Source organism: Rhinopithecus bieti, unplaced genomic scaffold, assembly GCF_001698545.2.
Source record: "Rhinopithecus bieti isolate Rb0 unplaced genomic scaffold, ASM169854v2 scaffold_50877, whole genome shotgun sequence".
NCBI classification, from domain to species: Eukaryota; Metazoa; Chordata; class Mammalia; order Primates; family Cercopithecidae; genus Rhinopithecus; species Rhinopithecus bieti.
Window position 1 is genome coordinate 2,725,881 of NW_016821745.1, and position 69,785 is coordinate 2,795,665.

The following is a 69,785-nucleotide window of genomic DNA, read 5'->3' on the forward strand; positions in this document are numbered from 1 at the left end:
ATTCCTTACAAGGAACTCACGCCCTCCTCTTTGTTCCATCAGACCCCATCCATTCAGTAGGAAGAAACTCCTTAGGATTATATGATACCCACATTTCTTTCTCCCAAAGGAAGGAAATATATTTGAAATTAGATTATAAAACTCAACTACGAGACACAACAGATATTTTAATAAATTTTTCAAAATCTAATCCAATTGCAATCCATATTGCCATGAAAGACAATGAATTATTGCTTAAAGAAGAATTATAAAATGTACTAAAGACAGTACCTGATCCATTTGGTCAAGGTCCTCCCTTGATATAGAAACTATCATCTCAGCTACTCCAATAAATATTCAAATATACCCATGGAAACATCTTCAAAATATAAGACAATACCCCTTGAGAACTAAAGCTCTAGGAGGGATAAAGCTCATAATGTCAGATTATATAGAAAGATGACTAATCATTCCTTGTACAAGCCATTGTAATAGCCCAATCCTCCTGGTAAGAAAACCAAGTGGTAGAGAATGGAGGTTTGTATAAGACTTGAGCGCAATAAACAACATGGCAATCCCATGGCACCCTGTACTGCACAAGCCCATGTTACTCACAGCCATTCCATCTAATGTGGAATTCCTTATAGCCATAGACTTATGTATTGCATTCTTTAGCATTCTTGTAGACAAAAATAGCCAATTTCTCTTTGCTTTCACTTGGGAAGACAGACAATACACTGGGTCACACATGCCCCCAAGGATATATTGAAAGCCTGACTTACTTTTCAAAAATAGTAAAAATAGGCCTCTCGAATGTTAATTTCCTGGAAATGCATGCATTAACCAGTAAATAGATGACTTCCGTCTTGGAGAGCAAACAGGCTTCTGTGAATGATGGGCTACCTTTATTACAAAAGGCAGCCCCAAGAAAACAATGTCTCTAAAGAGAAACTTCAATTTTGTCAAAAACAAGTGAAATACTTAGGCCACCTAATATCCAAGGAAGGATGTTTCATTAATTCAGACAGACTAGAAAGGATCTCAGCTTTTTACAATCAATAACAAAGAGACGGTTGAGTGGGTTTTTAGGACTGGCAGGATATTGTGGAAATTGGATTCCAAATTTTATTTAAAAGCCCAATCCTTATATGCCCTCTTTTTTGTTTGTTTGTTTGTTTTGAGACAGAGTCTCAGTCGGCTAATTTTGTATTTTACTTGAGACGGGGTTTCACCATGTTGGCCAGGCTGGTCTTAAACTCCTGACCTTCAGTGATCCACCCATCTCGGCCTCCCAACGTGCTGGGATTACAGGCATGAGCCACTGCGCCTGGCGTCTTTATACGCCCTCTTAATAGAGACCTTTTAACCCTCTAGGCTGGATAAAAGAAAATCAACTAACATTAGAAATGATTAAGAATGACCTTGCCAATGGCTCTTCTTTGGGGCATGTAAAATATAACCTCACATTTTCATTGTTTGTACATGAAAATGATGGAAATGCTTTAGATGATCTGACTCAGAAACATGAAGGCCAAAATAGACCTGTAGGGCATTACAGCCAACAACTAGGCCCAGTAGCAAGAGGATTGCCTCTTTGCATGGGATATATAACAGCAACCACTTCGTTCATTAAGGCAACCCAAGGAACTGTGTTGGGAACTCCCCTTACTATTTTTTTGAGATGGAGTCTCGGTCTGTCACCCAGGCTGGAGTACAGTGGAGCTATCGTGGCTCACGGCAACCTCCACCTCCCAGGTTCATGCCATTCTCCTGCCTTAGCCTCCCGAGTAGCTGGGACTACAGGCACCCGCCACCATGCCCGGCTAATTTTTTTGTACTTTTAGTAGAGACAGGGTTTCACCATGTTCGCCGGGATGGTCTCGATCTCCTGATCTTGTGATCCGCCCGCCTTGGCCTCCCAAAGTGCTGGGACTAGAGGCATGAGCGACTGCACCTGGCCTCCCCTTACTATTTTTATCCTTCATTCTGTGGAAGCATCACTAAACTCGCACCACACTGAACATTATTCAGCTAGTAGATGAGCTTCACATGAGTTTTACTTCTTTCAGCTTCTCCTATCACCATCTCTAGGTGTAACCTAAATCCTGACCCTCTTCCGCCTTCATTTTCAGATGAAACACCGCATGACCACATAGCCCCATGACTGGCTTCCCTCTCCTCGGCCTGACTTGCAGGAGACTCCACTGATTAATGCTGATGTTGTTTGAATTACAGGCAGCCCTTATTTAAAGGATGGATGGGGGACGTACCAAGCAGGTTACGCAACAGTGTCTTCAACTGAAGAAATAGGAAGGCTTACCTTCCAGAAGCCGCCTCACGTCAACAAGCAGAATCGCATTGATCGGCGTTTGTCAAGCGGCAAAAGGAATAAGTGGTGATAATATTCATTCCTAATGTTCAGTAGACAGGCTTTCAAAATAGCTCATGATTTTGAAATGCTATGGAAACAGAGAGGATTTTTCACCTCTTCTGGTCAATCCATAAAAAATGGACACCTCATTTCACAACTGTTGAAAGCCATATTATTACCAAAGTCGCTGGCCATAATTAAAATTCTAGGCCATTCCAAATCAAACACTCCAGAAAGCAAAGGAAATCAGCTAGCTTATAAGGTCATAAAAAGAGTTACTTTAAATGTATCTAAACAGGAAAAATAGTCTTTAGTAATTTTAAAAGAAACACCTGCTTTTGTATAAAATTAGCTCAATCTGGGCTCCAAAACCGGAACATAAAAGTTGGAAAGCAAAGAGGGGAACATACTCCCCCAAAGATGAGATGAGATATGATATGGACCAAACAACATGCCTCTACTCCCTGCTGACGGAATCTCGCTCTATCGCCCAGGCTGGAGTGCAGTGGCGCAATCTCGGCTCACTGCAAACTCAGCCTCCCGGGTTCAGACCATTCTCCCGTCTCAGCCTCCTGAGTAGCTGGGACTACAGGCGCCCGCCACTACACCCAGCTAATTTTTTGTATTTTTAGTAGAGACAGGGTTTCACTGTGTTAGCCAGATGGTCTCGATTTCCTGGCCTCGTGATCCGCCTGCCTCGGCCTCCCAAAGTGCTGGGATTACAGGCGTGAGCCACCTTGCCCAGCCTGTTATCATTTTTAACCTATGCACATGACATAACTCCCCAGAGCCTGGCAGAGTGATTGCTTGAGGGAAACACTATTTTGGAAACCTTCTCTGACTGTAGTGCACAGGATGTACAGTTGTTACATTTGCCCCCAGAATAATCCAGGGAGGCCCCTGTCAAAGTATGGCAATTTCATTCCATCCAGTTGCCACCCTCACAAATGTACAAATATGTTTTGGTAATGATTTGCATGTTTTCTCTTTGGGTGCAGGTGTTTCTGTGTAGAAGAGCAATGGCCTTAGGGTGAGTACAATTCTCTTAGAAAACATTGTTGCAGCCTAGGGAGTTCCTCGGCAGCTTTGTAATGACAGAGGCACTGGGCTCACTGGAAAATCATCCAACTAGTAGGTTAAATTTGGCCCATTCTGCAGCATTGTCATTGTGTTGACCACCCCCAGTCATCTGGATTAGTGGACCACACCAACAGAATAATCAAAGCTCCACTGGCAAAAATTAACAGAGGTCTTTCAGATTCCTTGGCTATAAGCTCTTCCACTGTTTCTGCTGAATCTGAGGTCGATCCCTTTTGGTAAACACCAGTTATCTCCAAAATTACAACAGGCAGATCTACAGCCTTTAATAGTAAAGGAGACATATTTAGCTATTGCAATGGCTTCATGAAGCAATTAAGTAAAAATTATGAATTGGTAGAAGAATCTTTTCACAGTGAGCTCCTGGGAGAAGAAAATTTCAAGGACCATGGGCTTGACCCATGAGATTTCATCTACTGGAAACAATATTTCTTAAATAACTCTCTTCAGCCAAAATTGTATAGACCTTATTGAGTACTGCTTGCTAAACTTTGCGCTGCTAAAGTAGAAGGCAGAGACTCATGGACTCCCGCTTCTCAGCTAAAGAAGACTATTAGTTCGTTCTTACATTGCTGTGAAGAACAACTTGAGACTGGGTAATTTATAAGGAAAAGAGGTTTAATTGGCTCTTGGTTCTGCAGGCTGTACAGGAAGTATGGCTAGGGAGGCCTCAGGAAACTTTCAACCACAGTGGAAGGCAAAGGGGAAGGAGGCATGTCTTACATGGCCAGCAGGAGGAAGAGAACACAGAGGAGGTGCTACACACTTTTTTTTTTTTTTGAGATGGAGTCTTGCTCTGTTGCCCAGGCTGGAGTGCAGTGGCGTGATCTCAGCTCACTACAGCCTCCCCCTCCCGGGTTCAAGTGATTCTCCTGCCTCAGCTTCCCAAGTTGCTGGGATTACAGGTGTGTGCCACCATGCCCAGCTAATTTTTGCATTTTTAGTAGGGACAGGGTTTCACCATGTTGGTCAGGCTGGTCTTGAACTTCTTACCTCAGGTGATCCACCCACCTTGGCCTCCAAAAGTGTGGGATTATAGGTGTGAGCCACCCTGCATGTCAGTGCCACACACTTTTAAACAACCGGATCTTATGAGAACTCACTCACTATCACAGAACAGCAGGGACGAACTCTGCCCCGTGATCCAGTCACCTCCCACCAAGTCCCTCCTCCAACATTGGGGATTATACTTGGACATGAGATTTAGGTGGGGACACAAATCCAAACCATATCAAATGCTGAGGCTCTAGGTTGGACTGTTTCCCTAGAAGGTGACATCTGGCTCAAAATAATTGACGCCAGGCAGAGAAAAAGATGGCATTTGACATAGACAGCTGAAACCCAAAATGCTAGACAAACATTTAATACTAAGTTGTTAATCTATAGAGAAGATTTGCTTTTCTTTTTTTTTCTTTTTTTTTTTTTGAGACAGAGTCTGGCTTTGTTGCCCACGCTGGAGTGCAGTGGCGCAATCTTGGCTCACTGCAACCTCCGCCTCCCGGGTTCACACCATTCTCCTGCCTCAGCCTCCCGAGTAGCTGGGACAACCGGTACCCACCACCACGCCCAGATAATTTTTTGTATTTTTAGTAGAGACAGGGTTCTACCGTGTTAGCCAGGTTGGTCTTGATGTCCTGACCTCGTGATCCACCCACCTCAGCCTCCCAAAGTGCTGGGGTTCAGGTGTGAGCTACTGCGCCCAGCCAAAGATTTTCTTTTATAAACTTCCACTGAACTTCCTTCTAGTATCCTTAGTCCTTATGTGATGGCATGACTGTCAATCTCTTTTTGCAGTGGGTCCCAGACTATGCTGGTAGATTACAAAACGATGCTTGCTGGGTATGTGGTCCCTTTCCAGTGGGTCTGGCCTACCATGGTGGGCTTTTCTCTTCCAAAAGCAAGACTGGACAGAATGTCAAAAATTTATCAAAACTATCAGACGGGACATAAAATCAGCCTGGTGTCCTTCACACTAGTCTGACTAAGGATAAGGTCCACCATCGACCTGTTGATGATGCTTTACAGAATGAGGAACATGAGTAAAGCTTCTTGGTAGAAGAAACCAGTTTATTGGCTTTTACTCAGGCCCCACCCCAAAAGAAAGGGAAAACAATGATACCTACTTGACAGCAGGATTTCAGGATGGTATAATACAAGTTCAGGGTGGGTTTACTTAGCTCACCTCCTTTGTTTTTTTTCAGATGGAGCCTTGCTCTGTCATCCAGGTGGTTGTGCAGTGGTGCGATCTCGGCTCACTGCAACCTCCACCTCCCAGGTTCCAGAGATTCTCTTGCCTCAGCCTCCTGAGTAGGTGGGACTACAGGTGCGTGCCACCATGCCTAGCTAATGTTTTGTATTTTTTTAGTAGAGACGGGGATTCACCATGTTGGCCTCAAACCATGGTGGTCTCAAACTCCTGACCTCAGATGATCCACCCGCCTTGGCTTCCCAAAGTACTGGGGTTAGAGGCGTGAGCCACCGCACCTGGGCTCATCTCCTCTTATGGCCAGCTGAGGCAGCATCCCCTTTTGTGTTGGGAACAACAACAAAAAAAATCACACCAAAGATAATGGTCCAACTGTGCTAGAAATATGGGGAAGATACCAAAAATGCAATATGCCTGCACCCTTGTCTTATGAAGGACTGATGAGTCTGCCACCGATTAGACACAAGGACTGGTATTTATTGGTTATAGCCCCAGATGGAACATCTTGGCTGTGTGGCACTAACATATGACCATTGTTGCCCCCAGGACGGTAAGGATGATGTTGCCTGGGTTATGCTTGAGCACAAGGCTATGTAGTTCATACCCTGTCAAAACCAGGAAATTTTCCTCATTTACAATCTTGTTGGGTGTGTTCTGTGTTCCACTGGTGTGGTCATTTGGCTTCTGTCGTCCTACTACAGCTGGGTATTGAAGTTGTCCTTTGGCACATAGAGGCCCTAACCAGTTGTGCACAAAAGACCCTAAGTGACAGCTGCATGGGTATTTTGTTATTAAATCATGAAGTGGCTGTCATGAGAGAGGCTGTATTACGGAGCCGTGTGGCCTGAGACACACTCAGCGTGGCCCGAGGAGAAGCATGTGCCATCATAAAACCTGAATGTTGTGCCTGTCCTCAGATGAATCATATAACCTCACAAATGCATGACTCACATAAACCAAATAATCAGACTTTCAGATCGAAGACCCTCCCTCTGGGACTGACTGAGGAGTTGTTTTGGCTCTTGGAGAACTTGCTGGCAAAAGCAGCTGCTCGTCCTACGCATCAGCATCATGGTGGGTTTCATCCTGTCCTCGTCCATAGCACCGCTACGGTGTTTGTCTGCAACTGAGTCAACGTGCAGCTGACAGAACTAGAACCATGATTGTTCAGAGACTTGCTATGATTGAAGAGGCAGCTGCGCAGCCTGACTCAGGCTCCACGACTGCTCTCCCTTTGTTCCTCTGAAATTTCACCTTGGTCCCTTCTAGTCCCCCTTCCTGGGGAAGTGACTTCCGAGGAGCGAGCCCTCCTAGCAATGTGGGATTTGATAAAATACAGGGCCTGAGCATGATTTCTCTGCAACACCAATACGGTTTGGACATTTGTCCCTTGCAAATCTCAAGTCGAGATTTGATCCCCAATGTTGGAGGTGGGGCCTACTGGAAGGTGCTTGAGTCATGGGGATGGATTCGTCAGGAAGGGTTTGGTGTCCTCTAGGGAATGAGTGAGTTCTTGCTCTACTGGTTCCCACAAGAGTTCCCCAGAGAGCTGGTTTTTCAAAAGAGCCTGGCACCTCCTCCTCCCTCTCTTGCCTCCTCTCTTGCCACATGATGTGCCAGCTCCCCTTCCCTGTCTGCCACGAGGAGAAATTTCCTGAGGCCCTCAGGAAGCAGACACTGGCACCACGCTTACTGTACAGCCTGCAGAACCGTGAGCCAAATGAACCTCTTCTCTTTATTAATTACCCAGCCTCCGGTATTCCTTTATAGTAATACAAATGGACTAAGACAAATGCTTTCTCTGAACAATTTTCAGGGAAAGGGAGAAATGTGAAAATAAAATAAGTTTCAGGAGCTTCTAAATGTATTTTGCCAAGGGGTGAAGTTAAGGTCCTGGAAACCAAGTCATGTAACAACTGTGTTTCTTCTCTGGGGCACGGCTGTAGCTGTCTGACCTTGGCGTGTTGACATGTGACACATTAGCCAGGCTCCTGTTCTTTGCCAGGCAGAATGCCTGGCATTGGGAAGTGGTCGACTCATAGGTTGGTAAGAATTTACCAACAACTGTATAGGTTTGAAAAAGGAAATTTTTTTTTTTCTTTTTGAGACGGAGTCTTGCTCTGTTACCCAGACTGGAGTGCAGTGGCATGATCTCTGCTCACTGCAACCTCCGCCTCCCAGGTGTAAGTGATTCTTCTGCCTCAGCCTGAGTAGCTGGGATTACAGGCATGTGCCACCACGCCCAGCTAATTTTTGTACTTTGAGTAGAGACGGGGTTTCACCATGTTGGCCAGGCTGGTCTTGATCTCCTGACCTCGTGATCCACCCGCCTCGGCCTCCCGAAATGGGATTATAGGTGTGAGCCACTGCACCTGGCCAAAGGAAAGTTTTGTTAGAAAGAAAGAACGCTGCTGGAGAGTGCAGTGGGTGCCTCAGCTAGAGAGGACTGAGCACGCTGCGGTGGATTTTTCCTTAGGGTTATTTATGGACCTTAAAGCAGGAGCTGAAGGATGATTTGCATGATAAATTATTACATTTGTAGACATTTTGGTGACTCAGTGTCAGTAAGGGTTGCACAATACGTTTTGGCATGCATGCATGCATTCCAGAGATGTATAGAAATTCCAGTTACTCGCACGTTTTAAGTTGAGAAAAGGCCTGGAACCAGGTGCCTTTAGATAATAGGGAGGAAGTCTAATAACTTCTAAATTCCTCAGAGAAGGAATTTTTGTCCCTGGGGCCTGCATGATGCTCAGCAGGTGATGTTAGCCCTCCTCACTCTTCATTCACACCTAGACTAAATGATGTTGGAGCCAGAGACCCTTGTGATTGTGACCTCTTTACAATGGAATGTTAAGCAATCCGGGAGAGTGTAAGCAATAGTAGCCAACTAAATCTTAGATCTGTGTGTCAGCCTTTCCATGGAAAATGGAATTCCCCTGCGTTTTCCCTCTGTACACGATCCTTCCCTTTCTTGACTCCAGGAGCACTGGTGACCCATTCTTCCGTGTCTGGATGCCCCGGACAGCTGCCCTCATGCTTTACACCTGAGTAAACTCTTCTAACTGGATCCCAAGCCTTTTGATTATTTTAGCTTGACCATTAACAGCCTCAGTTAGAGTCCTCGAGGGTGTCAACTGAGAAAAGTGACGAGACAAGTCTCAATCATTTTAGGAGGTTTATTTGCCAAAGTTAAGGATGTGTGCATGGGAGACAGGTCTATGCCTTTCTCCAAAGATGATTCTGAGGGTTCCAAATTTAAAGGGGGAAGAGCAGGACATTGGGAAGCACACAATTCTCATGTAAGAGGAGGAGAAAATAGTCATTCACGCCATTGTCTGGCTCAGGGAACCAGCATTTTTAAAGAACATAACACGGACGGATCAAGCAGGAAATCTGCACTTTTACATGAGATAACACAGGCAAATGGGGCAGGGGAACAGTCAGCTATACTTTCATGCCAGGTGGGCAGAGGGGTGACGGCATCTGCGAAGATAAGCTATCCATTTACATTGCCACGGTGAATTTTCACAGATGTGCTTTAGCGCAAATGTCTTGGAGCTCGCTAGGAATTTCCTTGTTGGCAAAATGTGAGAAAGGTGTGTAGCTTTTCATCTTGTAGCCGTCTTATTTAGGAACCAAAAAGGGGAGGCAGGCTTGCGTGACCCGGTTCCCAGATGACTTTTCCCTTTGGCTTAATGAGTTTGGGATCCCAAGATTTCTACCCAAGGCTGGTTTACAAATTACAGCAAATTAATGAGGTACTGTCCATTTTCTTTTCTGTGTGGCTTGTTTTCTTTTCCTTATAGCTGGTTTTCATTTCCTTTCCAATTTAAGAGCGTACTTAGCATTCCATCTTAAGGCACGTGATAGGCATGAAGTCTGTGTGAGAAAGGGAAGAGGGAGGTTCATCTATGATAAAAGTCAACAGTGGAGAGGAAAGAGGTCTTACCTGGTGCCCTTAGCCCAGTAGTCCCGTCTTTTTGGCAGCAGTGATAGGTTTTGTGGAAAACAATTTTTGCAAGGATGGGGTGGGGGATGGTTTCGGGATGACCAGTGTGGGTCTGTGGCCAGGGGTTGGGGACCCCTGCCTCAGGCCACTGACAACATTTTAGAAAACAATGCAGGTGAAGGAAAAAGGCTTCTCTGTCATCAGAGAAGCAAAAGCTTATAGCTTTCTGACCAGGTGCGGTGGTTCACGCCTGTAATCCCAGCACTTTGGGAGGCTGAGGCGGGCAGATCACGAGGTCAGGAGATTGAGACCATCTTGGCTAATGCGGTGAAACCCCGTCTCTACTAAAATACGAAAATTAGCTGGGCGTGGTGGCGGGCACCTGTAGTCCCAGCTACTTGGGAGGCTGAGGCAGGAGAATGGCGGGAACCCGGGAGGCGGAGCTGGCAGTGAGCCGAGATCGCGTCACTGCACTCCAGACTGGGTGACAGAGCCAGACTCCGTCTCAAAAAGAAAAAAAAAGCGTACAGCTTTCTAGGTTATAGCTGCCTGTCACAGAGACTTAGGCCCTATAATTTACATTCTTTAAGGTACAAAAATAACTTCCAGCTCCAACAACTTCTATTTTGAATGACCTATTTTCACAAGACACACGGTGATTGTTCTCAGGATTGGACGTTCCAGGTGTGAATTCTGATGGCCACTTCCTGTCTGTGGCCTTGGATGACATGACTAATTTCTTGGTGACTCGGTTTCCTCCTCTTGGTGGAGATAATGATAGTAGAATGATCCCTATACTCTAGACTGTAACAGGTGCTCCACAAATGTCAGCTATTGCTACAGTTATTCTCAGCAGAAGCCCCTGTCGGGGATTTCTGAGGCTCTTGGCTCCTTCAGCAAACGCCAGCAACGTACCCAGAAGCTGGCAGTGGCTGTCAAGGTGCAAAGGTTCCAGAACACACTCTGAGCTGCAATGAGTTTCTGGGAGTTTCTAGAGCCATGAAGCTCAAACTTGAATGTGTGTCTGTCCCCTGGGGGGTGTCCTAAAGTGGACCCTGTTGGTCCGGGGTGGGGCCCCAGCAATCTCCACTCTTCAGTGCTGCCACTGCTCCCTGCACAGCACTGTGGAAAGGAACCAGAGGGTCCCGGGCCCACAGCCATGGCGAGGCATGATTGCAGGGACCAAGGTGGGGAAAGAGGGCATTTGGGGGAGGAGCCTCAGTCCAGCGTGAGGAAGTAGAGAGTTGTGCCTCGGGCTGGGCACTGTCCCCGGAGCCCAGGCCCAGTGAGGACAAGCTTGTGGGGAAGAGGCTCAAGAACAACAGCTCTCACTTCTTCCCACCTGTGGGGCCTGCAGAGGGCTGGGGCAGAAATCGATGAGATTCCTCTTCTAGCCATACACATATGAAGGGCTTGACCTCTTCCATGGGCACGGTGGTCTGAACACCAGAATATTTTTGGTATATATATTGCTAAATAGGGAACACATACTTCAAAATTCAATTCCCTAAAACAAGAACTATTTCACTGTGTTCAGGATCCTGTGCGCGGGGCACAGCAGGGCTGCCCGAGCCTGTTCCAAAACTCTCTGGCCCCAGCGAGCATGGCTTCCCTGACTGGAGGTGACTGAGATGACCCCACGGGGTCCCAGGACCTCTCCAGGCCATTCCTGTCTCCTGTGCTGGAAGATGTGAGCTAGCCCTTCCCCGTGTCGGCTGCACTGTGCTGAAGGGAAGGGCTGGGAGTTGATCAGCATTGCTCTGCCCACTTCTCTCTTCAGCGTGGGCTGGACTGTGCGTTCCCAGACATCCAGGTGGCTGCTTCAAGGCTTCTGATCACTGAGTCTCTGAAGTGACATGGGTCACCACCGTGGTGCCATTGGTGACACAGGGACAGGCAGCTCAGTGTTGGGGGAGCTTCCCAGGCATGACACTGAAGGTGTGATCTCTTGGGGAGCCATCTGGAGACCAGTTACTAGTTATCTGAAGACTAGTTACTAGTCATCTGGAGATTGGTTACTAGTCATCAGGAAACTGGTTATTAGCCATCTGGAGACTGGTTATTAGTCATCTGGAGACTGGTTACTAGTCATCTGGAAATTGGTTACTAGCCATCTGGAGACCGGGATACTAGTCATTTGGAGACTGGTTACTCATCATCTGGCAATGGGTTACTCGTCATGTGGCAGTGGGTTACTAGTTATTTGGAGACTGGTTAATTACTAGTCATCTGAAGACTAGTTACACCTCCGTCTCTGCGCGCTCGGCTACTAGCCATCTGGAGACTGGTTACTAGTCATAAACCTGGAGACTGAGAAGAGAAGAGAGAATATACAGTCTTACATAAAAAAACATCTAGAGACTGGTTAGTAGTCGTCTGGAAGATTGGCTACTGGTCATCATGTGGTTACTGATCATCTGAAGACTGGTTATTAGCCATCTGACAATTGGTTACAATCAGTTACTAGCCATCTGCAGACTGATTACTAGTCATCTGAAGATTGGTTACCAGGCTTGTGGAGACAGTTTAGTGCACAGAAGCACTATCCAGAGGCTGAATCTCAGAAACACCAATTCACGATCAGACACAGAGGCCAGAGCAAGTGTGCTTCTCTTCCAATGCCTGCACTTTGTCCCTGTTCCAGCCATCACAGCCCATTAGCCAAGGACAGGAATGAGAATAATAATAATAAATAGTAATGATGGGAAACAGTGCAGAGTTAGGACAGGTGCTTGCACTGTGCTTGCCAGATCCTGAGCTAAGTCCTGTGCATATACACACCCACTTTATCCTCAGAATGCTGACAGGAGACAGGTGCTGTCACCTCCTCCCTTCCACAGCAGAGGAAGGCAGAGCACAGTGGTTTCAGTAGTGTGATCACGGTCTGCCCCAGGCACAGGCTCCAACGTCGTGCCCTTAGCCACTGTGAGTTACAGCAGGTAGTGCTGGGTGTCCTTTTACTTGGGCCTGTGGACAGAGCAAGGGGCTCAGGTGACACTTCCCACCCACCAGCCATCTCTCTCTGCTGGCGACATGCAGGGCCCTGAGCCAGGACCCTCCTGGGGCGCCCAGGACAGCTTTCCTCTTACGTAAGTGTCCCCTGCTCTTGCTGGGCATACCCCGCCTGCCCCCGCCTGCCCCCCACTCGGCCCATCTGTTCCCAGGCCCTGATCCCAGCCTCCAAGCCTGTCTTGCCGGCACACACGGAGAGGAAATGACGGCACCTTTAAAGATGCAATGCTTTTGTTATGGAGTCACCTATTGAGCCAAGACATGGGGACCTGAGCAACACGTAGTTTCGTGGATTGGTGTTAGGAAGGGATGGCCTGGGAAGGCTAAGGATGGAGGCGAGGAAAAGAGAAGCTGCAGGCTGCTGTGAGGGGCCCCCCGGTCAAATGGCACTTTGGGGATGAGGAGACTTGGGATCCACTTATAACGCCAGCCGTACCCTGTGGGGGATCTCAGGGGACACTTCTGTCACTTGTGTTTTATTATACTAAGAGCCTAGAAGTTTGATCTAAGAATGGCTGGGAGTCAGCAGCCGGCGCTGTGGAGCCCTGATTTGTGGTAACAATATTGAAATATGGAAATCCTCCCACACCAGTTTGTAGTAGTGCTGCATGAGCCCCTCTCTTGGGCATCCGCACCCACCAATATCACCTCATAATCTGGCATAATCCGGCACCAGGGGAGCCAAAGACCTGGCATGGGGGAGCTTGGAGGGGGCTGTTCCAGCCCAACGTGGGCAGCCCCGGCGGGTGACTTGTATCCCGAAGCTGTTAGTGCTCTGAGCATCACCTCTGCTCTGCGGTGGGGCACTGTTGGGTGTCCTGGGCTGCAGGTGTCCTGGGCTGAGGTCATGTGGTGTCAGGTGTGCTAGGCTGAGGTTGTGTGGGTGTCAGGTGTCCTGGGCTGCAGGTGTCCTGGGCTGAGATTATAGGGGTGTCAGGTGTGCTGGGCTAGGTTGTGGACATCGATGTCCTGGGCTAGGTCATGTGGATGTCAGGTGTGCTGAGCTGCAGGTGTCCTGGGCTGAGGTGGACATCAGGTGTCCTGGGCTAGGTCATGTGGATGTCAGGTGTGCTGCAGGTGTCCTGGGCTGAGGTTGTGCAGTGTCAGTCATCCTGGCACTGCCTCTCCACCCTGGCCTGGGCCTGTTTCTGGAACCCCCACGGGTTCTCTGGGGCTTGGGTGCTCACCATCCTGGTCTGGAAATGGAATGCTGGCACAGGTTTCAGAGCAACGGCTCTGAAGCCACATGGCCCTGGGTTTGAATGGTAAATGTACTTTTAAAGTGATCTTGAGAACTTTTCTTCAATCTCTGTAGCTCTGTTTTCTTACCTCTAATAGGCCTATGGCAAGGATTAGATGAAATTAGCACAAAGTGGGATCTTCCAAATCCTCCTCCTGGTCTTAAGGTACCTGGGGGCAAGCTAAAAGTAGGTTCTCCGACACCCCTAAGACCTGCTAAGTCAGGCCCCCGGGGGTGGGGGGCAGTGCAGCCAGCCAGGCCTGGGAAGCCCGGGCCGCGTGTCTCCCCAGCGTTCTCCACCTCTCAGCAGCACCCGCACTGCAGCTGGGCTCCCTGGCCTGGAGCCCGGGGTGTTACCCTCGACCACCAAGGTGTGGTGCTGGTGCTGGGCGACTCACACTCTGCTAGCTGTGCCCTGAGCAAAGCCTCCGTGATGGTTGTGGGCTGAATGAATTGTGTCCTCCAGATTCATCAGTTGCAGGCTGAACTCCCAGGACGTCAGAATGTGGCTTTATGCGGAGCTGGGGGCTCTACGGCGGCCATTAAGGTATAGTGAGGTCCTGTGGGTGGGCCCTGATCCAGCAGGACTGGTGTCCTTACAAGAAGAGGAGGACACAGCCGTGCACGCAGGGACAGTCAGGTGAGGGCACGGGGAGAAGACGGCAGCTAAGCTGAGGAGAGAGGCCCCAGGCAGAAGCAGCCCTGCCCACACCTAGATCTCGGGCTGCGGCCGCCAGGACTGGGAAACTCAGACGCCCGCTGCTGGGCCCCCTGGCCCGCGGAGCTGTGTTGTGGCTGCGGAGCTGACAAGGATACGGATCCTCCCTGGCTTTGCCTGAGGTCGCCCGTGAAGTCCATTTACCCGCCCCGTCTTGCCGGTCCCCAGGCCCCCGGGGACGGGTTCCCCTTTGGCTTCTTGCAGTAGCTGCAGCCCTGGAAGCTGCTGGGAGGAGGCGGCTGGGGCTGGGCAGGGCTCGGAGCTGACTTCCTGTCACCTGCGCGAGCTGCACAAAAGTCCCAAAGGCCACCCTTTCTACGCGTGCTGATGGTCACTCCGCAATTCCTAGGCACTGATTTTGTGTCTGGGAAGATCACCGTGGCCCCCACGAACAAAAGCTGCTGCTCTCCTGGGGCCCCCTGGAACCAAAGGCCCCAGAGAACCTGTGGGGCTTCCAGAGGCAGGCCCGGCGCTGGGTGGAGAGGCGACGAGCAGGGCACCCGACCCCTGCGCCGCGGTGGGAATGCGGGGAGCACGGCCCCCCGGGGGCCCCCGTCCCTCGCGGCGCACCCGAGCCTGACCCCGGAGCTCCCTGCACCGCCAGCCTGCACGCGACTCTCTCCGAGCTGATTTCTGCGGCTCCCGCTGCCCTTGGCTGGCTCACTGGTTCTTTCGAAGCCTGTCCGAGTGTCCCCCAGCCCCCCGGACCCCGCTCCATCTCTCCTCGAAAGAGGAAGCCAAGAGTTGGTTCGCAGCCCCTCTCGGCGCCACGCTAGCCCGGGAAGTGTTTTCACCTCCCCGGGCTCCTCAGGCTGCCTTTGCAACTCACAGCCCCAGAGCGTGCGATCTTCCTCCAGGCACCAGGGCCCAGCCCAGCCGGGAGGCCGCGGAGACCGCGCCAGAGCTGGGCCTTTGCTGCCATCTGCTGGCGGCTCTCGGATGACACGTTGAAGGCCCGAGGAGTGGCCTCCCCGGGCCGGTCCAGTTCAAGCTCAGCAGGGGACAAGGCCTGAACTCTGCATTCCTGAGCAGCTCCGGGGGAAGCCCAGGTGCTGGCCACGTGACAGTTCCGCTGCGCTCAGATCTCGGACTGCGGAGGCCGACCTAGGAGTTTCCGCTGCTTGGAAACCTGTGGCCGCATGGCCTGGTCTGGGTTTCACAGGTTTGGCCTCTTGGGGACCCTCTGGCCGACCATCTCATTTCCCTTTGGCTGAAGCCCAAGAGGTTCCTGCGACCTGTTCAGGGTCACAGCGCTGGTTCCTGAATGATTGGGAAGAGATGCACCCCTTCCACTGCCCAGAAATGTTTTCCAAAGACTGTTCGAGAAAGGTAAGTTGGCGGACAGAGAGCAATGCCGGGTGGGGAGAGGCCACTGCAGGGTGAGAGGAGAGGCCACATGAGCCGGGAGGAGATTCTCAGGGGTGAACAGGGCTCAGAACCCACCCAAGGACGCCAGCCACCTTCTGTCTCCGTCCTGCTGCATAGAGGTCGTTTTTGCAGCTGTAGAAATTTGTCACATTTCTGTGTGTGTCAAAAACCAATTTGTACCAGTCGACAAATTCAAAAGCAGGTGCTTTCAATTGTCCTTGGCACTTGAAAAAACTAACTTTCCTGTGATTCAGACCCACTTGTGTCCCTGCTAATTTTATATTTCCGATGTCGAGTTCACTTCAGCTGTTCCTGAGATCGCTGTGTGTCTAAATAGGAGGGAAGCTGTACACAAATGTCTCTGCTGTCAAAGACAACAGGGTCGTGTTGGAGACACAATTTTGGAAGGAGTTTTCTTGGCAAACCCATTTTCCTCCAGCTTGGGGGTTTAACATTTTTTTTCTTCTACCATCTGCTCCCTTGAGGCTTGGAAAGGCCTGAGCTCAAAAGCTCAGACCCGAGGGTGCTGATGAGCCGCACCTGGTCCCTGGAGGGCTGCCAGCACTCCTCAGTGTCAGCTTCACTCTTTATGGTCATTGCTCCACATTCTTTTTTCTTTTTTTTTCTTTTTTTTGAGATAGAGTTTCACTCTGTTGCCCAGGCTAGAGTGCAATGGCATTATCTCGGCTCACTGCAACCTCCACCTCCCAGGTTCAAGCAATTCTCCCACCTCAGCCTCCTGAGTAGCTGAGATTACAGGCACCTGCCACCACACCCAGCTAAGTTTTTGTATTTTTAGTAGAAACGGGGTTTCGCCATGTTGGCCAGCCTGGTCTCAAACTCTTGACCTCAGTTGATCCACCTGCCTCAGCCTCCCAACGTGCTAGGATTACAGGTGTGAGCCATTGTGCCCAGCCTGCTCCACATTCTTGTAGTGTGCAAGGTGGTGTCGTTAGCCAGAGATCTATAATCAGGAAACGGGCGAGTGACTGGTTGGTGCTGAATCTAGCAACTTGATGTCACATGGCAGGTTATTTATCTGTGGTCATCGTGCTCGGGTGGACAGCTGGTTAGGCACAAGACAGGGTAGTACAGTGAGGCAGCCCACCGTACACTCCTTTCTGTGTGAGACTCACAGAAAGACACTGTTTCTGGGGCCACAAGATTTCAGTCTAGCTGGGGAAATGGAAACCACTCCAAGAGCAATTAGCAAGAAAAACGAACGTCATTATGTGCTGACCATGGAGTGCTGAGCTGATGACACTGGAAGACATGGCCCAATGACAAGAACAAAACCTGACCCCGTGTTGCAGATAAAAGGTACAGGGACCTGCAGCCTGTTTCTCTGGCCCTGCCCAGGCTGTCAGGAACAATCAGATTAACATCAGCTGCTGCTCAGATTCCATTATCTGATATCAAGCCGCTGTGCTGCTGGTCATTGAGCTGCAGTTTGCAATTTTCTAAAATTAAAAATAAAGGCCTTTGGTTTTGTATGTGATCCCTGGGCTGGGGTTTGAGGGAGAACTGGAGCCTCAGGATGTGCTCAGGCCCACAGGGATCTGCAGAAGTGTCTCAGTTCTCCAGCCCCTGAGGGCAGCTTTGTGGGCCAGGCCAAGGGAATTCATGGGGCCAATGAGGCTGTCCAGACAGATGGTCTCCTGTGTGTTAGGGGAGGCAGGTGACTAGCATTTGGGATTGTATTAGTTACCTATTGCTGTGTAACATACAACCCCAATACTTAGAAGCTTAACACCACAAACACTTATTATCTCCCAGTGTCTGAGGGCCAGGAATCTGGCTGAGGCTTGATTGGGTGGCTCTGGCCCAGGCTGTCTTGGGAGTTTGCAGTCAGGCTCTCAGCAGGGGCTGCAGTTATCTCAGGGCTCTGCAAGACATGCTGCTCAGGGCCCTCTGCTTAAGTGGCAGCTGGGTTTCCCCAGAGTTAGTGATGAGAGAGAGACATTCAGGCAGACAGAGACATATACACACACACACAGGAGAGACAGAGACTGGGGAGAAAGAAAAGGAAAGGAGAGATGGAGAGAAAGAGAGGAGAGCGGGGAAAGACCAAGCACCAGCCTTAGAAGCCACAGGCTCTTATTACCTCCTCTCAGTTCAGCACTGACATGTGGTCACTGCTGGTCACTCCAACCAGCCCTTGTGCATTGTGGAAGGGGCCTCCACAAGGGTGAGCACCAGGAGGGGGATCTCAGGGGACCAGCTTGGAGGCTGGACACCACAGGGATCTTGGGCCAAACTACAGGATAGGGCTGAAGTTCAGGACTGACTGTTACAAGGCCACCAGGTCATAGCCCCTCTGTGCAGTCACAAGCCAGTGCACCAAGACAGCAGGGTTTGCAGCAGAGAAAGAGTTTCGTGGCGGCAGGACTCCAAGTGAGGAGACGGGAGGATACCCTCAAATCCATCTCCCTTGGGAGTTCTGGGCTGGGGTTGTTGAGGAGGGTGAGGGACTGGGAAACTGGGGTGCTTGATTGTTTGAGGTGAGGAGGATGAAGTCATCAGGAGGTGGAAACTGCATTCTCTGCTGGGGGCTTAGCTTCCCATAGAGTCCTTCAGACCAGCTGGCGTCAGTAGTTGCAGTGGTACACAGGAACTGAAAGGAGATCTCGGAGAAATGTTAACAAAACTTAACATTTCATAATTTCAACTTGTTGTCTATAGAGCAGTTCAAGGCATCTGTAATCTATGCCAGGCTTTATGTGATTCTGGGGTGAGAGGCAGCAAATGGTGATGAGGAAAGGACTGCAGAGCAGGCTGACCCAGTGATTCATGCTGAGTGTGTTGCAGCTTGGTCTATTTTCCTTTTTCCTCCTCCCCTCAGCCCTGATGAACTTTATAAAGTTCACAGGGACAGTTTCTGACTGGGTGGCTAATCCAGGGTCCAGCAGTCCAAGCTCTGCAGTGGGGCCTGGGCCAAGAGGAATGTGGGTGTGGGGATGCTGGTGCCAGCATGGGCTCCTCCTGGGCTGCAGGGATGGTGCATAGGTTGGAGACGGAGCCTGTGTTGAGAAGGGGCAGAGATGTTCTCTGACCACACTACTAGACCCGCGTCCTGCTATCTGCCTGTTGTGGGTGCCAAGCACTCGTCCATCTGGGCAAGTCCACAGGGACAGGGATGGTTCTGTGATGGCCCCTTGAGACAACAGGAAACTGTGGTGGGTGTGCACAGAGCCAGGAGACGGTGTGGCCCTGTGGCCTCCAAGGGGCTCCCACCCAGCAGGAGGGATGGACAGGTAGAGCCTCTCCCTCTGCCCCCGCCCCACTCTGGCCACACAGGGCTCCCTGGCATTCTGGGGTTGTGCTGGGGAGGCACTCCCTTTGGGCCATGAACTTGGGGTTCCTCTGCCTGGAGCCCCCTTCCCAGGCATCTGTACCACACAGTCCCTCCCCTCAGGGCTTTGTGTAGCCTCCAGTTTCTCAGCAGGGTTCCCCTGACTCCTCTATGAGAATGATGCCTCCACCTCAGCCCAGCCCCTCCACATGCTCTGCTCTCCCTCTGTGTGAGTCACCCTTTCAGGCAATAGATTTCTCATATGTGTTGTCGATCTGTCCCCACTGGAATCCATCTGTGCAGGGCCCCGGCTTCTCTGTGCCGAGCGCTGCCACACTGTGCTCAGTGCCCAGGGCTGCGCCGGGCACAGATGCTGGGGCGTGAACTGGTAGTGGCAGGTGGGGAGTCAGAGGGGCCCATCTGGCTCTCATGCCACCCGGGTCTTGGCCTTCCACGGTGCCTCAGGGACCCCATTTTTAGCATCAGAGCTGGGAATGACCGTCCCTCTCAGGAAGGCAGGGCTGGCCTCCCAGCTCCAAACCACCTGACAAGTGGCTACAGGTGACATTCAGTTTAGTCAGGATTGAATGAACTCTCACAGCAGGAACCCTGTGCGTCAGGGGATGTAATTCCCACTTTCCGAATGAGGAGACTCAGGCACAAAGTCACTAAGTAGTTTCTCCAGACCCCATTATACAGGAGGAGTGAGTCAGGATTCGTGCGGAGGTCTGACTTCCAAAGCCAGGATCCGGTTTGAAAAGCGGTTCTCTTCCTGCTGAATCCTAGTGTGGTGACCATACACGGAGCTGTGGGAGTTTCCTCACCTGCTTCCCCTCTCCCCAACACGCTCCAGACCTTGGAGGCCCCAACACCCATTGAGAAATGCCTGGGCTTTTTGCTCCTGGAAGTGCGGTGCCTCCCTGGTGCCACCTCCTGTGGTCGTCCCGCTGAGATGTGGGAGCACGTGACACAAACCCTTCCCGTGACTGTCCCTCTCCAGTCCCTGCAGTGCCAGGGAGCAGCATCACCAGGGCTGAGGCTGTGCGTTCTGTGATGTCTTCTGGCCCTACCCCTGTGGCAGGAGCAGGGCTGACTCATGGAGGAACCTGTCCATTGGTCTTATGTGGGTACCTGCAGTTTCCATGAAAATGGACAGCATCTCTTGGTGCATCTGTGCCCAGCATCTGAGAACTGATGGGGAGAGATGGGCATGGGCACATGGACGGGTTCCAGGGCCTCCTGAGCTAGCATTCTGGCTCCAGACCCAACTTTGTTCTGAGGACTGGGTCAGATAATTACATGAGTGGAGACAGTGGCTCACTGAGCTCCTGTGTGAAGCTGTGGGGCCCCAGGAGCACCACAGGCCAGGGGCCTTGTGCTCATGTTTAAATCCTTTGCCACGTAATCGCAGGTGGATTGGTGAGTCGTTAAGGCCAGCGTAGTGAGAAAGGACCTCTCCAAAGAGCGTCATGAAGACTCCACATCCAGGTGTCTCTGGAGGAAAGATGCTTACACGGGGCCACCGTCCCTCTGCAGAGCCCAAGCCCTATACACCCTGCTGACCCCAGGCACGGCCTGAGCGAGGTCCCTGGATGCCTTCCAATCCCAGAGGAAAAGGGGCGGGAGAGGCATCGCTTGACTCTTTCTTCAATTTACACAAAGCAGGAAAGATATTTAGCAAACCAGGCATCACATTCTGAACATGTTCGACAGAGAGACAGGCCCAAATACGCTCTGCTAATGTTATGACTCTTGATTAACCCAGTTTATCAGTGTCTGATTCAGAGCAGCCCCAGAGAGAACTCTTTCTGCAAAGAAGAGAGGCTTCCGCAGAGCATGTCTTCCTGGAGGACCCTCTAGGCCAGCAGCCCCCACAGCCTCCGCGCAGCACCGCAGCCCTCCCATTTACACGTCAGTCCTCCGGGAGCACGGGTCAGCGAGAGACGGGGTCCTTTCCACAGTGATGGCAAATTCCTGCTCTGGAGGAAAAAAGCAGCTTTTTCTCCAACAGAAGTGAACCCAGGCTGTCCCACGGTGGCGGGTTGTGGGATTCTGGGTGCCCCCAGCCCCTCCGGCTCACTGCCCCGCTGGGCCCTTGCATGGCTGGGGCGAGCCAGCTCTCTGCCTGTGTCGCTGTCCCTGCCCGTACGGATCATTCCTGCCCGTAAATCCACGGTGACTCCATTGGTGTGATTTTTCTCCAGGGGCCTCTGAGCTCCTTGTGGAAAAGGACGGTGTCTTCTTTGCCTGTTTGTTTCTAGTTTGGGTTGCAGTGCTGTGCTCCAGGCAGATGCTCAATGCATATTTGCTGAATAAACGAGTGAATGAACAGTAAGGGGAACTCTGAATTGTACCCTCAGCTCCTTCCCACAGCAGAACGAGGAGGTTGGACTGCACACGGCGAGGATGCCACGTGGCCCAGAATTCCAGGAGGGAGGTCTCCGGCTGTCGTTTACACCGGCGACAAGTGTTCCCAGGTACACAGAGCTGCGGAGTAACTGTGAGATTCCGGGCCTCTCTTTCCTTCTGACTCTGGTTAAATGCCTCAGTGACCTGAGAGTTGCTGGCTGTCTCCAGCTTCCCAGGTCATGCCTACACTCGCTGTGTCAGTCAGGACAACCTAGCAAACGCTGCAGTGACAAGGGACCTGCAGGGCTTAGAGCCTTAATGAGGGTTTCCTTCCCACCTGTGGTCCCTGCTCCCCAGTGCCGGCTGGGGGCTCTGCTCCGCCTTCTCTGGGAAGGACTGACCGAGTCACCATCGGGATGGCTGACAGTTTTGTGGCTGAGAGAAAGAGACACTGGAGGCTGTGGAACAACCACTGAGATGTTCCAGCTCAGGGTCTGTCCCACGACTCCCATCACAAGGCAGTGTCTGGAAATGGTTCTTCAACCACAGTGGCCAGGGAGTGCCACCCTCCCACAGGGCCTGGAAGGATCAGGCCAAGCAGCCCCACTCACCGTCACTCTTGCCCCGCCCCGTCTCCTAGCACCCAGCTGGGATGGCCGTCGAGCAGTGCCCTTGGACTCTGCTCTGGATAATGACCTTCTCACTATGGCGACTTAAGCCAGCCCCTGTCCCTACACACTTCGGCGCACTCCCACCTCCGCCCTGGGCCAGGTCCCCATCCACTCTCCTCTTCACCTGTGTGGACCCATCCTGGCCTCACCGCTGCTGGGGTAGGGGCTTGTCTTCACACCCTCTCCAGGTGGCTTGGCTGTCTGTTTCCCTGTTTTCTTTCTTTGTTTCTTTCTTTCTTTTTTTTTTTTTTTTTGAGGAGTCTCACCCTGTTGCCCAGGCTGGAGTGCAGTGGTGTGATCTTGGCTCACTGCAATCTCCATCTCCTGGGTTCAAACGATTCTCTTGCCTCAGCCTCCTGAGTAGCTGGGATTACAGGCATGCACCACCACACCCAGATAATTTTTGTATTTTTAATAGAGATGGGGTTTCACCATGTTGGCCAGGCTGGTCTCAAACTGCTGACCTCAGGTGATCCACCTGCCTCGGCCTCCCAGACTGCTGGGATTAGAGGCGTGAGCTACTGTGTCCAGCCCTCTCTTTCTCTATTCTAAGGTGAGATTGGTCCTGAGGGCAGCCCTGTGCTGGGTCTGGGATGGGATTTTGCCTGCTTTACAGACCTGCTACTGCCGCATGGATGCTGGCAGAAGACATGAGATCCCTGGTCAGAGACTGGGCACCTTGTTACTCCCCACACAGCAGGCAGCATGACCATTGCATATTTGTGTCACTTTCCCCGGCCCCCAGGTGCCCGGGGTGGTGCAAGCTGCCCGGGTGGATGCTGCTCATTTGGTAGGTCGCATCACAGGACGGGGATAGCTGAGGGTAAGTCATGTTCTAGCAAGCAGAATCGGGTGGCTTTTTGGCCCAAAGAAAGGCATGATCCCATTTCTCAAGGTGACTCGCCGCAAGCCGAATCGTGAGAAGTGGCCAGAGCGAGGAGTGGCCAGGGCCCCGAATTTGTGGCTCGCCCAGCCAGCTGCGTAGGCGTGTGCAGACCCATGTTGGAGGCAGTCTTCCTACACATCCCGGACCATGATTACTTCCGGTCTTCCTGCAACTTCCCTTAAATCTCTTGAGCCTGTCTGTTTTATTACTCCAATTTTCCTTTTAGCCTTTAGGTCACAAAGTTCATAGTTGGACAAAATCATATTTATTACAGAATCTGATACTGATGATGTGATACATCATCACCAGATGATGGTTTCAGCCTGATTCTTGTAGCAAAACGGACTCTTAGGTTCCTCACATGCTGGCAAGGGGACAGGACACTTGGAAGAGCCTGGTATTGGGGTGCAGCTGGACCTCACAGGACCTGGAATGGAATTCGAGACCTGCTCTGCCACCTGCTGTGTGCTGGGTGGGACCCTCCCATGCACCCCACCGCACCCCACCCCACCCAGCCACCACCCATCACCGGAGCAGCTTGTCCGGGTCTGTTCACCACCTATGAGATGGCCTGACTTGAAGATATTGCTCAGGTAAGGACAGGGGCATTGCTCCCAGGAAGGCGTCACAGGGAACTCAGTCCTCCCAGGAAGGCGTCACAGGGAACTCAGTGCTCCCAGGAAGGCGTCACAGGGAACTCAGTGCTCCCAGGAAGGTGTCACAGGGAACTCAGACAGTGGACTGAGGCGGGGGCAGCCCACAAGGAGAAACTGAGTCTGGGGTGGCTGGGGCCATCGGAGACGAGCACCCGAGTGAAAACACCAGCCCAGGGAGACAGACTACCTGACTCTTGGAGGTCCCAGAGTTCCCAGGCACCTGAGGAGCTGGAGGCAATGATGGTGCGGGGCCAGAGAGGTGGTGGCAGGAATGGGGAGCATGAAGGGCCTCAGGGGACCAGGGCTGTGCTGTTTCCTGACTGGTGTGGGGCACCCCAGTGTCCAGGGGTGGAGATGGGAAATGAAGCTAAATGCAGTGGCGTCCTCGGGTCTGTGCGAGGAATTGACAGGTGGTGACCCCACAACGCTGCAAACCAAGGAGGGCTCCCAGCCAGGGGTTCCCGGCTTTCCTGGGTTAGAAAGTGGAGACACGAATGTCCCCTGGGCAGTGCTCCGTGTCCTGTCCCAGTGTTGGCCCCTCGGTGCTGAGGCCATGGGGCAGTCCCTGGCAGGGACAAGCACCTGCGGCAGAGGTCAGGGCCTGGCAGAGTGGGGACAAGGCGAGGATGGGGCGGGGTGGGGCTTCACTCCCACAGTCAGGCTTTAGGGCACAACCCAGAAGAAGTGTAGGTGCCAGAGAGAGGAGGGGCGGAGGAGGTGCAGGTGGGCCAGGGCTGCCTGCTGAGGGACTCCAGTGTCTGTATATTCAGAGGTAGGGGGTGGGCTAGCTCAGAAAGTCTGGGAAGGGGTGAGGGACAGAGAGAGATAAGAGAGAGGGAGGGAAGGAAGCAGGCAGGGGAGAGAGGGGGAAAAAGGAAGGAAGGGAGGAGGGAGAGACGGAGAGGGAGCTGGGGTGCAAGCGCCCCCGGTTAGAGCCTTCAGAGCAGCGGCAGACTGTGTGCCCAGTCCTGCAGGGGCACAGGCACTCTTGTTTCAGAGGCTATGACTGGTTGAAAAGGCTGGGGTAGGAGGTGCGGCAGAGACAGGTGGGTCAGACCAGGCAGGAGAGAGCTCAAGGGAGGAGCTGGACCAGCTGCAGCTTCTACAAACCATGCCAGCTTCTCCACACATGGCCCTAGTGCTTGTCCCTACCCTTCCAGTCAACAGCAGGCCTGGGGTGGTCCCTGGCACCTCCAGGATTCCTACCAAGGTGGGTGTCAGAGACCCCTGAGGAAGAGAAAGACAGAGTCGCAGATTCCGTGAGCTGAGGATGGGGCAGCCGTGGGCCATACACCCCAGGCAGGAGCCTGGAGCCTGCAGTGACCACACAGGGAGCCGGAAGGGGGCCCAGGAAGAGGGAAGGGAGATGGGTGGGCGTGGGCGTGGGGAGGCCCCAGGTATGGAGCCGGAGGGTCTGGAAGCCGAGGTTGGCATGACCCCAGGGTGGGGAAGCCAGGGGTGCAGGACCTCCACTACCACCGGATTCCCACCTTTCTGAGCCATGTGCCTTCAGTGATGGATTCTGATCTGGGAATGGCGTCCAGCATGGAGCATTCACTGTTTCTGCTCTTTCCTTCTACCTTGTATTCCCCTAGACTGTGCTGAAGATCTCACAGTGATCACTTAGGTGCACCAGGAAGGTCGTTAACAAGTTCTTCCAAACCTCTGCGTGAGTCCTTTTGACTCAAGTGTGTTCCTGGTCTCTCTTCAGCCCCTCAGTCTTCAAAACAGGGAAGGCGAAAGGGCAGACTGTCCTTCTGCCTCTGCAGCCATCATGCTGTTCAGGAGAATAGCACCCATTCCCTGGTGGCCTGCATCGACTCCTCCTTCATCCCTGACATCATGTCACTGTGATTCCTGCAATGGCAAAGGGACCCCAGATGCAGGGCCACCCCTTGCTTCGCGTGGGGCGTGAGCTGCATGAGGATGTCTGGCATGTCCTAGAGTTTCAGGGGAGTCCCAGTCCCATCCTAGCTTTGCTGAACTTTGATCCTTGCCCAGAAAATGATAACAAAATTTAAATCTACCCCCAAGGCTGTTGTGAGGATTTAGAGCTAATGCATGTGAAGAGTAAGGTGCATGTCTCACCACCCTGTGAATGCTCCAGAATGTTCTAGAATGTTCTTACCATCACTCCTTGTCATCTGGGGCGTGTGTGGGTTAATCAATTGTGATGGCCCATGCCCGTGGCTCTGTGCTCTTTTCCCAGGAAGAGAAACTGCAGTTGAGCAGGGCCACCGTGAATGAGGAAACCCTGTCCACCCATCCAGGGTCGACATGCCGTGAGTGGTTCCTGCATGCTGGAGAAATCAACGCACTCTCTCCCGCCTCGGGGTGTGCTGAAAGGCAGGTGACAGTGGCGTTATAAAATTGGAGGGGTGCCCTGTCACCTCCAGACAACATACAACTCACTTGCACATTAAGCCCAACTGGCCACAGGTCACCTGAGCCCCACCTCAGGAGGGGTCACTGGTGGGTCAAGATACTGGGTTTGAAAATCACTTTTCCAGTCAAATTCTCTCTCTTGCTCCACAGAGGACTTGGAGGCTGGGGTTTGATGCCTGAGAATGGGCAGCATCTTTCTCACGGGAGTGAAAGAACCAGCGAGGCAGCTCCACAGGCGGCCCCCCAGGCATGGGTGGGGCAGGACAGGAGGGAGGAGGGGCAGCCAAGGACCTGGGAATGCAGGCCCCATGGCAGCCGCAGTGGCCCCGGGAGGGCTGGCAGTGCCACCTCCTGCAGGGTGGGTGTGAAGGGGAGAGTTTGCCAATCAGGAATGAGACCTTCCCCAGCTTCCAGGGTGTGCCCCTCCCTCTCTCCTCCGTCCTCCCCGCTGTGGAAGGATGTCTGGGAGGACAGGTCACCCTGTCACCTGTTTGCTTCACATCCGTTCCCCTTCGTGTGGCAGATCTCCCTGCAGGAGTGGAAAGGGTGGCAGTGCTGCTTTTCAGGGCCAGGGAAAAGCGTAGGAACCCAAACAGGTAGAGTGGGAAATGGCGTTCGCCACTGTCTGCCCCAAGCCTTTGTGTTACCAAGAAGAAGAACAGGGTGGGAGGCCGAGGTGGTTGCTCAAGGTCACCAAGAGGGTGAGTGGGGGAAGGCGGACCCCCAACCCAGTCTCCTCCCCTGGCAGAGATCAGGGGTGTGAAGAGGGTCCAGATGGGGAAGGGGTGTGGAAGAGTGGGATCAGGTGTTCCTTGTGCACACTGTCGGTGGGAAAGTGGACCAGGGCAGCCACCATGGGGAATGCTGCGGACGTTCCTCAAACATTTAAAAATAGAAGTGCCTACCACCCAGCCATCCCAATGCTGGGTATTGACCCAAAATAATTGCAGTCAGTATTTTGAAGAGGTGTCTGCACCCCAAGTTCATTGCAGCACTATTCACAATAGCCAAGTAGTGCAAGCAACCTCCATGTCCATCAACAAATGAATGCATAAAGAGTCCGGGCCATCACCACACCACGGAGTACTACTCAGCCATGAAAAAGAGGAAACCCGGTCATTAGTGACAGCATGGATGAGCCCAGAGGACATTATGTTACATGAGGTAAGCAGAAAGGCAGACACTGCACGGTCTCCCGTCTACAAGGAATCTGAAACAGTCAAGCTCATAGAAGCAGCGAGGAGGAGGGTGGGGGTCTCCAGGGCTGGAGAAGGGGAAGCAGGGGTAGAATACAGTTTCCATTATGCACGACGAGTAGGTTCCAGAGATCTGCTGTTCAACACAGTGCGTCTACTTAACACTAATCATGAGAAAAGATCGGCTGCTCTCAGGAGCACCTGCTTCTGGGTCTGATGGGCAGTCCTGAAGCTGGTTCCCGGAATCGGACCTGAGCTGTACGGGAGGCGCTGGTGCAGCTCGGCCCCAGCTGCTGTGCCTGCAGTGGGTCCCTAGGAGGCTCAGAGCGGGAAGAGGTGGAGGGCAGGGCTGGCTCGTCCTGAGCCCGGGAGGCTCAGTATCCAGGACCCATAACCACTGTAAGGGGCTGGGAGCATCGTTTAATTTCCATTAAAATCTAAAGAAAAAAATTAATGTTTACACTGAAGAAGCTTTTAACATATAATATTAATAACCATAATTACTAACATAACAGTAATAATATCATCTTTATATCACCGCAGTCATAAAATATAATTTTAAACAATTTTTATGGAGGAAGAAATCCAAGAAAGTGACTGGCACCCCGACCCAGGTCTAGCCTTGGATCCACTCCCATGGTCCGTCTGGCCTGGAGCTGGCCCTTTAATCTCTCCGCCTCCCTTGCATCTTGTAGAATGAGGATGACTTTGCCCTGACCTTCTTCCCTTGCTCCGGTGTGTGTGCCGTGGGTGACATTGCAGCCGGGCAATGGGGCAGGGCTGCTTTGTGTCTGCACGTGACTCTCAAGTCTCCCTAAGCTGCTTTCTTTCTCTCGCAGGCCCAGGACAGGGGTTCTCACCCCACAGGTGGAGGCGTTGTGGGATACAATACAGAATGACCTGTTATATTTGAATTTCAGATGAACACAAATAACTTTTTAGGATACATGTGTCCCCACATGACAGGAGATGGACTAAAAAATTATTTGTAATATATGTGAAATTCACACTTAACTGGGTGTCTTGTGTTTTCATTTGTTGCCTTTGGCAACCATACATTTAGAGACGTTTTTGATTGTCAAGACTTCGGGATGGGGGTGCCCCTGGCATTTAGTGGGTGGAGGTCAGGGACGCTGCCACACATCCCACAGTGCCCAGGACAGAAACGTCTGCCGTGCCCGAAAACTGCTGTCTACAAGCAGAGGTGACAGGCGAAGGTACCGTCTGTCCTTACTTGAGTTCTTTCCTTCGGAGGCAGGGGATGAGACCGTGTGGCGCCCACGGCCCCGCCAATCTCCGTGAGGCCACGACTGAAGCTGGAAAGGCCTGGCGTGGAAAAGGCCTCACCCTGCTCCTGTCTGAGGGTTCAGCTCTGCCTGTGCAGGCCCCAGTCAGGACGTGGGGTGTCTCCTGGGTTCCCGCAGGTGCCGTAGGGCCTGAGCTGCCATCCGACCTTGCCCTGCCAGCACCCACGGACGTGACAGGCTTGTTCTTGAACGCCAGGGCCACAGCGGTGCCCTTCCTTCCCTCGCAGGGGCGGGTTCCACGCTCACCCCTTCTGGCCCACAGCGCTCCCTGCTGGTCATTTGGTCGAAGCCGCTTTAGTTCACTTGCTCCTTCATGCACATCACCACCAAACTCCCTTTGGCCCTTGTGGTTTAATTCATCTGGTGACTTTACTCAGTTAAGCCACAAGAGCGTGCATGTCCTGATCTTAAATAAAACTATCTAAGTGGCAGCTCATTAATCCAAGAGTAGCTGTTTTAGTCAGGGTTCTCCGGGAAACAGAACCGTTAGGGTGGTTCTCTCACATATATGAGAGAGGGATTAATTTTAAGAAATTGGTTTTCATGCCTGTAATCCCAGCACTTTGGAAGGCGGAGGCAGGTGGATCACCTGAGGTCAGGAGTTTGAGACCAGCCTGACCAACATGGTGAAACCCCATCTCGACTAAAAATACAAAATTAGCTGGGTGTGGTGGTGTGTGCCTGTAATCCCAGCTACTCAGGAGGCTGAGGCAGGAGAATTGCTTGAACCCAGGAGGCAGAGATTGCACTGCACTCCAGCCTGGGCGACAGGGTGAGACGCTGTCTCAAAAAAGGAAAAAGAAAAAGAAATTGGTTTATGTGGTTGTGGAGGCTGGTAAAATCTGCAAGGTAGACCAGCAGGCTGGGGACCCAAGGAAGGGCTGGTGCTGTAGCTCGGGTCCAAAGGCTGTGGACTGGCAGGACTCTCTCTTCTTTGGGGAGGTCAGTCTTTTCTCTGGAGGCCTCAGCTGATTGGATGAGCTCCTCATACACTATGGAGGGTGATCTGCTTGATGCAACACTACTGATTTCAGTGTCAACCTCATCTAGAAAATATTTTCACAGTAACATCTAGAGTGATGTGTAACCAAATATCTGGGCACTGTGGCCTAGCCAAATTGTCAGGAACAATTAGCCATCACTATGCCTGTTTGTTATTCTACACTGTGCTTCTGTCCACAGCAGCAGGGCAGTGTGCAAGGTGCCCACCAGCTGACTGCTGTCCCTGGAGTACGTCCTCACGGATGAGAGTAGCCGGTGGTCACTTTGGAGAGCAGTGGTCCTGCCGGAGAGAACAGGACCACAGGCAGGAAGTTTCACCGAGGACAGAGCCGGGCAGTGTCTGGAGCCTGAGGGGCATGGTGGCCGGGCGTCAGCGAGTTCTGGAAACAGGTATCCCATGAGGTGGGAGCGCCCAGAGGGAACAGCGGGGCTGTGGTGTGGAGCCTGCAGTGGCTGGAGCTTCTGTCCTGCAGAGTCAGGGATGAGATGTCTTCCCCTCCTTCCTGGCCTCAAGCCCATCGGTGTCTCTCCAGTCCCACCACCTTGCTGGCTCCAGGTCTCACCAACTCCTCCCCAGCAGCCTCAAGGAGCTGCTTCCGACGTCAGGGCTTTTCCAGGGTGTCGCATCCCCCCAGCTCCAGCTGAGCCCTCCTTGCTCCCACCTCCTGAGCTGTACTCCTCAGCCTGCTGTCTTAGGCCTCCAGGGCCTGGGAAAGACATCCACAGTTTACAGGGCATCTCCTCAGAAACCTAACTCACAGTCTCAGATGGGGGCTTTTTCTTTGTTTTCTCGAGATTGCTCATTTGGGCTGTAAACAACAAGCTGGGCGCGGTGGCTCACGCCTGTAACCCCAGCACTTTGGGAGACCGAGGTGGGCGTGTTGCCTGAGGTCAGGAGTTTGAGACCAGTCTGGCCAACATGGTGAAACCCCATCTCTAGTACAAAATACAAAAATATTAGCTGGGCTTGGTGGCATGCGCCTGTAATCCCAGCTACTCGGGAGGCTGAGGCAAGGGAATTGCTTGAACCAGGCAGGTGGAAGTCGCAGTGAGCCGAGATTGCACCACTGCACTCCAGCCTGGGTGACAGAACGAGACTCTGTCTCAAAAAAAAAAAAGACACAAGCCCAAGTATGGCAAGCATGAATGACTAACTCTGCAGACCAGGCCGCAGGACGGCTGACACCATCAGGAAGGACAGAGCCCTGGAGAGTCCAGGAGGCCCTTCCTGGGAGGACCAGGGACACAGTAAGGCCCTATCCCAAGTTCACCCACAGGGCCATCCACGCCATAGCCGCAAGCTGCCTCAGAGACACAGGCCCTCCCGCCCCAGCTGCTCCTTCCTCCCCCCACCCAGGAGGCCCTGCTGTTGTGCTGGAATGGTGCTCCTCAAAACATCTGCTGAGCCCTAACCCATGGCACCTCCAAATTGGACCTTCCTTGAAGACAGGGTCTGACCAGGGGTGATCAAGTTGAAATGTGGTCAGCAGGGTGGGTGCTAACTCCCTATGACTGCTGTCCTTACAAAAAGGGGGAATTAGGACAGAGACAGACCCGCACAGAGGGAAAGTGCCACGGAGATAGGACTGCTGTCCTTATGAAAAGGGGGAATTAGGACAGAGACAGACCCACACAGAGGGAGAGTGCCACGGAGATATGACTGTGTCCTTATGACAAGGGGGAATTAGGACCCAGAGGCAGACCTGCACAGAGGGAGAGTGCCACGGAGAGTGTGGAGAGACCCAGCCACAATCCAGGGAGCCCCCCACCATCCCTAGGGGAAGAGCGCAGGGTTGGGGGACAGGCCCTTCCCTAGTGCTCTCAGAGGGAGCCTGGCCCCGCCCACACCTTGATCTCGGACCTCAGTCTCCAGAAGCATAGGATCATAAAATTCTGTTGTTGAAGTCTCAGGTTTGGGGTGCTTTGTTATGGCAGGGGCACCCCTGCACCCTCCCTCCTCATCCCTGCTCCCATCTCCTTCTCCAAGTCTGTCTGGTCTGCTGAGCGCTAGGAGCTCCACCAGGCTTCCCCTCCTTCTGGATGACTCAGCCTTAACCAAGGCCTGACCACCCACCTGGATGGGGAGGGGAGGGCACGGGGAGAGACAAGGAGGGAGAGAAGGCAGGAGCGAGGGAGAGATGGGGAAAAGACAAAAGAAGGGGAGAAGGGGAGAAGAGAGATGGGGACAGAGATAGAGAGAGTGGACAGAGAGAGGAGAGAAAGACGACTGGAAAGAGAGAGAGAGAGACTGGGGTGATCAGGGTTGGGGGGCGGAGTGTCCGGGCCTGGGAGCTCAGCCCTAAATCTGATGCTTTATAACAATGTAACTTTGAAGTAGTGGACTAGCCCCCTGTGCCTGGTGACTGAATAACTGAAGAAATGTTTGCAGGGCTGGTGTAGAGGGCTAGCAGCTGAGGCCTGCTCTGATATGTATGAAGACTGATAATTGATGCCTGAGCCGGCAGCGTGGCGGTGTGAGACTCCTGACCCCAGAGTCTGGGGGCCTAGGACGCTCTCTTCATGGCGTTTAACTTCCACTGTGCTCCCCAGGCAGCCTCTGCCGGCTGCTGAACTCAGTAGCATTCCTTGAGGCTGCGGTGTCTGAAAGTGCCCCAGGAGTGGGGGCGTGGAGCTCAGCTTCAGGGTGGGATTCCAGGAGCATGGAAATGTGGGGTGGTCCCACCCAATGTGGAGCTAGGACCCCCACATCCTCTTGCAATTCATTCTGTCTGTGTCCCTCCAGTTGCTCAGAACTGCCACGTGAGCCAGGCGCTGTTGATAGGGGAAGGAGGGGTGAGGTACAGGGGAAATACACTGTCTCCCTGACCCCAGGAGCTTGTCATTTGGGTGGGAAAAAGTCAGTTTCCATTTGTGGAAGTGCCTGCCCGATGCCACAGAAGAAAACGTGTCCAGGATGGAGGGTGTGTGTTTGTCAACTCCTTGGGTGGCATTCTCTGGCCATCCTAGAACCCCTGCCCCGTGGACTAATAACCGGTGTCAGCTGGAGTTAACCGGTGTCAGCCGGTGCCTGATGGAGAATGTCACACCTACTCACTGGAAATGGGCAGGAAGGGGTTTCGCTTCCCAACTCCATTTTCAGTGACGACAGCTCGGGTGTTTGACGTTGGCCATGGCGGAAACACGTACACCACAGAGATCGACAGACTCTATGGGTCGGGATTTTCTTTTCTTTTGTTTTTCTCTCCTTTTGTTTTCTATTAGGAAGGCCGATGCCAGCATGCCACTGAGAAGGTCATCGAAGTCCAGCTCAAGGTCATCAAAACCCACGGTTGCTGCAGTCATAGAAGAGGACCCCAAGCAGTGGATTAGTTCTGCCTCCTTCCGCCAAGCGAGTAAACATCTCATTCACAGAACAATCGACTTTCAGACAATATTAAGATTTCCATAAAAATGGCTATTTGGAAAAGCACACATCTGCTAATATATCTGAAACATAAAACTCCAGCAGTCTTGGTGCAGTTAAAAACAGAATTTGGAGACATTCGTGGGGCCTGTTTCTCTATTAGTCAATGAATTCATCATATTTATATATTTATGAGCTGGGCTTGGGGGCTCATACCTGTAATCCCAGCACTTTGGGAGGCCGAGGTGGGAGGATCACTTGAGGTCAGGAGTTCGAGGCCAGCCTGGCCAACATGGTGAAACCCCATCTCTATTAACAATATAAAAATTAGCCGGGTGTGGTGGCACACACCTGTAGTCCCAGCTACTTGGGAGGCTGAGGCAGGAGAATTGCTTGAACCCAGGAGGTGGAGGTCGCAGTGAGCCAAGATCACACCACTGCATTCTAGCCTGGGCGACAGAGTGAGACTCCGTCTAAAAAAAAATGTTGAAAATACCACTCTTACCTACAGGGAATACTGGCAGTGAAATCCAATTGAACCAGCTACAGTGGAGAGTCTTGCTTGCTGACCTTACTGGCCTCTGGGTGAGAGTGGGACTCACCACCACGGACGACCTACATTTCACTAACTTTGCCCCCTGCCATCTCAGGCTGGGACACTGGCCTCCGAGGGCTCCTTGCCAAGTGTGCCTGGACTCAGGGACTTCCACACAGCTGGAAATTGGCCTCTTTGTGTGACTGGCTCAGGTCAGACAGCTGCTTCCATGGTATCCGCCAGACATAAGGGACCATCCTCCACCTCGGAGCCCTCCACAGCCCCCAGGTTCCAGCTGTGGTGACCGGCAGGAGGCTGCTGCAGACCCTGGGCTGCCCAGGTGGCCCCAGATCTCAAAGCTTCTCTGGACGGACTGCATGGTGCTCCCTCTGGGCCACAGAGAGTGCCCCCTGCCTCCCAGGCCAAGCCAACCCTCCCTTTGTCTCCCAGGAAGTGAGTTCTTCAGCTCTTGCTGGAGAGCCTCTGGCAGACCAGCGACCGACCCCTGCTCACCTCTCCAGCCACCTGGGCAGAAAGCCTTTCTTTGTTCTCTTTCAGCCCAAACAAATTAACCTGCCGAGGCCAAGCCTATGACTCAAACACATGGAGGTCGCACAGTTCATCCGCTGTGCCCAAATGTGGGTAGACTCGGGTTTGGGACCTGCTAAGAGCCTCCCTTTGTAGAGGGAGCTGGTGGTGTCAGGACTCCCTCCCGAGCACTGACTGGCTTTGTTATCTGGGGCCAGTGACGGCGTCTCTCTGTTCCTTTTGTTTCCTGTCTGCCAAACGTAAATAATGGCAACCCAACCTCACAGGGTAGTTGTAGACTGAAATGTGTTAATTGTGCAAAGATTAAATGTGTTTATCCATGCAGAATGCTAGCACAGTGCTTCATATAGAGCAGGCTTTTCACAAATGTTAATTATTATTATTAATGTGGCTGTTGTGATCTTTGGAGTGAATGGACGCAGTCCTCTGCCTTGTGTCCAATGCAAATGCTTAGTTGTCCTGAATAACTGCCAACTACGCAGCATTTTGCAGTGAGAGGCTCTGGGCCCTCGGATCAAGCCGCTGGCCTGTGTAATTCAGCCCTCACAGTGCAGTGTGCTAGCTGGCATCAAATTTGACTGCAAAACACAGACAAGGCCAAGATAAAGAAGATAGAGAGTTCTAGTGCGGAACACCAGGGCTGGTATAGTGTGCCCACCTGCCAGGAGCCCAGGCGGCATCTGCTTGCTCTGTCACCCTTGACTCAGAGCTTCCACCTTGTAGACCAAGGCTCTGCTGGGCCTTCAGGATCCCAGAGGGAGGAGGGAGAAGATAAGACCAAGGATGTGTCCCTGCTGCCTTTTGAGGAAGTGTCTTGGCAGCTGCCATGTGGCACGTCACCATACATCTCAGTGGCCAGAAGTTAGGCTCAGCGAAGAGGCTGGAACAGTTTTTATTCCGGACGACCATAGGCCCAGTTAAAAACTGGGGGTTCCACTTCTAAGAAAGAGGGGTGGTAGTACTAGGGTGGACTCCGGGTAGTGTCTGCAGGAATTTTTCTACCATCTCTCTTCCTGCCATTTGTGAACCTTCCCGATGTAGTGGGGATTTGATGCTTGGGCCTAGGAACCAGTGACCTACGTCAGACGGCTCAGAGTCTGTGCCCACTCTTGAGGGTCACGTATGCCCCAGCCTATCCCATATTGACAGAAAGGGGTGTCCTGCAGAAGCACTTACGTGGGTGCTGGCAGAGTTTTGGGGGGTGGATGTGATTTGTATTAGTTATCTGATGCTGTGTGACAAATCACTCCAACACTTAGTGGCTTAAAACAACAACAATCATTTACGATTGCTCACAGTTACTTTGGATTTGGAATTTGAGAGTGTCTTGACCAAGAATTCTGTCTGAGAGTCTCTCTTGAGGTTGCAATCAGATGTCAGCTGTGGCCATAGTCATGGGTGGGACCAACAGAGGATGGAGGATTTACTGACATGGTGGCTCCCCTACATGGCTGGAGAATTGCACTGGCTGCTGGTGGGAGGCCTCAGCTCCTCTCAGCACACACCTCTCCATGGAGCTGCTTCAACATCCTTGCAACATGGTGGCCAACTTCCCATAGAAGGAGCCATCTGGCCAGGAGATGAAGACAGAAGCTGCAGTACCATTAATGACCAAGCCTTGGGCGTAACGCACTGTCAGCTCTGCAGTATTCTGTTGTCACAGGGGTCAGGCCTGATTCCCTGTGGGAGTGAACTACACAATAACAGGAATACTAAAAGGGGGACAGAGTTGGCCTCATGCTGGTGGGTGGCTCGCAAAGTGCCTCTTTAATCAGCTTACCATGACTGGCTGTGGCTCCATTCATCCCTGTGGAAGTTCAGACGAGCAGAAATTAACACTGTGAATCTTCACAAGTTGACTTTAGGTCTCCTGAAGGGTCTTTTGATCTACTGGGATAATTAATTTGGGAAATGGAAAATTTCCCCTTTTCCTTTCCAATGGAAAACGCTTTGGCTGAGAGTTCGGGTTTTAGAGCTGGTTCGAGTAAAATCTAGCCACATCCTCTGGGCAAATCATTTAAATTTTGTGCACCTTCTTTTTCTTATCAGTGAAACTGGAATAGTGATGTCACTTCCCTCATGTCCTTCCCAAGGATATTTTGAGACTCCAATAGGAACAAAGGTGAAGATGCAGCGAACGCTTTCTCCCTGGGCTGAAGTTCATGGCTGCTACTCAGCTGAGTATGAAAGTCTTCTATGAAAGTCTCAAAGTTGTTACTAGCCCTTTTCTAGAGAAAGAGAAATAAAACTCAGTGAGATTCTCACATTGTCTGGAGGTGCCTTGATGACTCTACTAGGCCAGAAGCTGTCTCACAGAGTGAGATTTTTAAGGGAGTTTAGTCCATAAGGCCCAAAGCCCTTTGGCACGAATGACTTGTGTTTCCAGGTGGCAATTCTTGGTGCCACCAGCATGGTATTAGATGTGTACGGACACACAACTTTGACATGCAATTTCAGGGACTCATAGACCCCCTGAAGCCCATCCATGAATTTTCCTAATGGTCAAAGCTTCAAATTAAAAACTCTTGCCTTGCAGGGTGGTGTGTGAGAGTCACTTAGGTCAACTGTAAGAAATTAGACCATGTGTAAAAGAAATCAGGCTACAGGCAGGCAAATAGTTTAATTAAAGTGGACATTCTGACACAGGCCTCCTGCGAGGCCTCAGCTGCCCTCTGGGAAGTTGCTTCTCAGTCTAACTTTGTTAACTTCAACTTGTCCTGGAGTCAGACCTGCAGACCCGTCTCTCAAAAACAGCTTCCTGGGTACTCCAGGGCTGGGAGGACCTGTGATGAAGGCCAGCCTTCCTACAAGGGTACAGCCTCAGGGTTGAGACCCGTACATGTTCAAAAGACAAGTGCATGGCTCTGTTAATGCAAACTCATGTTCACTGCTAGAAAATTAATTCCTACAAGGGACTGATCTTGTTCTTTCCTAACCCCGACAGTAATGAAACTTAGAGTAATCATACTCCACACGTGTGCAGCACACAGGTTAACGAAGGACTTTATCATACAACGTTTAATTTGTACAACACCCTAAAGAGGCAGGTAGTTGTTCTATTTTAAGGATGAGAAAGTTGGGGCTCAGAGAAATGAAGTGACCTGCCCAATGTTACACAGCCGATAGGAGCGTGTGGTCTCAGGCCTCACAACCACAAAGACATTGCTGTTTCTGCTTTGTGCCACCATCTTCTTCACCAAGCAGGTCTTGTGAACCCTAGAACTGACTGTGCAGGCTGCTGAAGCTGCCAGCACATGTTCCCACCAGGCTGACACAAACCACGTTAGATGAAATGAATAACCAGGTCATGGGTGGGGCCGGCCTCTGTCTGGAGAGCCATCAGTTATGATAACCAAAGTCAAAGCCAGAGAGTCCCAGACTCCTCCAACTCAGGAGCTTCCCCTGCTAGGGTCAAGGCTGGGAGGGAGGGAGCAGCTTCTTCGTTCAGAGGATGCTGGCAGTGGGTCCTCCATGCTCCTGCATTAGTCACTGGGCTTTGGAGCGAAAGTCCCACCAGGCCAGCAGGCAGTGCCTGGGGTCTGTGGCAGAGGCATGAGAAGAGCTGAGCTGCTCCCACGTGAATTCCCTGCAGGTCAACGGAGGGGTTCCAGGGGGGCCGTGTCTAGTCTGTGTGGTAACAGTTCCCGGACCGACATCATGAAAGCAGGGTGCAGGCTGTCTGCTGTGGCCTGCCCCTCTGTGCAGCACACAGACTGCCCACACTTGGGGTGGTCGGCTGGGCTGGTCTCCTCCAGGTGGAAGCCAGCATCCCCCACAGGTGAGTGCCGCTGGGCTCGCTGAGAGTCTATTGGGTTTGCGCCCACAGCTGTTCTGTTTCATTTCCTTTGCAGTGATACTTCTCACTCCAGTCGTAGGTTAGATTAGGATCCCTAGAAACAGACTCTCTGAGGGACCGCTGCCTCATGCAGGTTGACTGGTAGTGCCCTAGGGAGATGCACCAGGGGACTGAGGGGGACGTCGTCCTAGAACCTCAGCCTCAGCCTGTCCCCCAGGATGTCGTCCTTGAGCCTCAGCCTCGGCCTGTCCTCCAGGACCTCGCCCTTGAGCTGAAGCCTCTGTGGCTGGGATAACCTCTGAGATTGTCCGAAACTAGGACAGGGTCTCAAGACTGGGTCTTGGTATCCAAAGTCACACAGTCCTTGGCCATGTGGCACACCTGGGAGGGGCTGTGACCTTCAACCAGGCAGGTCCCCTGCAGGCGGGGTAGGCTAGCCCGGGGCCCAGCTGGGAGCATCTCAGCCTACATGCTCAGGAGCTGAGCCACGGTGGGGCCTGGGCTCTGAGAGGGGCGCTGGCTGGAGCACAGTGCTATCCTCGGAGCCGAATTTGATTCAATCCCACTTAAACTCTAGACAGTGAGTATAAAAACAAAACGGTGTCACTCCTAGAAAAACGAAGTCGAGTGATGTGGAAAAATTCAGTAAGGGCAATCTACTGAAGAAAGGAGTTGAAATAGGTTGTGGACAAGACAACCATAAATGACTAGGCACTCAGATGGCTTCACGAGGGTCCCTCGGGCCCTGCTCCATTCATGATGTGCATGTTTTTATACTACAGTACCTAAGCTTGTGGTTTACACATGGAAGCTAACAGAACTCTACTCCACTGAGCTCATGAAGAGGTTGAAGATAAATGAATGTATGTCACATGTAACGTTTCAATGGATTTAAATATATTCATAGAATTTTGAAGGTGGTTCTCCTCTTTCCTAAACATTTTATTGTCCACCTGGCTCTGCACAGAGTTGAGAGGGCTTCCAGGAGCTTCTGAGGCAGCCCGACGGACGCACAGAGCACATTCCCACCAAGGGAACCACAGACACGACAGCTCTGGTCACCGCCAGCATCCACCCTTTGCCTGCAGACCTCCAGACTGTGATGTTGTGACCCGGGCGGGACCCTCCTCTTTCCTCTGATTGTGAACATGGTTCTACGTGTTGAGGCTTCTGCAGTGAACAAAGCAGACAAAGGCTGTGGCTTTCTGGGGCTCCCTTTACTTGGGTGGGCAGCGCAGCAGGGTGTTCATTGCTGGCACGCCCACGGTGGGCCAGGCCCATGCTGAGTGTGTGGCATGCACCTTCTCCTGGGCAGGGGTTACAGAGTCGGGTGGCTGACCCTGCTCTTCTGTGTTTACATGTCTCCCTGAACTTGTGGTCACTTCCGATTCCAGGCTGGGAATCAGCACAGAGCTACCTTATGGCTGTGCGTCGGATGCTGGTAAGCCAATCAGTAAGAGGATTGCTAGAAAGGATCCCTGGCTGGGCGGGAATTGGAAGGGCCCATAGCTCTGTGGTTTTCTCAGAGCCTGGATCTGGACGCCCACGTCCACCGAACCGGGCTCCGTGTGGCTGGAGACTGTGCTTGGGGCACCCACACAGGTAAGGACGAGCACCCCAAGGGACCATGCTAGACGCCCCCACCGGCCCAACTCTGCGGAGAAAGGCGGCTGGCTACTGCTACGGCCCTGAGGCCAGGACTTGTGAGTTTATCATTAAAGAAAACACAGCAAGGAAAAAGGGGGGAAGGGATGCGGGACTGTGAACGCTTCCTGCATGGTTTGGGGCAACTTCCTTGCCTTCTCTGGGCTTCAGATTCCCTGTGTAGTGTCACTGGCTGAGTTCAGATGGAGAATGACCATTTTCGAGCCTGTGGTTTGCAGAGGGGAAGCCAGGCCTTCAGAAGCAGCCCTGGAAGGCTGCCCATCTGCCCGTCTCGACTCCTGGGGAGCCCCAGCAGGGAGGTCAGTCTCCCGAGGCTCTGTCTGCCTCCTCTGCCTCCCTCCTTTCCTGGCCTCAGAGTCCCCACAGGCCCCTCAGCAACGCTTCTCTGGAATGAAAGAACACCTATTTTCTCCCTGGAATGCCAGTGTGAAAAACAAAAACCACCTGTGACAGACTGAATGCTATGTGTTTCCCCAAATTCACTGTTGAAGCCCTGACCCCCGGTGTGATGGCTAGAGATGGAGCATCTGGGAAGTGATTAGGGTTAGAAGAGGTTATAAGTGTGGGTGCCCCATGATGGGATTCGTGCCCTTGTAAGAAGAAACGTCAGGGAAATCTCTTCTCTTGTTTCCTCTTGCTCCTTCTCGCTCTGCCACGTGCAGACAGAGGGAGAAGGCAGCCGACGGTAAACCGGGGAGAGAACCCTCACCAGGAACAGAGTGTGCTGGCCCCATGATCTTAGACTTCTGGACTGTAGCACTGTGAGAAATCAAGTCCTGCTGTTTCAGCCCCCAGTCTATGGAACTTCACTATGGCGGCTAAGGCTAAGACTGCACCAAAATGAGTGTGAGCAGAGGCTGCTTATCCAGAGCTTTCTCCAGCAAGGGGCTCACTGCTTTTACCTGCGTTTGGACAGGAGGGTGGGCGAGCTTCACGGTGGAGAAAAGGAGGCTCCAGGGATGCTCTGGCTGGAGGCTGCTGGCATGAGCAGCTGGAGGCGCTCAGAAGCAGGGCGTCAAAGGAGATTGGTTGTGGGTATTTGGCTTTTCCCAGTTGGTCCTCAGTTAGAAGCAGGGCTGAGAATAAGAGAAGCTGGTATTTACCACTCAAGTCCTGACCTCTGGGACCAACGGCTGCAGAGGCCATGCCTGGCCCTGGGGCAGCGTCTGCAGGTGCAGGTCAGGGCCCTGCCCTGATTTATGGCCTAGCCCTTGTCCATGGGCACATCCAGGCTCTCACCAGACGCCTGTCTGTTCCTATGAACACACAGCTGTGTGCTAGGAGGGAGTGCCAAGGGAGCTTCTGAAAATGTCCTTCTGGGCTCTTCTGTGATGGGGGGATTTTAATATGGGCTTCCTGAAATCAATCAACCCCTTAAATCACTGCTTCTGGGATGGTCGGGTCAGGCAGGAGGGAAAGGAGCATGTTTTCAGGCCAGTGGGGATGGAGGTCCCCCCAAGTGCACGTCTTTGTGAAGCTGGTGGCCCGTGGCCTCAGAGATGCCCCAGGCAGCCCAGGAGTTGGGCTGTGGACCTGGAGCTGGGTGCTGAGAAGCCTGATGGTGCTTTGGGAATTCCATAGCTGCCTGGTTGGAAGTTCAGTATTAAAACTAATTTAGGCCAGGCGTGGTGGCTCACGCCTGTAATCCCAGCACTTCGGGAGACCGAGGTGGGTGGATCATGAGGTCAGGAGATCGAGACCATCCTGGCCAACATGGTGAAACTCCGTCTCTACTAAAAATGCAAAAAATTAGCTGGGCGTGGTGGCGCTTGCCTATAGTCCCAGCTACTCGGGAGGCTGAGGCAGGAGAATCACTTGAACCAGGGAGACAGAGGTTGTAGTGAGCTGAAATTACGCCACTGCAATCTAGTCTGGTGACAGAGAGAGATACCTTCTCAAAAAAAAAAAAAAAAAAAAAGAAGAAAAAACGAAATTAAAACAGAAACAAAAATAGCGCTCTACTATGCCACACGTGTACAGTTTGAACACACAGAGAAGGCTGCAGTGAGGGGTTTGAGCCAGACAGGCACAGCAACCACAGCTACAGGGGCCTGATGAGGCCACACCAGTGTCTCCCCAAAGCCATTCTAGAGCTGGGGAAAGACCAAAGCTTCTCCAAGTGGGAACCAGAGTGGTCCCTGCTGGTTGCAGCCAACGCTTGTTCTCAGGGCCAGGCCTAGCTCGTCATTCCACACTCAGTGTTTTCCAAAGTGGGAAAATGCACCTGGAGCAAACCATCAACTCCTATCCACAAATCAAGCCCCGGTCCGGGGGAAGGGACGCAGGGATGGAAAGCTGGGATGGGGGCGCTGGCCTCCTTCCGGGGTGAGACCTGGGAGAGGGCCAGGGTGGTTCACAGAGATACCTTTTGGGGGAAATGAGTATGTTAGACTTAGATGGCCTCTGCTGTGTCTGGTTTTTAAAAATCTCCTTTTGCATTTGATTCTTTCTTTCTCCTTTTTAACTCCTTCTCACCCACCCCATTCTTTCCATAATTCTTGACCCACAGGGTGACAAGAATCAGCTAATTCAGCGGGGCTGTCAGGACTGATCCCCTGTCTCTGAGGCAGCAGCTGCTCCATGATCGGGAAGTATTAATTAATTAATTAATTAATTAACTCAATCCCTTGGCTTTCAGGCTGGGCTATGTTTACATCAGACATTGATAACAGCAAATGAGTAGATAAATTTCCAACAGATGGAGACATTTTTCTAAAGTTTTCTAGGCCAGGCATGGTGGCTCATGCCTATAATCCCAGCACTTTGGGAGGCCAAGGCAGGAGGAACACTTGAAGCCAGGAGTTCGAGACCAACCTGGGCAACATGGTGAAACCCCATCCCCCAAAAAAAAAAAAAAAAAAATTGGCCAGGCACAGTGACTCAAGCCTGTAATCCCAGCACTTTGGGAGGCCGAGACGGGCGGATCACGAGGTCAGGAGATCGAGACCATCCTGGCTAACATGGTGAAACCTCGTCCCTACTAAAAACTACAAAAAACTAGCCGGGCGAGGTGGCGGCGCCTGTAGTCCCAGCTACTCGGGAGGCTGAGGCAGGAGAATGGCGTAAACCCGGGAGACGGAGCTTGCAGTGAGCTGAGATCCGGCCACAGCACTCCAGCCTGGGTGACAAAGCGAGACTCCGTCTCAAAAAAAAAAAAAGAAAAAAAAAAATTAAAGTTTTCTAGTGGGCAATGCTATGGCTTCCACGGAGAATCAGTTTCACTCTCGGGGTTAGGGAATAGCTCTGCGTCTCCACCTTAAGACTTCTAAGACAAAAATTCAGTTTCATTTTCTTGGATTGATTTGGGGCTTTGATATATTTGACTAGTTGCATCCTTCTCTATTACCCAGACTGCTGCTACCACGGATGCAACCTTCATTTGGCACACGCCAGGCTCTTGAGGCCACGCATCCATCTTGGAGGGGCCCCGTGGGTACTCTGAAAGTCTCCTGAAGCCTTGCATACTTTCTAAGGTAAGATGGTGGAGGATGAGCAAGAAAGGAGCAATCCGAGTGGTAAAATAATGTTTTATTCCATGGATGAACAGACGCTACCATGCCACATCCCCACGTCCCTCCGACCAGGTGTCATGGCCAGAGCTGGCTTCCCCTTCCAGACCGAGCTGGCTTTGTAGTCGTTCAGGCCCATTGAAATAGCAAACGCACAGTCACGTAGCATTCGGATTGGTCCTGTTTTTCAGCACATTGGTCCTTTCACAAATGGTGGTGACTCACCTTTAAAACACGCGGTGACAGAGACCTTCCAATCACCCTAACTATAACGGACGTTCAGAGCTCGTGTGGATAAACCCAAAACCCCAAATGCCAAAATGCAACAGGGACGCATCTCCTCTGCTGACAGGATGCCAAGGACACCCCCGCAGGGCTGGGAGCTGGAGAAGTCAGTCCTGACATTCAGCTTGTCCACAAGCTCAAAAGGAAATGACAGTAATGGATATATTTCAAACTAGCACTTCTAGAGTCCAGATCAGCCAGAGTGTCAGCATGCAGGCTCAACACGGGGTCAGCACTGGCGGGAGGAGGTTGGGTTGACTGCACAGAGGCCTGACACACGTTGCTTCCTTTATATACAACAGAATGAAATATACACTGGGAACACCGGCCGCACATTTGGTGGGAGTGTATCTTACAAGGCTAACATAGCACTTCATCAACCTCCTGCTCGTGGCAGGAAGGTCACGGAGCCTTCCCCCACGATGGGAGAGGGAAGTGCGCAGGTCCACAGAACCCTCAGGACTCCCGTGGCCCGAGCACACACAGTAGACCTGGGGGTGCAGTTGACGCTTTGTCTTTTTTTTTTTTTAACCAAATGTCATGGGAAAAAGCTTGATACCGTACCAAGGAGGACAAGGATGGTTGTAAGGACTGATGTAAATAGACAGTGCACATCTACAGCCAAGCCCTAGCATAGGTCAGTGGGAGAGAGGTTTTATGTACGTATTTCTTTTAATGGGTACTATTGGCTGTCCTCCCCCTCAGTGTTTAGGAGCGTCTCCAAGACGTCTGAAGACAGCCTTGAGGAGGGAGCCATTACTTCTGATCTGCTTCTTCATCCAAACAAGGGCAAAGTCTACACGTGGACTGGAGAAAGGAGAGCGAAACAAAGCCAAACCAAAAACAGCAAAACAACCCCGTGACGGAGACACTGGAGCATCAGGTTAAAACCATAGAAAAATACGAGTTAATTCTATCAGGCTAACCATTAGCGTAGCTACAGTAAGACTTTGTACAGAAAAGGGTTTTCTTTTAGCCCCTCACCCTGGTGAATGTCCTCATTACAGGACGTAGCAAGCCCATCTATGAACGCGCACTGCTAAACAATTGTGCTGTAACTGCTGTGTCCGTGGCACTGTGACATGAGACAGGGTGTGATGCTGCGAACGGGAACACAGAGGCTAGTGGGCGGGTCTCATGCTTCCGCCGGGTGGCCGGAATCTAGGGGCCGGTGTTCTGCGGGCTGGTGTGGGCTTTGGCGCCACCATCCTTTGCTCGGTTCCTTGGGGAGGGGCCACGGCGTGCCGGTCTCTCGGGCGCCAGCAGGAGGCGCTGCTGCGGGGACAGAGTTGCCCCTGGTGCCATGGAGGCCGTGAGCGATGACCCCGGGGAAGGAGCTTGTTTCCCAAGCAAAACTGCCTTTGGCATCCGAGACACACATGCTATGGAACAGCCGGCCCCGCCCCGCCCCGCCCCTCCCAGGGAAGAGGGAGGGCAGGGAAATCCCTCAGTTGCATCTGGTGGTAGAAAGAGCCACGTTTGTGCTTAGAGCGACCTGAGGTTAGTCGTCCTCCTCGTCCTCTTTCGCTGTGACTGTGGGCAGTTTGTCCTGGATCCTGAAGCATTCCACAAAGAAGTTGATGATGGACCGGTACAGATGCTGTTTGAGGCTGGCGCTGTGAAAGTAATGGCTTTCGTCCGGGTAAATCTGCAAGGAAAGCACGGAGAAATTACTCTCCCCGGAACACCCTCCCCATGGGACGGGAACGCACGGAAGGTATGGAGCCCAGTGAAACCTGGGCCCCGTCCAGGGCTGGATTTTAGTTGGTGAAGTGAGTTTCCTAACCATGTCACTCCTGATGGAAGCTGGGAGTTTTGCCTGGCTGTCCCAGTCAGAGGGGGCCCTCCCCTAGCGTGGAAATGCAGCACCCATTCATGAAGCCAACCAGCCTTCAAACACCGCCGCTACCCCAGGTGCCTATCCCTCGCCAGGCACAGCAAATGCTCAGTGGAAACTGGGTGAAAAATTTGGGAAGTTCTTCCTTCAACACTCTAGACTCTGGATCTGCTTGCTTGAATTTGCAACATGGATACAAGCTTGGGGACTACAGAGCTGTAGCCCAGGTTTTCAGGGTGTCAGGCTCTGAAAAGAAATGGAAAGAATTTCATGCCTGTAATCCCAGTGCTTTGGGAGGCCGAGGCAGGAGGATCACTTGAGGTCAGGAGTTCAAGACCAACCTGGCCAACATGATGAAACCCCGTCTCTACTAAAAATATAAAAATTAGCTGGACGTGGTGGGGCACACCTGTAGTCTCAGCTACTCGGGAGGCTGAGGCAGGAGAATCACTTGAACTCAGGAGGCGGAGGTTGCCCTGAGCCGAGATCGCACCATTATGCTCCTTTGCTCTCTCAGTTACACTCTGAATGTGGGAAACTGCCGCGGAAGGGCTGCGTGCTGCCCTGGGTGCCCACAGGCCTGCCCCACGGATTTTGCATCCTGGCCGCTCACTTCCTCTGTGACTGTGGACGGGTAACTTGCCTGAGCCCGGGATTCCAGGTGTGTCGGGTGGGGAGGATAATCTCAGTAGACTCCAGCTCATAACACTTTGTGAGAATTAAACGATCTTACAGCCATGATGTGCTTAGAGCGAGGCCTGGAATGGAGGCTTGTTCAGTCCCAGATGCCAACAGGATGGTGGCTAATATTTCTACTGCCAGTGCAGTGACACCACCATCTCCTAGGAGCACTGTGAACCATCTGGACACACGCGGGAATTCAAAGCCTGCATCTTATTTTTTTCTTTTATTTTTCAGACAGAGTCTCACTCTGTCGCCCAGGCTGGAATGCCATGGTGTGATCATAGCTCACTGCAGCCTCAACCTCCTGGGCTCAAGTGATTCTCCCACTTCAGCCTCCTGTGTAGCTGGGACCACAGGTACACACCGCTAGGTCTGGCTATTTTCTAAAAACTTTGGTAGAGATGGGGTCTTGCTGTGTCACCCAGGCTGGTCTCAAACTCCTGAGCTAAAGCAATCCCCATACCTCAGCCTCCCAAAGTGCTGGGGTTACAGGTGTGAGCCACTGCATCCGACCCAAAACCCACATTTTTCTGTGACACTAGACTACCTCTTTCTGCCTTCCTTGTATTTTTTTGTAGGGTAAAATTCACCTTTATTTTGAAGTATTTATTAATGCTGTCACTAGGCTATGATATATCATTAAAATATCAAGTAGTTCAAGAGGTATGGGGCAGGAAGCTTTCTCCTCCTGCCTCAGGCCCCCAGCTCCTGTGCTCTTACCTGGGGCTGGGCCTGGCTCCAGATGCATGGGGTGCCTGTGAAGGCCTTTGCCGTGCCCACACGCCTGTCCCCAGGTGGGTCCCACTCCCTGATACCCATGGAGCCTGCAGAGATGCAGGCTGCTGTGTACCTGGGGGGTTCAGCTCACCTCATATCTTGGGGAGTTGCCTACACGAGCACATACAGATGGACCTTTGGCGCTTCCATGGTCAGTGTGCTTAACACTGCCATGCAACTGCCACACTCCCTGTGAAGAAGTCTGAATCCTGAATGTCTTTCACAAGGAAACTCGAGGGTGCTTCTGCCCTCTTCATCCACACTGGGGTCCAACTCCCTTCTGGTTGGAGCTCTCCCTGCCTAATCAAGCCCACATGTGGTCCCTCCCTCCCACAGGCAGGGATGCTGGAGGCCAAGGCAGTGGTCAGCCCAGGGCAAGAGCTCTCTGAGGGAGGCGGGGTGCCTGTCATTTGTCTCCAAGGAGCAATCCCGTTCATCTCAGACCGGAAGAGACCATTGGGTCATACCTGCTTCACCAAAGGAGCAGAGGGCAGGAAGGAAATGGCAGAAGTTTCCAGAGACAGCCCTGTGCATCACTGGGAAGAGCCCAGGTTTGGGGCAGCTGGGTCAGCACTTGATGCTGTTGTGGATGGGCCATGGGTTGGTTCTGGGAAAGTGGGCTTAGTTCTGGGAAGGGCACCCCTCTTTCACTCCTTCCCAGCTACAGATAGCCCCAGGACATCCTGCCAGTGTGTAGTAATGTGTGGTGTTGGTCAGAGGGAAGCAGTGGGGCAAGGCTCAGGGCCCGCCAGCACCTCTCTCACCAACCCAGGACAACAGTTCCATTCCCCACACTGGGATAGCCCCAGCCACACTGCTGGGTGGGGCGGGTGCTGGCTTTGTTCTTCTTACGGCCCAGAGGAGGGGAGCGGGGCTGGGGTGGGAGTACAGGGTGGCGGTTGTCCTAAAGGGATTTAAACCTGGCTGAAGTACAGAGCGGAGCTATCATTAATTACAAGAAAACGTTGAGCATGTGCTGATTTTCCAACCTGCTGGGACCCTGCTCATCACCGACCGCCACAGCACAGGTGTGTCTGCTGCAGTGGAATGCCCTGAACACCCGTCAGGTCTTTCTCCATGAAAGGAATGTCTTGCTCCAGGTTCAAAACAGAGTAACATGGGTACTGTACCTGTAAGCTGTAATTAGCCTTTCCCCTAATTAGTTGTGTAATGAGTTCTGCTGTATGCTGGAAATGAATTTTTTCTGTTCAAAAAAAAAGAAAGAGAGGAAGACGTTTGTTAAAAGCCATGGTGCCATCAAGGAGGAGGTTCTTACCAGATACACAGTGAATTAACATTTTCGGTCCTTACCATCAGCAGTGGGATGAATGATCAGGAACTGCTGTTCTTCCAGTGCGGAGACTCGATGGGCTACCTTGGTCATCTGCACATGCAGGGGCAAGGGGACAAAGTTAGGGGGCTGCACTGCGGGAAGCCAGGTGTTCTGCTTGGAAACCTGACTGAGAAGGTAGGTGAAGTGTATTGGAAATACTAAGTTCCTGGAGAACCGGGATGCCTTATATATGCAAAGAAATGCAGGGCAGATCTCAGAAGCCCAGTGATATGGTTTGGCTCTGTGTCCCCACCCAAATCTCATCTTGTAGCTCCCATAATTCCCACGTGTTGTGGGAGGGACCCAGTGGGAGATGAATGAATCATGGGGGCGGGTCTTTCCTGTGCTGTTCTTATGATAGTGAATAAATCTCATGAGAGCTGATGACTTTGTAAGGCAGAGTTGCCCTGCACACGCCTTCTCTTTGCCTGCTGCCATCCATGTAAGATGAGCCCTGCTCCTCCTTGCCTTCAGCCATGATTGCGAGGCTTCCCCAGCCACATGGAACTGTAAGTTCTCCACTAAACCTATTTCCTCTGTAAACTGCCCAATGTCGGGTATGTCTTAGCAGCATGAAAATGGACAAATACACCCAGCTTTCTCCCACATTAACTCCCTTTTTGGAAGAGGAGGGGTGGAAGAGAAGAAGGGAAAAAGGAAGAGTTTCCTCCAACTCCAGGTAGCCTCAGAGGGCCATCATTTCACCTGGAGCCACAGGGAGCTGACTGCCTGGATGGACTCAGTTCCTTTGTCCAAGTTTCCACTCTGAAAATGCAGTGCTGCCTCGGCCGGGAGCTCTGGCCTCCCTGCACACAGCTGGAGAAACGCGGTGTCTGACAGCTGCACCAAATCAACACGTCTGACTCAGGAGGTCGCATCAGAGAGGCTTTCTGCTCCTCAGTCAAGAGCTCACTTTCAGGCCAGGCGTGGTGGCTCATACCTGTAGTCCCAGCACTTTGGGAGGCCGAGGTGGGTGGATCACCTGAGGTCAGGAGATTGAGATCAGCCTGACCAGTCAGGAGATTGAGATCAGCCTGACCAACATGGGGAAACCCCCGTCTCTACTAAAAATACAAAAATTAGCTGGGCGTGGCAGCATGCGCCTATAATCCAAGCTACTCGGGAGGCTGAGACAGGAGAATTGCTGAACCTGGGAGGCAGAGGTTGCAGTGAGCCGAGATGGTGCCACTGCACTCCAGCCTGTGCAATGGAGCAAAACTCCATCTCAAAAAGCAAAGAAAAAAAAAAGCTCACGCTCCCCCAGGAGCACAGCTCTGGCTGTAGCAAGAGCCAGGAGTCCTGTGCATGGCAGGTATCTGTGGACGCTGGAACTGACTCCCCCATCAAATATCCTCTTACATTCTTCCTCATCCCTCAAGTCCTATAATGGGAAATCAGGCGGAACCCAGAGAGGCCATGTGAACCTCAAGCCACGGTCTGGTGGAAGGATCCTTTGGAGGTTTCTGAGTGGACTTTGGTGCTGGTGGGGCTGGGGAAGGCACAGTGGGCCATACAGCCAGGGCGGGGTTGAAGACTGTGGCAGAGGCTGACTGGTCTCATCACATTCTTTAGTTGTGCCCAAACATACCTCGTACGCTCTGTTGTCAAGTCCGTGGAGGCCCAAGTACCTCTCGGAAAATGCAGAGGCTGCAAGGAAGCAAAGGGAGGGAGGTTACCTCTGGTTTCCAGGCCCTGTGAGCACAGCCCCCAAGCTCTAGGGAGGGCCCTGGGCCAGGTGCGGGGAGGGGGTTCAGGCTCATCCCCACTTGTCACTTGCATGGCAGATTGTTGGTTGTTTGAAAACACCACCTAAATCATTTGGGTCTTTACAAGGGGCCTCAGACAGCACAATGGGAATCTTAACATGTGTAAGTGCCGGTGTTACAATTTTCATCAGTACCACAGAACCTGAATTAAGCAAAACCCAGTTAATCTGATTCCTAAATAAATAGGATAACCTCCTCCTTCAACACTTAGGAAGGGCATGGGTGGTAAGAGAGCACGTTTCCATCAAGATTTACTTATTTTTTAAAAAGTCCAGGCACATCCCTGCTCTTGGCTCTGCATGAGGCCCTGCGGTCACAGCTGGGTGACAGGAGGAGTGTGAGGGGCTTCTCCCAGGCCGAGGGTGGAAAGGGTTCTGCACAGTGTCTCCAGCCTGCAGGGTAAGCCTGAGGGCGCCCGGGAGACAATAAAGAGGACTGGACTGGCTGGTTTTGGGCACGGTGAGCCATCAAGCCACGATGCCAGCTTTTATGTGCATTTGAATCAGACAAATCTGAAACAGCATGGTGAAAGAATTAAGAAAGTCTCACTCAACTTGAAGGTGCCACCCGCATTCCCGAGGAAAGTCCTCTTACATGATTCACATTTTAGACCAGGAGAGTTCCTGTATAATTATGAGTTGAAATTTGCACTGGAGCGAGCCCGTTGTGAAGGTGTCAGGAGACTTGGCTGCACCAGCCAGGAGGCTGCTGGGCCCACCGTGGTCCCTGCCTTGCTGGGCGGTGTCTACAGGGCTCGGCCAGCATAGCAGGGCTGGGGCTAGGTGTGGCAATGGGGGCTGGACTCGTTCCTCTAACTGGCAGGGAATGTCAGGCTCCGGCAGGGCTGCGGTGGACCAGCAGCAGGAACCCCCCTCCATTTCCACCTCACTTGCCAGCGCTGCTTAGGGTGGGGACAGCTGGAGCGAACAGCCTGGCTGCCACGGAGCCGTGACCTGAATGCAAGTTCACGGAGTCACAGAAAAGACCTCTTTGTATATTCTAAGAAACGGGTTCAGGTCACAGTGCCGCTCCCATTCAGAGAAAAAGGGTTAGGTGATCATAAGGAAGAGAATGCAGGGGCCTGGAGCCCCCAAACACAGCAAAGCCCTTCTGTGCCTGGACAGAGGTCTGGTTCCCACACCTGGCTGGGCTCATCTCCATCTGGTCCCCACAGCAGGTCACCCTGACCCCGTCTCTGCCTTGTGCCCATGGAAAGCCATACTCTCTGAGGACAGGTGCTGGCCAGGTGCCCTTTGCATGGCCAGGGAGATAGGAAGGCAGAGCTGAGCCACGTGGACCTCTGCTGAATCGCTCTCCGGTGGCAATTCCCTCTCAACCATCCCTTCCTTATCCAGTACCACCTGCCCACCAAATACCCATGCCCAGGCCTAGAACTCAGGGCAGGGCCCTATCCGGATTCTGGGAGCAGAGAAGGAGGGCGGCCTGGCAGAGCCTGCGGCACCTGCTCCGCTCCTGCGCACCCCGGCTTCCTCGCCCCACTGCTGCCAGCGGAGCACTAGCTGTTTCCCACTCGTGGTCGTCTTCATTGCGATGTGATTTGTAGGCATCTGGGGGTTGACCACTTTCGTTCAAAACATATCATCTAAGACCTTTCCCGCTCCTTCCCCGGGTTCTTCCGTCAGCCCAAGGTGGCCACTGTGGACTGGAGGCGACTGGTTAGAGGGACGGTGGTGCAGAAGGGAAGGCTGTGGGGCCACGCAGGGAGGGGTTGGGGCGGGGGTGGGGCNAAGAAGACAGTTCGGAGTCCTGGCGGTAACTCAGCATGAAGCAGCCTCGGGCAGGGAGACAGCCCCAGAGCAGCCAGTTCCATGCAGGTTCTCTCGTTTTACAAAATGTGTCCCTTGGAAAGTTGTTTACGCGGCAGTAACGAGATGAAAAGCCAACTCCCTTCCAACTCAGCACTATGTGATGTGCACATTATGTGATGTGCGCCTTCTCCGCTTCTGGGCCTTGGTGTCAAGGGACGTGAGGATGAAATGCGACGGCGAATTGGAAGAGTAAGTGCGGACTGCACAGGCGCAAGGTGCTGTCCTTCCTGCTCAGCGTCTCTCTACGGCATTTCTTGCTGCCTTCCTTGTCTATGGGCGAGGCCAAGCCATTGCACACGATTCTGAGGGAGGGGCCAAGAAGTAGCTTAGGGCGCAAGTCCTGGTCTGCACATACTCAGCACAGGGCCGACATGAGACGGACGCTCCCAGGCATTCTGTATTCAGGTAAGTCCTAGACTCCTGCCCTGCCCTGCCCTGCCCTGCCCTCGGTGGGGATGAGGAAGCCATACTGCAATGCAGACCTCCCTAGAGAAAAGTGCTACGTCCTCGCCTGCTCGATGCCTTCAAGGCTGGATGCTCAGACGAGCTGCAGCCCCCAAAGGGAAGACCCCGAGGGAACCAGGGTACAGCAAGGAACTGTGTCAGGTATGTGTGAGAGACAGAGCATGTGGCAGAATGTGTGTGAATGTGTGAGTATATAGATGTGTGTATGTATGTGTGATGTGTGTGTATAAACGTGTGAACATGTGCATAGGTGTATGTGTATAAGCACATGTGTAAGCATGTGTGTAATATTGTGTGTGCATGTACATGTATGTGAGAGCATGTATGTGAGCATGTGTAGGAGCATATGTGTAAACCTGTGCAAGCCTATGTGTGATCATGTGTCCCTGTGTGTGAGCATGTGTGTGCGTATGTGAGCATGTGTATGTGAGCATGTGTGTGTGTATGAGCATGTGTGAACATGTGTATGTGTGAGCATGTGTATGTCATCGTGTGTATGTGTGAGCAGGTGTATGTAATTGTGTGAGTGTATGAGCATGTGAGCATGTGTATGTGTAAGCATGTGTATGTAATCATGTTTGAGCGTGTATGCGTGAACATGTGTATGTAATCGTGTGTGTGAGCATGTGTGTATGTGCGAGCAAGTGTATGTAATTGTGTGAGTGTGTGTGAGTATGTGTGTGTGTGCATATGTATGGGTGAGCACATGTATGGGTGAGCGTGTGTATATGTGAACATGTGTGTGAACGTGTGTGAGCATGTGTATGGGTGAGCATGTGTATGGGTGAGCATGCATGTGTAGGTGAGTCTGTGAGCATGTGTATGGGTGAGCATGTGTAAGCATGTGTATGAGCATGTGTATGGGTGAGCATGCATGTGTATGTGAGTCTGTGAGCATGTGTGTTGGTGGGAGCATGGAGTGTACTTGACTGAGACCATGAAGCGCAAGTGATGCCAAACTCCCCCAGGATCAACCATTTACGGCCTGCATGATTTTTCCGGTGTGTTCCTTTAATAGGGCAGGGGCACCTTGTCTAATGACAATGAAAGAGGATTTTCATTTTCTGACAAACAATATTCATTGTCAATGAACGCCACACGTCCTTACTTGTCATTCTTCATTTTCTTTAAAACTCATTTTCCTGCAGGGCCACATGGCCTGCTTTGGTTTAAATGAGAGATGGGCAATCTTCTGCAGGGGGGATTTTTGGTGTTGGGGGGAAGCTGCAGAACATAATGCACAGGTGCCCCCTTGTTCCCCAGGTCACCTCTGGGTGCAGGGCAGCTGCTGCTCCCTGGGCTCTGTGTCCCAGGTCCTGTGATGCCTGACGAAGGCTGCAGCCGGATCACTGGGGCACATGCGATGAAACAGAACGGACAGGCTGCAACATGCCAAGCTGCTAAAAGGATTGATGCTTTATTCCTCGGAGGAGAAATACTATTGTGGGGTCTATGGACCTCTATCTAAGGTTTGTTAAACCAGAAATGCTCATGCTCTGGAAAGAGGCCCCGGATCCACTGGGCAGAATGGCAAAGCAAAGATACCCAGCACGGAGCTCGGACACATGTCCTCAGCAGAACTCAGTGCGGGGGTACAGGGTGTGGGGGTGCATCAGTTGTGCTCTGACAGGTGCACGGGGTCCCCTTTCCCTTTGCCACAAGCTGCCTGTGCTTCCGGACCAACCGCCTGTTGAGAAAACCTCTTTGTCCAAAAGTGAACTATGAAAGGCCCTGAGCGGGTGGGCTGTATGTAAGGCACAGGAAGGAGACCAGGCCCTCAGGAGTGGCATCCATGTGCATTTGGGGCAGAGTTAGGACTGGAAAAGACTGACCACAGCCCAGGCTCCCTGCCTTTCAGCTGCCAGTCTGCTGGGAAGTCACTTCCATGGGGGTGGGGAGAGGTGATGGCTACTGACACCCAGGTTACACCCACCAATGAGCCAGTGGCTTCGGGCCTCACGGGCAGTGAGTGGACCTCTAGGCGCCTGGAATGCACCTCTAGGGCTCTGTGCCCGGGCTCTGAGCAAGGAGCGAAGCCACCAGCCCACCTCTTGGCTGCCTTACCTCCAGCAGGTAAGGAGGAGGTGTTGGGGGGCTCCTGCATCCCCTGCTTCTGGGAGCAGCCCACAGGGCAGGGCTGGGTCTCCAGTGCATGCTGGGTTCTGAGGTTTTGGAGGCGATGACGTAAGAGGCACTGTGCTGATTACTTGTCCAAGCCTTCACCTGCGGGGGCATCACGGCAAGGCCTCCTCGGCAGGGCCTGTGCTGAGGGTCACTCTCCGAGGGAAGATGGGTCTATGCTGCCCCATCTGTGTGCTGGCCTTCTTGAGATCAAGAGGCCCCAGGTCTAGGCTAAGGAGAATGAGGGGCCAGGTAGCAGAGCCATAGTAGGTGGCCATGCAGGGACCTAACTCCAAACCGTGGGCCTCAGCTACAGCTGAGCTGTCCCAGGCTACAGCCTTCTGACAAGGGCCACCAGTTGGGAGCGGCTCTGGTTTGAGAGTTCACTGCGCGACCCTCCCCACACCTGTCCTTCCGCCTAAGTAGACATGGTAATTAATGTTGTTACTGCATATCAAGATATCCAGAAATAGATCCCTGCTTCCCTTCTTTCCTGGGCTACCATGCCAAGAGCTACAGCAGGCAGATGGGAGAAAAGTCATTAGGAACATATTAGAGCTCTCCTGCGGGGACCTGGCTTCTCTTCTCTTTCCTTCCAGATAATGTAAAAAGAAACTTTGAAAAATGAGCTGATCAAATGAAACCTCCTACGGCTGGAATCACTAAGCACTCAGGCTCTTGCTTTAAAAAAAATTACTTGTTCACCAGCAGACCACAGATGTTCTCAATAAATCAGGATTAGGCCTGGGTAATGGTGCAGGCCACACTGGAACCGAGGGGTGTTCAGACCAGGGTGGCTGAGACTCACCTTCCCGAACACAGCCACGCGCGTCCTGTCGATGTACTGCTCCTTCAGCATCGTCCTGCGAGGTTGAAGAGGGGAGAGAGGGTTCAGTGCACATCCTGCTGGTCCTTTGTCTCCCTGTGGTCTAGAGCCATGTTTTCCATCCATTTCAAGGATGAAAACCCCTCTTCAAATAAAAAGCAACCTTAGCATTCCAATATAATTATTTATTGCTTTTATTTATTTAGTGCCAAGTCAGTATGTTCACATTAAATATTCAAAGCACCCTTGCAGTAACTCTGTAGCACTTCCAGATGTAGAAGCTTCTCCACCGTGAGCTGTTAATCCACAGCCGTAGAGCCCCTTCTAGGAAACTCAGCCCCTGCTACATGGGGTCCATCTGCTGCTACTGGGCCCTCACCCAGAGCCTGTGACTCCCAAGCATGCGGGCTCTGGGATGAGCCTTAGGGGTCGGCGGGGATCTGTGGAGCTCTGGTTTTATGCTTCTGGGCTCAGAGTCAAGCCAGTGAGCTCCCATTCCACCTGCACAGCCCTCTGTTCCCAATTCCTGGGAGGAGGCCTCCATCTTGCACCTGTTTGGCCCAAAGGGATTCTTCCATGAGCTTCCTGCTACGGCCCAGCCTTGGCAGCACCCACTTGGTGCTCTGGGCCTCAGTGCTCTGGGCCAGTGCTGCCTGGGTCCCTGCCTCACCCTTGTTGGGACTTTGCCCCGCACCGTGGTCTTCTGCTTCCCCCACGATGTGGCTGGGGTCCTTCCGGTTTCTGGACCTCGACCAGCAGCAGGACGCCTGCAGGCTGTGGGCTTGTTAGGTGGAAATTGTTGTCTGTTTGGATTTTACCTCAAGCTAAGCCATAATATCGTGTGGAGTTAGAGATATTTTTAGACATTTTCTAGTAAAGAGGAGAAAATATAATTTCTTTTCTCAACCCTTATGAGTTACTGGTCCAGACACTCTCACTGTCCTGAAAATGAAAGTCAGATGAACAAGAGGAAAACCAGAAGAGGTTTCCTGGTATGCGCTGTGCCCTGCCCATGGCGGGGGCCTCGATTCCAGTGCCTCTCTCAAGGCAGTGGCTTAGGGGCCCTGCTTACATAGTGTTTTAACAAAGAGCGATAACTCTCAGCATAGTGACCTGGCAAAGGAGAGAGCACCTCCAGTCTTTTATTTATTTATTTATTTATTTATTTAAGACGGAGTTTCGCTCGTTACCCAGGCTGGAGTCCGGTGGTGTGATCTAGGTTCACTGCAACTTCTGCCTCCCAGGTTTAAGCAATTCTCCTGCGTCAGCCTCCTGCGTAGCTGGGATTACAGGTGCGCACCACCACGCCCGGCTAATTTTTGTGTTTTTAGTAGAGATGGGGTTTCACCATGTTGGCCAGGCTGGTCTTGGTTGAACTCCTGGCCTCAGATGATCTACCTGCCTGGGCCTCCCAAAGTGCTGGGATTATAGGCGTGAGCCACCGCGCCTGGCCTCCAGTCTTTTAAAAGGAGGGAACCTGTGAGAAGGCAATGCAATCTGCCCCCAGAGTCCCTGACAACGGCTGGGGCCCTCTCTGGGCTGGTGAGCAGGTGCCGTCCCCAGGAAGGAAGGATGGATGTCCTGGTGTCTGGTAAACACAGGCAGAGGCAGAGACTCCCTGTGTTTTCAGTGTCTTTGACTTAGCAGGTCTCAATATTTTGGGGAGAACTATTTTGGCTTCCTCCACTAGCTATGTGAACAAATGAATAAATAAAAATGAGACATTTCTGTTGTTCCTTAGCACATGGTCCAGGGTGTCTGTGTGTATACACGTGAGTACATAGGATCCAAAAGAAAAAATGGTGAAGAAAATCCCAAGTTGAGCCCAGAGACAACCTGTCTCTGGGAGACAGGAGCCCACTGGACCCAGTCGGGGGTTTACACAGTTGCCCCCCACCTTCCACAGGGGTGGGGTGAGCTCCCTTCCATAGCTCATCTCAGCTGCTTGTGGGAGGCTGGCCCTGAGGGCTCCTCGGTAAGGATATGGTGGCGGCAGACGGGGGATCTGTGGGAGAGGGAGGAGTCAGGCTAAGGCATCAGCCTCATGATTTTAGCCTTCTGATAAAATGGGGCTATTTCCTTCTGATGAATGAAAATGCAGAGCTTGTTCCTAAGGAGAGCTGAGGGAGGCTTTCTGTGGCTTAGCGCCGTTGGGCATCAGCTTCCTAAGAAAGTCTGCGCTTTGGCAGCAGTTTTAAGATTTGCCGTTGTCCGCGTGCTCCCATTCTTGAGCTTTGGTGGTTTAGGAGTTGGCATTGTTGGCTCTTTTTCTGGAACAGGTTCTGCCTTGTTTTGGAACAGATGCTTGAGCCCATTCCTTCCTTTTAGGGCACAATGTGTGTGTGAAACACCTTTGCCCTCTAATTCCTTTGTTCTTCGGGGAAGATGCCAGGCAGAGCCAAGTGTGGAAGGGGAGCCTGAGGGTGCTGCGACCTTCCCCTGGGTCTGCCCTTGATGGTGGGGAGGCCTTGGGCTTCCAAACCTCCCTGGGAGGAGGTAGAGCAGGTGGGGAGAGGAAAGAGCAGGAGATGGCGGGGAAAGCCACGTACAAATGGAAAAGACCCAAAGGAGGAGGTCAGGGAAGCCAGGAGAGCCCTGGAGCCCCTACCCAGGAAGCCAGGCCCACTCTACTCCAGAGCACAGCTTGGGCTGGATTCCGTGTCCTGGGAGTCCTCTGTGGCTGGCACTGCCGACTGCGGACCCAGCAGTCACCCGCCCATCCTCCTTCCACACTGAACCCCAGTGTTCACTTGTCACCCCACGCCCTCTGCTCAGGAGCTGGCCCCACACTGGTGTCAGGTGGACCCACTTGGTCTCTGGGGAGCTGCCTGCACCTCTCTCACTCATGGCACATTCTGGAATGGGCAGGGGAGGGCCAGGGAGATGGAAGGAGAGGTTTGCTGTCTGCTTCTGGGAGACTTTCTTTCCTTTCTGGAAGTTTCTAAAAGTGTTCCCTCCCCAACCTGCTGGAGGTAGATGAAGAAGCATGGAGCCAGGTGCTACTGAGGGCCATCCATGAGCTGGGGGCTCGGCTTAGGATGAGGCCATCATGGCTGGCTGGGCGGAGAGATGGAGAGAGCCTGGGTCTTTGGTGACATTGTTGGTGTCTGGATTCATCAACCCTGAGGCCTGGTATCCCTGTGTCTTTCATAGCCAATATAGTTCCTTATTTGAGGGGTGTGTGTGTGTGTGTGTGTGTGCACAAGCACACATGTGTTGTTGTAGTCATTGACTTCCAGGCAAAGGCATCCTGGCAGACACTCCTTCCCTGAGTGTCTGAGTCCTGACAGCTCGCCTGCCCTGTATTTCCCACCTGCAACATGGGTTTCTGAAGCAATTGCTTTGTCTGCCATGACCTAGCTCATAGCTCCCTGGAGGGGGGCCATTCACTCACACACTCATTGTTTTCCACTGAAAGACCATTTACTGAGCACATACCAGGGGCCATCAATCTTTTTCAAAATGAGAAGAAATGTTTTGAAAGTCAGCTAAGTAAAAATTTTCAAACCACCAAGCACCCTGGTATCACAGGTGCAGAGGTGCCAGGTTTCCTATCATCCTCCAGGCAATAAACGTGTACTGAGCTGGGCTCTGTGCTCCACCCTCCTCCTGTGCCCGGGCCCAGCCTCATGCTCCCCTGCCCGTGACGGTGCTGATCATGGTCACAGCGGGGGTTCCTGGCAGATGCGCTTCTCCCTGCCTTCTTGTCATTCCCAGAACCTGAGTCCACAGTCCGTTGAGTTGTTCCTGCAGCATCTCTAAGGGGTGAAGTTAGAGTAACTGCTGCAGTCCTCTGTGCCATCAGACTGTGAAAACTCTTCTACAAAATGAGCCTGAAGGCCAGCCGCAGCCTGGCACAGTGTCTTGATGTGTTTTTTTAGTTCCAGTGCAACAATAAGATTCAATAAGTCATTTGGAGCATCTGCCCCTTGATGCTAAGCCTTTTTTTGTTTTCTGTGATGTCGGTTGTTCTTGCTGAGTTAGTGATAGGGATGCACAGGAATGACAGAACAAAAGCCTGCCCTTCCTCAGAGCCGGGGAGGGCATTCTGGCCCCACCTGGATGTGCATGGAGGTCCTGCTCTCAGTAATGAGGGTGACCCATTTCCACGGATCCAGCCCCATTCATATTCCTTCCCTCTTTCTGTCCTTCCTTCCTGATCTCTTCTCTCCTCCCCTTGGGATAAATGGCAAAGACATGCATGGACACTGACCCAGGTCAGTGACCACAGCGCAGAAAAGCCAAGCAGACCAAACCGGCACTTTCTAAGAAGACCCTTGTTTTAGTCAACTCAATAATCTACCCCGCAGTGGGAAAACTAGTTATAAACGCCGCTAGGAGAAGATTCTTAACAGTTTCCTTTGAAACTTGCTTTGGAATGGCCAAGAGCTTTTAGGTAAGAGCAAATTGCATGCAAAATGTGTGCAATTTGCAGACAAAAAGCATTCCCACACTATGACTGTAGCACAGCCCCCATGAGGAGCCCCGTCCCCTCCCGGCCTCTCCTGCTTCCCGGGTGGGTGCTCACCGCACGGCCTCCATCTGGTCCTTCTCCTCCAGCAAGCCTAGCCGCCGCCTCACTTCGTGCAGGAGCTTGGTCCCTTGGAAGCCGCTGCCGCGGCCATCACACTTTACCACCACCGCGCCGTGGCTGCTCACCATCACCGTCTCCCAGCTCACCTCGAACTTCTCAGCCACGCTCTGGCTCCCGGGGGTGCCATCCCTGGAAAGAGAGTCCTGGGCTCAGCAGGCCTGCTGTGTGGTGGGTGGCGGCTGGTTTAGCAGCTGTAAGGGATTTTACCCGTGACCCGGCTGCCACACGCTCAACTCCATACTCCAGATTCTGCTGCCCTGGGCAGGTGAGCCAGGTGTTACCATACCCCATAAGGCAAGGAGGAAGAGGAGACCTCCAAGAGCCTAGGGCTCCCAGGGCCATCCCTAAACACACTGGTACTGTGAGGGACATAAAAATCCTCCCAACTTCTCCCTTTGGGGGCTTTCCCTACACTGCAAGACGGTTTCTCTTTCCTGGGTTCTAGATGCCCCAGGCTGTGCCCCTCAGTACCCATCACAAGTGACAAGGCTGTGCTGACTCTAGCCACATCCCTGGCTTGAAGACGTGGTCTGTCTCTTGTTAATTTCGAAGTAACAGCAAACCCGCCATATGGGTTGCCTTTCTCCCTCCCTCTCCTCGGGAGTCGAGAGCCATTGGCCCTGGGCAGTGTGGCCTCTGACCTGGGCTGGCAGCTCCCACTGGGCTCTCCTCCCAGCTCCTCATTTGCTAGCCCGGCACTGCTGGCTGAAAGGCATCCGTGGGGGGACATTTGGACCATGGGATTCGACCAGCGCCACAAACAGGGCTGCTTTCCTTTTCCTCAAACAGGGCTGTTCCCTCCCTCCCTTCTCTCCTTCCTTCCTTCTCTCTTTCTTTTTTTTTTTTCGTTTGAGACAGGGTCTCACTCTGTTGGCCAGGCTGGAGTGTAGTGGCACAATCTTGGTTCACTGCAGCCTTGACCTCTGGGGCTCAAGAAATCCTCCCACTTTTGCCTTCCAAATAGCTGAAACCACAGGCATGTGCCACCTTGCCTGGCTAATTAAAAGAAAAATGTGTTACTCTGTAGAGATGGGGTCTTGCTATGTTGCCCAGGCTGGGAACAGGGCCATTTTCTACGCAGGACTGGTTGTTCCTCATTGACCAGCATACTCATGGGTGTGGGGAGGTTTTTAAGTGATTTTCCCTCTTGCTGGGAAAAGCATGCACAGGAGAGAAAGCCAGCCTCAGGTCCCGCCTGCCTCCCTGGAACAGCAACAGGGAGCAGTGCCCCTCCTGCGAGTGGATCCAGCCAGGTGATGGCTCCGATCACCGGCACTGTCCCAGTTGTCCGCCAAGGACTGAGGAGTAGGGTGGGGGGGGGCAGGAGGAGCGGGCCAGGAGCAGCGCGCTGGAGTGCTGCATGCTTAGGGTCCTGGTCAGTCACGGCGCTACTCTATGTTGAGGGTGCGTTTGTTTTCTTTTGGATTTTGTAATTTGAAGCAGGGGCTCAGGGACTCCAGATCTCCTTGCTATCACGTTTGATGTCACAGTGAGAAACAAAAAGACACAGCCTCCAAGGAAAGCTTGCAAGGTCAGAGTGAGTGTGCGCCCAGAGGGTGGGGTTGCCTGGCCGGTCCTGTCCCAGCTCAGCAGAGCTCAGCTGTCTCCACCCGGCATAACCACTTTTACCTCTGAAGGGAAAGTGAATCGTTTTGTAAACTGAAAAGCTTTTGGGGATTTCCTTTAAGATCACTGAAGAAACCAGCGGGCAGGGGAAGAAAGCTGGTTCGGAAGTCGTTAGCATCCTGGAGAAAGTGGGGGAAATCTGGTTTAGTAAGAGAAAGGAGGCAGGAAACGTGTGTGGTGTGTGTGCACGTGTGTGGGGTGTGTGGGTGCGTGTCTGTGTGGGGGTGGGGTGTGGCTGTGTGGGAGTGTGGGTGTGTATAGATGTCTATGTGTGTGCATGTGTGTATACACACACGTGTGCATATGGGTGTGCACATGTGTGTGCTGCATGTGGATACGTGTACACACATGTGTGTATGTGTGTGTATGTGTGTGCATGTGGGTGTATGTGTGCATGTGGGTGTGCATATGTGTGTGCTTATGCAGGTACGTGTGTGTGCGTGTGTGCACATGTGGGGGTGTGTGTGCATGTGCGTGTGCCTGTGTGTGTGTGTGTGTGTGCAGATGTATGTGGGCGTATGTGTGCAAGTGGGTGTGCATATGTATGTGCTTATGTATGCAGGTGCATGTGTGTGTGTGTGTGTGTGCGTGTGTGCACATGTGGGTGTGTGTGCATGTGCATGTGCCTGTGTGTGGGTGCATGTGTCTGCATGTGGGTGTGCATGCGTGGCTGCTGGGAAAGTGTGAAAGCAGTCCAGATATTAAGGAAAGTGGGTTAATTGCAAAACGGAATCAGCTATTGGAATCTGTGCCCTGGGGCGTTTCTATAATGGAACCTTTTTGCTATTTAGGGACTCAGCCCTCAGGAAGGGAGCCGGGCAAGACACCAGAGTTAATCAGCTCCATCAGGTTCTGGCGTTTACTCAGGGGGTCGCTGCACTGGCATCCCTAACACAGCCCAGCACAGGCCTCTGCTCCAGCCGGCTCTCCCAGGCTACAAGGGGTGCAGGAGTTTCTCCTGCTCCATGGTCTTGAAAAGACAGACCAGGAGGTGCATTGGGATGTTTGCTCAATGGTCCGGGTGGCCCCCTCTGCACTGCCTCCCCGTGCAGTGTGAGCACGTGGGCATCACCTAGACTCAGGGCTGTCAGGCAGCATTTGAACCTATGCACAGGGCACTGGGCCGGCTCCTAGCACTGAGTTCCCTAATCAGACCCAACATCTTCAACGCATTTACAGAGCACAAAAAGTTGTTCTCAAAACCCAAACTGGAGGCTTTATTAATGAACATAAGAGCTGAAAAAATTCTTTGCTGGTGAAGAAAGGGCATTCAGGGCAGTGGCCAGAAATGCCAGCCAGTGAGACCCACGGGCTCAGGGCGCAGGTCCCAGGCTCCGGCCATCTTGTGTCTCTGTGTCTTGGGACCTGTCCCCTGCCTGCCTCCAGTGAGCCTGTCATGCAAGATGCCACTATGATGATCCCAGCAGCTTCGCTTTATAGTCACAGAACCTGAGGCAGCCTGGGGAGAGGTGGTGGGTACATAGCACCCACTTTCTTTTAACCTCTGGGTGTCTTCAAGAGTCCTAAAGAACCTGACATTGGGCTAAACGATCTTATGTGTTCAGTTTGCAACCATATCATTTCTCCTGCTTATCTTTTCCTAAGAGTTAAATATTCATTTATCACAGGGGTCACGGAGCCCCAGAGCGAGGCCCAGGGAAAGACAGACATGACGATACTTACACCACCAGGAGCAGAGGGTAGTGGGTGGTGTCGGTGAAGGTTGCTGGCTTCAGGATCTGCATGGGCAGGTCTGGGGAGAAGCAGAGCACAGCATGGGTTAGGAGGCAACGCTGGCCATGGGGTATCGGGCATGCCCTTGGGTGACCGTGGGGGTGAGGGTGCTCTGGATGGGGCCTGAGGGGAAGCCCACAGGACAGAGACTGGCCCAGAGTTTTCATCCTGAGGACTCTGGCCTGCTGTGTGGCCTTGGGAAAGTCACCCAACCTGTGTGAAGCTTAATTTCTCTGAAGCTTCCATTCAGTCTTGCATATGGGAGCACACTGAATGCACAGAAGACTCAATGGCCTGGGTACTTGCCAGCAGCAGAATTTCAGGCAGGGAAATATGGTGCCCTGAGAGGGGGCAGGCTGTCTGCAGCAACAAAGCATCTCTCAGCATCTGATCGGGGATGCTGGGGATGGATATTTGGGAGCAGGGAGGCAGGGAGAGGAAGAGACAGAGTGTGGGGTGAAACAGGGGGCCGCCTAGAGGGGAGAGGGTGCCGGCCCATGGCAGTGCCTCTGTGCAGAGCCAGGTGGCACTGCGGGTCTCGCTGTTGGTAGGTTTGTGCTGGGTGGTTCTGTAGCTCTGCTGCAGTCACAGCTAGAGGATGCCAGGGAAGGATGGTACAGCCCACTGGATCCTGTGGCTACCAGGGTCACTGGATCTGGTTCTCAGCAGCATGAAATCCAGTGGGTGAGGGAGACTGGGTAGGAACCAAACCTCAAAAACCTGCCTCACCAATTTCTTCTGCACCCCCCCACCTCCCAACAAACCTTCCCATCCAAGTTGGAATTTATTTATTGATGTTAACTACGACCCAGATTACCAAAGGCACAGCAATTAAATTGGAATTAGCGGCTTTTCAATACAATTACTACACAGATACACTGCAGGCTTGGGAGGCTGGCTGGGCAGCCAGCTCTGACCTGGCGTCTCTTGACTGATTCGGGCTGAATGTTAATGGCTTGCAAATTGGCTCAATGGCCCAGGGACTAGCCAAGAGGCAGGCCTTGGACTTCATCATTTAAATTCCATAAAACATGGTCTGGGCTGCCCCCTGCCACTGATAAGCCCAAGGGCAGACCTTGGAAACCGGGTTCTGACTGGCTGAGAACATTTCGGGGGAGCCTTTCTGGAAGATGTCCTACTTTTCTAAAAGAAAAAAAAGAAAAGAAAAGAAAAGAAAAGAAAAGCATTAGCCTCTGGTAGCACAAAATGAAAAAACAAAACCCAGCCAGGTGGGTAGGGCTGACCTCTTTCAGATTTCCTGCGATCCCTAAGGGGGTCTTCCTGATGCCGGGCTCATACAGGCGCCCCACATCCTCTCCTGGCATCTGTACCCACCTGCCTTTCAAGGAAACCCCCTGCTGGACAGAGTGTGTGGCAAGGGTGGGAAAGCTGGCTTTGTGCTTCGAAAGATTTTTCTGTATTTTCTAAGAGGAAGGGATGACAGTCACACACCAGTGCTGCAGGCTTGGGAAGTGTTACTGGGACAGCAGTGGGTAGAGTGCGCTGGAGGGGGAGGCCAGGTCTGAGGAGCTCAGAAAGGGATCTTGCCAGGGTGACGGCCTGGCTGCCAAGGCTGCTGAGGAGGCTCGAGCTGAGAACAGAGGAGCTTCAGAGACACGCCGGGGCAATGGTCTCTCCATTGGGCTGGGATAATATACACACAGTTCTTTTTCTTTTTTTTTTTTTTTGAGATGGAGTCTCATTCTGTCAGCCCGCTGGAGTCCAGTGGTGTGATCTCAGCTCACTGCAACCTCCACCTCCTGGGTTCAAGTGATTCTCCTGCCTCAGCCTCCCCAATAGCTGGGATTACAAGTGTGCACCACCACACCCAGCTAACTTTTGTATTTTTAGTAGAGACAGAGTTTCAGCATGTTGGTCAGGCTGGTCTTGAACTGCTGACCTCAAGTGATCCGCATGCCTCGGCCTCCCAAAGTGCTGGGATTATAGGCGTGAGCCACTGCGACTGGCCAATACACACATTTCTTGGCCAAAGCAGATTGTCACAGCATCCATTTTTTTGTTTGTTTGTTGTTTTTTGTTTTATGAGAGAGAGTCTCACTCTGTTGCCAAGGCTGGAGTGCAGTGGTGCGATCTTGGCTCACTGCAACCTCTGCCTTCCAGGTTCAAGTGATTCTTGTGCCTCAGCCTCCCAAGTAACTGGGATTACAAGCACATGCCATCACGCCTGGCTAATTTTTGTATTTTTTTGTAGAGATGGGGTTTTACCACGTTGGCCAGGCTTGTCTTGAACTCCTGATCTCAAGTGATCCGCCCTCCTCGGCTTCCCAAAGTAATGGGAATACAGGTGTAAGCCACTGTGCCCGACCCTTGTTTACGGTTTTCTTGAGTTTCTCTTCTTCCTCCTCTAGGCTGGGCATGATGGCTGACACCTGTAATCCTGGGACTTTGCGGGGACTGAGGCAGGATTGCTTGAGCCCAGTAGTTCAAGACCAGTCTGGGCAACATAGTGAGACGCTGTCTCTACTAAAAAAAAAAAAAGAAAGAATTAGTTGGGCATGGTGGCCTGCCTGTGGTCCCAGCTACTCAGGAGGCTGAGGTGGGAGGATCACTTGAGCTCAGGAGGTCAAGGCTACAGTAACCCAAGATTGTACCACTGCACTCCAGCCTGGGGGACAGAGTGAGACTCTGCCTCACACACAGACATACACAAAATTATTCTCTTCTAGACCATTCCCTACTCATTTCCTTCATGCCCCCTTCCATGGCATGGTCACCTTCAGGGTATTTTAAGAGAGAGAGCCTCTGGACATGTAAGTGTGTTGGGGGTGGATTTGAAGTGCATCAAAATTCCAGAATGTTCTGACTTTCAGAGGTGAATGCAATGTCCAGAAAAGTTCTGATAGAGCATAGCTTCCTACGGCCAAATGGCAGGGGCAGGATTTTTTGGCCCGGGCCTGTGGTGGGCTGCAGGAAGGGCGTGGCAAGCACAGGGAAGTGAGGGTCCCTGTGCAGGGCCCACACCTGGGCTGTCCTGCAGGCTGGGACTCCAGGGCAGCCTCTGGACCCAGCCACAGTGAACTGCACTCGCTCTTGCCTAAGCCCCTAAGCCCCTCACACTGCCCTCTTCTCTGGATTGCACTCTCGCCTCTTGTGAGCCCACCCGAGGTTGACTCCAGGAACCATGTTCAAGTCCCATGTTCCATGAGCGTTCCCCACACGTCCCCAGCCCAGTCTCAGGCTCTTCTCTGAACTCTCGTGCTGTTTGCTTTCTGCTCTACGCAACGCAGCTTTGCAGCACGTACTGTTTAGGGGACCTGATTTGTTTCATGGGGTGAGCCTTGGTTCCTGCTCTTGGGAGCTGAGTCTGTCAGGTGGTTGTGTCTCTTCTAAGCTGCTGAGCACAAGGGGGCTGCCAGCGAAGATGCCAGGCCCCAGGCGACACGCCACTGTCTAGTGTCGGGGAAGGGCAGACAAAGAGGTTCCAGAGACAGTCTGGGGAGGCAAACGCAAGGCGTGTGGCTTCTCCCCGCTGCCCTTTTAGCTCCGTGTTACTTATCAGCCTCAACACGCTTTCCCCAGAGTCCTGGAAACCTTCTCTTTCAACAAAGCGCTCCTGCAGTTACTATCAGGCAGTCAGAGCTTGCACAGGAGGGAAACCTGTTTTCAGCCTCGGAGGTGACGCGCAAGCGGTGTCTCCACTTCAAGGTTTGAAGTCTCAGTTATTTGACGCCAACCTACCACCAAAAGGCTGCTATGCGTAGATGTTGGGGAGTCTGGAGGCGGACAGAGTTCTGCGGGAAGACAGTGAAATCTGCTGTGGGCATTTTACACTTGGGGTTTCCAAGAGTAACGACCTGGTGGGCAGTTAGGACACGGGGCCAGCCGGGTTGACTTGGGAGCCAGCTGCGCAGAGGTGGGAGTTGAGGCTCCCAGGCTCTGCCTCCCTCCTGGAGCTGTGAGTCCAGGTCCAGCCAATGCTGTGGGGTGTTTAGTGCTTAGCAACGCCTAGCGCAGAGTTAGTGCCCAGGAGAACTTACCGAATGGCTGGAGGGACAGTTCAAGGAAAGAAGGGCACAGGCAGAGAGAGGCAGAGTGAGAGGCGTTTCCTAGGAAGTAACAGCACTCAAACCTCCTCACGTAAACTCCGGCTGCAAGGACACCCCTCATCAGCCCACCCTCCACCAGCTGATGAGGCAGGAAGGACTTCAGATGGCACAGAAAGGGAATTTCCAGAGGGAAGAGGTTTTTCTGGACGGTCGGTGTCTTGACACGGTCACCAAACAAGAAGAGCGTTGGAGTCTGCGATCTTGCTTTGAAGCAATTGTCAGCCTCTCAGGGAGAGAGATCTTGTGCCCTGCTTTTTCTCATTTTGTCACCAGAGTGAGCATCTTGGTTCTGAACACAAGACGCTCCATGCCAGAGGAGCTGCAGGGCAAGATACACCCCTGTGCTCGGGGAGCCTTCTGTGCACGGTGCCTGCTGCTGATGACCACACTGTGTCTTTCTCTTTTTCATTCTTTTTAAAGGGGAAAAACGTAGTACTTACTATAATCATCAATCTCGATGTTCCTGTATTCCACTTTAGGCATCTGTCGGTCATTTATGGCCTTCTTGACATGTTCATTTGTTTCTAGGTCAAACATTTCTGAAAGAGAGGAAACAGGGACACGCTGAGATGCAAGGGTCACTCACGGAGGACCTCGGTGGGCCGTGGCTTTTCACGTGTGTAGACTGCTACTTTCATCAGCCTCGGAGGTGGTTGTTATTATTTCTAGTGTACAGACCAAGAAACTGGGCATTAAAAAACACGCTCAAGTTATGCACTTAAAAGCTCAGTCTCAAATCTGGGATTGGGGCGGATTAAAGATTCTCCCCACTGTCTTAGGCTCTCTCCTTCTCCCACCAGAGGTTTTTGTTCTCCGTGGTGTCACACGCACAGGTTTTGGTATGATTCTCCCCATGACTGCTGGTTTTAGGAAAACCTACATTACACATCTGTTAGGACAAATGGTTTTCCAAAAATTGTGGCCATAATAACCAGAAAAGGAAAGGAGGGTGGAAACTAGGGTGTCATCTTTATTAAATGTTCCCAGAAATAAAATGGATTCTGATCTCTCTCCTAAAACAGAAGATAAGCTGGTCTCTGGACAGACCTTAACTTCAATGACTGTATTTGTGGACAGTGGAGTGGTGTGAACCTTCCTCCACACTGTGGTGGGACTGGCTGTCCTCCCTCCATGGTAGAGACCAAGGTCAGTTCCGCACTGCGGCGTGGATGTGCTGGACCTTTGTGCCTCAGGCTGCGACAGCGCACACACGTCCTCGTTATCTATTTCTTCAAATGCAAAGAAGTCCCCTGAGGAGCCCACTCTGTTCATCTACTGAAATGGCCATTCTACTTCATTTCATCGTCTGATGTGTCATCAAAACCACCCACCTTCCTTTCTCCCTTCTCACACTAAGCCTACACATGGGGACAACTTGTGGTTCACTGTGAAAGGGAATTTTTCTGCGAGGAACTTTGCCTTTGGCTCGTCAGATCACTTTGAAGCAGCTGTAATTTGTGCACTTGTTTAGAGTAAACGAATGATCACAAACAATGCTAGAATGGATGTCCAATCATCCTCCCGTATAACTCCCTTGGAAAGAAAAAAAAAGTGCTGCTCTGACGCTCTGCAGGCGGGCGCTTCTCCAGGGCAGCTGGAGGTCAAATGACTGCCCATCTCTAGGAGACTCTGGACGTGTGGCTTAGTGTGGAGAACATGGGGCTGTGGCTTTATTCAAGAACTGTGCCCAGCAGGCCTGGCAACCTTCTGTAGAGGAACAGAGGGAAGTGGAAGGTCCCAGTGCTTGTGATGCGTAAATAAAATGAAAATGACTTGCGAGTTGCTGGACACATATTTGAATATTTAGCTTTGATTAAAAAATAAGGGGAGAAATGGTGACACTTGTTTTCAAACAGGTAGAGTTTTAACAAATCTGACATTAGACCACCACTGGGAAAGATTCCGAACATCATGTAGCATGCAAGAAACGTGTCCCTTGCAGACAGCAGGAAACACAGCTGCGTCTGCAAGGGCTGTCTGCAGTGGTGAAGTCCGAGGGAAGCCCAAGTAGACTTGACCTTAACTCTGAGACCCAGAGACCTGGCTGCAGAGGTGGCGTGTTCTCCCTCGCAGTCATGCACGTGAGTTAGGGGAGCACACTCCACGCCAAGGTGCCTGCATGCCCCCGCGCCAGCTTCACAGCCTCAGCCCACGTTCCTAATGGATGGGGGGCAGCACTCATTGGTGTTGACTGGTGTTGGACTCATTGAGTCCAAATGCCCTCAGCCCTTAATGCTCCAGGCACACACTCGGGTGAGAGGAGTTGGTTTATGAGACAGTGACTGCATATCCTTCATGTTCTATTCACAGTTACAGCAAAGGAAGACTAGCAGGGAGTGCAGCCGGGTAATGAAGAGAACACATTTCCCAAGCTCTTTGCTGCCCCAGGGCCTTTGCGCGTGCTGCTCTGTGTTTGAAATCTTCCTTGCTAGCTCCTTCTCCTCCATCAACACAAGCATCACCTCCTCCAAGAGGGGCCTGACCACCCTATCTCAGGCACCTGTCAAAATGACAGTTTAGGTCATTTTCCTGGCTGCAAATCCTTCTCCCTAACCCATGCCAAGGTATCCGTGTTCAGTCCCATCCCAGGGACAAAATGCACTAGTTTTGAGTACCCTGGGTAGATGGGTTTATGGAAAATCAATTCATTTCTTGGAAATTAAGCATCTTTAGATGGTAACGTGTCTGGGTTTCCACCCAAGTCTTTCTCCTTGTTCCCATGTGGACCCAGGAAA

General features: G+C 52.3%; 2 protein-coding genes and 2 long non-coding RNA genes across 4 annotated transcripts in view; 3 read left to right on the forward strand and 1 right to left on the reverse strand.

Annotated features, from left to right (window-relative positions):
* Positions 1-15,557: 15,557 nt before the first annotated feature.
* On the forward strand, positions 15,558-22,515 carry LOC108521016 (uncharacterized). Its single transcript, XM_017860590.1, has 2 exons — positions 15,558-15,905; positions 21,597-22,515. Exons 1-2 carry the CDS (start codon positions 15,841-15,843, stop codon positions 22,300-22,302), a joined length of 771 nt encoding a protein of 256 aa, XP_017716079.1. The 5' UTR covers positions 15,558-15,840; the 3' UTR covers positions 22,303-22,515.
* Positions 22,516-22,716: 201 nt separating this feature from the next.
* LOC108521017 (uncharacterized) lies at positions 22,717-33,283 on the forward strand. The gene is made up of 5 exons (XR_001883100.1): positions 22,717-23,735; positions 25,394-25,467; positions 26,008-27,347; positions 29,869-30,078; positions 32,911-33,283. It is a non-coding gene; the product is annotated as an uncharacterized LOC108521017 (long non-coding RNA).
* Positions 33,284-43,110: 9,827 nt separating this feature from the next.
* Positions 43,111-69,785, reverse strand: part of DPP6 (dipeptidyl peptidase like 6) — a 423,259-nt gene continuing 396,584 nt past the window's right edge. The window contains exons 17-26 of the mRNA XM_017860556.1: positions 67,491-67,589; positions 62,933-63,002; positions 59,558-59,752; positions 54,934-55,066; positions 54,147-54,305; positions 51,251-51,356; positions 49,611-49,669; positions 48,001-48,073; positions 47,820-47,893; positions 43,111-45,039 (exon numbers count right to left, since the gene is read on the reverse strand). Of these exons, the coding sequence (XP_017716045.1) occupies positions 44,893-45,039; positions 47,820-47,893; positions 48,001-48,073; positions 49,611-49,669; positions 51,251-51,356; positions 54,147-54,305; positions 54,934-55,066; positions 59,558-59,752; positions 62,933-63,002; positions 67,491-67,589 (1,115 nt within the window). The 3' untranslated portion in view covers positions 43,111-44,892. The remainder of the gene's footprint in view (positions 45,040-47,819; positions 47,894-48,000; positions 48,074-49,610; positions 49,670-51,250; positions 51,357-54,146; positions 54,306-54,933; positions 55,067-59,557; positions 59,753-62,932; positions 63,003-67,490; positions 67,590-69,785) is intronic.
* On the forward strand, positions 51,571-54,913 carry LOC108521012 (uncharacterized). Its single transcript, XR_001883098.1, has 3 exons — positions 51,571-52,223; positions 53,346-54,155; positions 54,803-54,913. It is a non-coding gene; the product is annotated as an uncharacterized LOC108521012 (long non-coding RNA).

Excerpts from the sequence above, each read along its gene's own strand:
- LOC108521016 (XM_017860590.1), top strand. The coding sequence starts at position 15,841 with ATGATTGGGAAGAGATGCACCCCTTCCACTGCCCAGAAATGTTTTCCA. Across the intron at positions 15,906-21,596 it reads CCAAAGACTGTTCGAGAAAG|CTCCTTCCCACAGCAGAACG; the intron begins GTAAGTTGGCGG and ends TTGTACCCTCAG.